Here is a 71,052-nt window from a genome sequence, read left to right as displayed (position 1 = left end):
TATGATAGCAGCGTATAAAACTGCGCATGGTGTGAAGAAAGTGGGTAGGGAGAAGTTTTTCTCTTGCATTCATAATGCTAGAACCCAGTGGGGAAATCCCATGAAGCTAAAGGGTGGGAGATTCAGGACAGACAAGAGGGAGGACTTCTTCAGGCAGTTAAGACTATGGAATCTGCATCCACTAGATGTCATGATAGCCACCAGCGGGGTGGCTTTAGAGAGGGATTCGACAAATTCATGGAGGAAAAGGCTATCAGTGGCTACAAGTCATGATGGCGCGCACGTTCTCTCTCTCTCTCTCTCTCTATATATATATATATGTGCTGTTTTTATTCATTGGTTTTTTTCTGTGTTAATGTACTGTACACCACCCACAGAACGTGAGTTGTTGGGCAGGTTGAAAGACAGATCGATAGATGGACAGATAAGCTCCAGTATCAGAGGCACGATGCCTCTTAATACCAGCTGCAGGGGAACACAAGCCGGGGAGTGCTCTTGCACTCATGTGCTGTTTTATTCACTGAGGGCCGTGGCTCAGTGGCAGAGCCCCTGCTTTACATGCAGAAGGTCCCAGGTTCGATCCCCAGCATCTCCAGGTAGGGCTAGGAAGGAATCCTGCCTGAAACCCTGCACAGCCAGTGCCAGTCAGTGTAGACAATACTGGGCTGGATGGGCCAAGGGTCTGGCTTGATGTAAGGCAGCTTCCTATGTTCCTCTCCTGCTTGTGGGCTTCCCATGGGGGCATCCGGCTGGCCACTGTGGGAACAGAATGTTGGGCTAGAGGTCTTTGGTCTGATCCATCAGGGCTTTTCTTCTGTCTGAGGTGGAGCGTCCTTCCCCTTCGTAGGCCTGGTCTGAATGCTCAGCAGCAATCTCTCTCTAACCTGCCAGTTCTGTTCTTCCAGCAGCCATGCTCTTTCTAGCAGACACATCCTGAGGACTTCCCATATGGAGATAGGGAGGGATGATGCAGGATTGCCACCCTGGCTACTTGCAGTTGTTGTTCTGAGGACGTCTGGACTTGTCTCTTTTCCAGAAATGCATCAGCAGAGGGGAGCTGCAGGTGTCCTTGTCTTACCAGCCTGTCGCCCAGAGGATGACCGTGGTGGTGCTCAAGGCGAGACATCTGCCCAAGATGGACATCACTGGTCTCTCAGGTAGAAGCTATTTACTCCACCTCATATCTTTATTTCCTTGCATTCTGTTTGCGTTGTGCAGAATGCAAAGCTATTTGTGCAGGTTGCTTTGTGGTTACTGGTCTGATCATTTGTTTTATTTTTATCCTGCCCATTCTCAAAGCGTTTCAGGGAGAGACCCAGGTTCAAATCCCCCCCACTCAACCATTAAATTCACTGGTGACCTTTGGCCATGCACCATTTCTCACCATAACCTACCTTGCAGGGTTATGATGAGGACAAAACTAGGGAGAGAAGGGTTTACACCAGCCTTGAGTTCCTCGGAGGAAGGGTAGGGTATAAATGTGATAAACAAGTAAATACATCCACCCTAAAGAAATGCAACAGCCAAGGGATCAGGGGCTAAGCTGTTAGGGCTGACACTGCTGGGTTGAATCAATGAGGTCCATACAAAATTCCTATATGGATAAGGCAGATAAGGGGAGCCAGAAACAGAGGTTCGTGCCAAGAGGCAGTTCCATAACAGGGCAAAGAGGTGGCAAGGGAGCCAAACAGACAGGCCGCTCAACAAGATCAATCTCGGATGGCCTTCTCTCTATCCCATCAGCCAGGACAGCTAGGCTGGTGAGGATGAGGGAGAGGGCCTTCCCTGGGGTGGCCCCCACTCTGTGGAACTCCCTCCCTAGGGAACTCTGCCACGCCCCCTCTTTAATGAGCTTCCGTCACACGTTGAAAACTTGGTTGTTCAGGCAGGCATTTGGGGTGGGCTAAGGAAATTTTAGAAAATGATGTTTTAATGTGTAATTTTATTGTTTTTAAACTGTTTGTACTATTGTACATCGCCCAGAGTGGCCGGGTGACTGGCCAGATGGGCGATTAAGAAATTTAATTAATTAATTAATAAAGACTTGGGAGGGTGGCTTAAGTGTGGTTGGTACTGGAGTAGGAAAGCCTAGAATATGTAAAGCTGTATATATCCAGCCATTCGTTAACAGCATCTTGAGGTGTTTGCTTCATAGGGACCTTTCCCCAACTGCACCTGTGTTCTGCCTTTAAACCTGGGAGAGCAACCAGTGGCCTTCAGCCTAATTTCAAAAGCCTGCTGCAAATGATGAGTTCAGACCTCTGGCAAGAGCAATTTCTCCCTCCCCTGGAAGCCTGTTGGGTAGTGAGGGAGAGAAGAAGAGAAAGGGGGGTGGCAGAAAGAGAGCCAGGGGAGGCAGGACCGGGCCCACCGATATCTGGGGGGCCGTATTCTGCACAGCTGAAGTTTCTGAAGCATCTTACTCCTCTTCCTCTTTTTCATCATGGCTACCGCTTGCTTGCCAAGCAGAGAGCGAGTGAGCAAGTAGGCCGTGGCATCTCCCACTCCTCACCACCACCACCGTTGTCTGGGCCAGAGTGAGAGGCAGGTGAACAAGCAGGTTGCGATGGGGAAGAGGAGGAGCAACTCGAGGGGGCTCTTGTCAGTGGGCCCCTGCTGGGGTGTGGGCCCTTGGCAGGTGCTCAACTATGCCTACCGCCAGCCTTGGGAAAATGTATTGTGAATATCACATGCCCATCAGAGGTATCCATGGCCCGTGTGTTCATGTGAAAGGGGGCAATGGAAGATCAGGCTGTGACATGGCGAGGAGGACCACCATACCAGGCAGCCAAACACCACCTGGGTTGAGTGTTTCACTGGGAGTGTTCCTGTCTGGGATGGAGAGGCAGAATCACAGAAGTCTAGAGTTGGAAGGTGTCTTGGAGGTCCTCCAGGCCGACACCCTGCATTGTGACAAGGAAAGGGGGACCAAGGGAAATGCACTGCATGGTGCTGAGAAATGGGTGTGTGTGAAGATGTGGGTCAGGTCCAATATGCAATGGGGGTGTAGGCTCTCAGCAGGTGCCTGATCATAGCTACCCTTGACAAAGGCTATGGGGCACAGAGTTTGACCCTGAACTCTTCCAGCTGCCACATGTCTGATTTTGAGTCTGCGTTCTGACGTTGGGGAACCCTTGGGAACAAAGCAAGATGGGTTTATAGGAATGGCACGGGAAGGCTCTCCCTGCCTTGCTATTGGCCTGCATTATTGGCCTGCTCCTGTTCTCTCCGGCAGATCCCTACGTCAAGGTGAATGTGTACTATGGCAGGAAGCGCATCGCCAAAAAGAAGACTCACGTCAAGAAGTGCACTTTGAACCCCATCTTCAACGAGTCCTTCATTTACGACATCCCCGGGGATCTCCTGCCCGATGTCAGCATTGAGTTTCTGGTCATCGACTTTGACCGCACCACAAAAAATGAGGTGGTTGGGAGGCTGATCCTGGGGGCGCACAGCGTCACGGCGGGCGGCGTGGAACACTGGCGGGAGGTGTGCGAGAGCCCCCGGAAGCAAATCACCAAGTGGCACAGCCTGAGTGAATATTAGCAGGGTAAGCAGAGGGCGCTGTGCGCTTGGACGTATCCCCCGCGTGCAAAAAGACTCTTGACCTTCTCCCCTGCCCCGTTCCTCCCTTCCATTTTAGTCGTAGAACTAAAAGTTTCCGTAAGAAGCAGCTAATCGGTTCTCCCTCTAGTGATGTTAAACTTTTGCAGGACACACACACACACACACACACACACACACGCTAAAATTCTAAAAAAAACAAAACTACAAAAAAACAAAAACAGAAAAAACCAACAAAAAAAGAGCAGTAATTTTAATAATACCACAAAACATATATATGATAATAAAAAAACGGTGTAACCACACTATTGCATGCCGAATACAAAACTTTAAAAAAACCACAAAAAAATTAGTATAACTTACCAATATCAAGGTACAGTTTTTAATACGATTTCTCTGTCACTATGAAAGTCGTGTTTTGTGCTGAAGTGTCTTTGTTGGTATTCACCACAACTGGCCTGTTCAGCTTCTCTCCCAATTTTTTTCCCTTTTCTTTAAACAAAAATCCTGGTATTGAATTGCTGGTTCTTTGTTCCGTCTCCCCACCACCCTGTTAATTCTTTGCAGTTTTTTGTGACTTGGGTAAACTAACTCTGTTGATATATATGCAATGGTTTAGGCATCTGTCCTGGGGCAAAGAGATATCTTGGGGAAGGGGGAAGAGAAGGAAACGATTCTCTTGAATGACAGCTGCTCCTGAAAACAACTTCCTGTAAAAAAAAGGATCCTGGAATAATTCCATTCTCCCTACTTATCACACATCTCATGGTCCAGAACATTGGGGCACGCTCTCCATTCCAATCACTCATGGGCAGGCTCTTTCAAAGGAAAAAGACTTCGCTTGGGGCTAGACAAGGCGGTATCTCCTTCCCTAAAACCAATCTTTATCCTGTTTCCGCAGTGAACGGAACCAGGTCTCTTAGCTGCTGCTCTTCATGGGCAGGAAACACCCCTCAAGGGCCTCATGTGCCTACACAGTAGAGCTAGCCTGGTCAACAGGCTACCTAGACAGGATGGTGTGTGCATTTCTCCTAAGGCTGATGGAGAGATGCTAGGCAGGAAAATTTCACAAAGATCCCACCTACCAAAGTTGTTGCTTGTTTATTATTCTTGTTTATTATTAATTGGAGCCTGGGCAATTACACAGCAATCACAGCTAAGCCTATCAAGTCTATAAAAAAATATGCACTGGTGATCTATGTGTAGACAAGAGTTCGGACGCAGATATCCTTGATTTACAGTGCATCCTGTGCCTGGAATGGCCCTCTGGACCAAATTTGATTGGGAATGGTGTGCAAGCTTTCAAGATAACACAGAAGCCATCACCAGGCAGAATGACTGCCTGCTGAAGAGCCCCATGCGATCCAGAAGCTTGCACCTTCCCCGTCAACAGAAAATGGGCCAGAGGAAAGCCATTGCCCCTGCCTCTTTTGCAAGTCAGCAGCTGTCAGCGAAGCAACACAGACCTGAGGTTAGGGGAGAGATGTGCAGGAAGCCCACAGGTGTTTCAGTATTCACTAAGTCACATCCCCACTTATCTGGTCCTCATCCTGAGCCCTGCATCATGTAAATACCATATCATATGTTAAAACAAAAACTAGGAGAAATAATTTCAGTAGTGGGAAGGCACCTTTGCTGCAGGAAGAGATGGACAGGCAGGGCTCGGACTCCTTCCCAAACAGAAAACAGCAGCTTGGGGGAAGGTTTGTTTTCTTCCTTTGTGCGGAGGAGTTGGCCACTGGAAACTTAGCCCCCGCTCACGTGCCCCAGACGTGGCTATTGGAAAGATTATGTTTCCTACCAGGCTTGTTTTTTTTCTGAGGCCAGAAACAGACTATAGCAGAGGTGGGGAAACCTGTAGCCCTCCAGATGCTGTTGGACTACAACTCCCATCATCCCTGACCAGTGGCTGTGCTGGCCGGGGCTGATGGGGACCGCACATGGAAAGCCATAGGTTTCCCCACTCCTGGAGGGCAGGTTCGTTTTTTCCAGAATGCAGACACTCTTCAGTTTTGCATCTGGTCGAACGAGCGCCAGGTTTCTTTGCAAAGCTTCCCAAACATGCAAAAACCCCTGCGGCCAGAGAAGTCAGCAGGGCAAAAGCGTCGGCACCCACCATAGCGAGAGATGCCTCTTTCAACCCACTTCCAGCTCTCTTAAAAACCAGTTACCCATCTCCCGCTTGAGAGGGATCAACCTGAGATGCGGAAGGAGTGTCTTCACCGGGGACGTGCCGTAACAGTTTAAGTGGCGAACTCAAGTCCTTTGTGTTGTTGCCTTAGGAATCGTTTACCCTCAAGGCACCCTGCGCCACCCCCCAAAAACATCAGAAAAGATTGCCCTTCAGTTGCTTTCCTTAATGCTATTCAAAGCAGTTTCCTGGATTATCATCTGAAATAGCCCATGTTGTTTTGCCAGGGCATTTATTACAAGTTTCAATTCCACAGGAGAAGCGTGTCATACAGAGAGGTGTGCCAAAGCTGGTGATGGGGTGTCCCCACCCAGTGTTCTGCACACACTCTAACAATGCACACATGGGCCTGATTTGGATGTAACAACTACCCATAGGTTGTTTTAGCCATAGGTCGTTGTGACTCGCCCACTTCCACTTTGCTAAACAACCCAAGAACCCATTCCTGGATTGTTCACGCTGATTAACAAACCTGGCACTCTGGGTTAGAGAGGAACAACCCAGAGCTTCAACCCCTGGTTTGTTGTTCGGTTAAAACTCTGGGTTGTTCCTCCCTTGACAACCCAGATTTCCAGGTTCGCATATCACGGAAACAACCTAGGAAGGAAAGCAGAAGCAGGTAAGTTGTTGGAGGCGGCACACGTGTGCAGTCACGACTACCCTTGGTTAAAACAACCCATGGATAGACATTACATTCAAACCAGGTCGTGGAGTCTTGTCCAGGAACAACAAAGATCCACAGCCTGCACTGACACTGAACAGAGGGCAGCCCACGCTCACCACGATGGCACAGAACAAGGGCCAAGCATTTTGTTTCCGACACTGGTTATACCTCTTGAGCAGGCGACTGGTGGACCTAGCGCTCAAAGAGGTTCCGTCCCCGCACACACCCCTCTTTATTCTGCGCCTCAGCCATTTTCTGTATGTTCTAGGCCAAAGGACATTGGGATTGTAGCCCTTTTCTCGCAGACTCCAACTCTCATCAGCCCCAGCCAGCAGTCAGGGATGACGGGAGATAAAGCGTGAACAGCAGGAGAGGCTCTTGTCAGCCACTGACTTCCCCTCCCAAGCCCAAGGGACGTGAGAAGACAGCTCTTCCAAAGGGCTCCATTGCTGTTCACACTGGGAAGGCGGGGCTTAAAGAGCCCTTTGCTGGCCTCTCAGCCACTGAGAGTCAGTGGTTAGAACCAACACTGCTGGCCCTCCAGCCCTTGTTTATTCATTCAGTCACTTCTGACTCTTCGTGACTTCATGGACCAGCCCACGCCAGAGCTTCCTGTGGGCTGTCGCCACCCTCAGCTCCCCCAAGGTCGAGTCCATCACCTCCAGAATATCATCCATCCACCTTGCCCTTGGTGGGCCCCTCTTCCTTCCACTTTCCCTAGCATCAGCATCTTCTCCAGGGTGTCCTGTCTTCTCATTATGTGGCCAAAGTACTTCAGTTTTGCCTTTACTATCATTCCCTCAAGTGAGTAGGCTGACTTTATTTCCTGGAGTATCTCCAGCCCTTGCTGACCTCAAAATATCAGCCCGTTAGGAGATTCAGCTGCCAAGGAAATCAACGAAGCCACACAGAAAGCCACACTGGTGACTAGACACTGCACTGCATGTGACCTGGCCTTCATTTCTGAACGGAAGAATTATGATCTCTTCCTGGCCAGGCTTGTGCTAAAGCCAGAATTCAAGCCTATCATCTCTGCACTTCATGCCCTCAGGTCAGCCTTCCCCAACCTGGTGCCTTCCAGAATGTTGCTGGACTACAACTCCCAACATTCCTGACACTGGCCATGCTGGCAAGGCCTGCTAGGAGTTGAAGTCCAAAACATCTGGACGGGAAAGGCTGCTTTACGTCAGCCATGATCCTTAGATCCAAACTCTTTCGCTCTCTCTAGGACCAGCCCTGTCATTAGACAAAGTGAGGTGTCTGCCACAGGCAGGTGATGCTAAGGGGGGGTATGGATGGGGGGTTTTAGTGAGTGGTGGCAAGGTTTTGGAGGACAGAGATGTGTCATGTGGCCTGTCCTGCACCCCCTAGGTTAACCTGCTGCCCTCAGGAGATGTTGTCTTATTGCTGGCACCAAAGTAGGATTCAACTGCCAGTGGAATCTGAGGGGTGCCATCTTGTCTCTCCTGATGATTAGGGTTTAGCTTCTATCAAATCAAAACCTTACGAACTTTCCCTTTTTTACTTTTCAGTGCAAATATAACACACCTTTCTAAAGGCTACATCATCTCTCCTTCCTCCAACCATAAAGAAAAAAAATATAATGTTGTCGTCAAGGAAACATGCTCAGGGTTAAATAGACTTAGGCTTATTGCAGGGGTGGAAAACCTGTGGCTCTCCAGGCAGTTTGGATTCCAACTCCTGTTAGCCCCCACTGGCATAGCCAGGGATGATGGGAGTTGTAATCCAGCAACACCTGAAGGGCCAGAGTTTCTCCATCCCAGGCTTATTGGGCATATGTGAACAGTACCATTACTCCTCAGGAATAATGGGAAAAAAAGAGGGTCAGATAACTTTTTTAAAATATATATAGATATATATGTGTAAAACTGATCATTCGTGACAGCTGCCTCACCGTGAAATCTCCCAGATGTGGGTCATTTTTGGTTGAGTTTTTTTTCCTTTCTCCTTTTCTTTTCACCTTGTGTCTATTGTAAAATTAAAAACAAACAAACAAAAACTTGGACAAGTTACAACTTTGTGTCAAAACAACAACAAAAAAAGTATAAGAAAAAAATTTAACTTGAACCGTGTACAACTAACTGCATAATGCTGTAATGCTATCCTAACAAATATGTAATGCTATCTGTAATGTCAAAATTGTTTTAACGCACATTGAGCGTTCAAATAAAGATGGAGTCACTTTAAATTTAGTTACTAAGCACGGAATTGATTTTGATACTGCAAAAAAAATGCCACACGCAGCTTCATTATTCAAGTGTCACAGCTCAGTGGTACAGTACATACATACCTTGCATACCTTACCACAAGGCTGGGGAACCTACGGCCCTCCAGACATTGTTGAGGGAGGGAAATGAGGGAGATAAAGACAAAGAAGGTGTGCAAGAGAGAAAGGGGGATAGTTACCTAATCCAAAATGCAGAGATCAGGCGATTCCCAGGCCACAGTAGGGCATCCACCAGCAGGAACGCAGGGTCATGAGGCACAAAGACACCCATGAGACACCCAGCTGAGAGTTTCAAGAGGGACTTGGGAAAAGCAGCAAGATTGCTCTCAAAAGTGCACAAAAAACTTGGGAAGAGGCACCAGGGATGGTTTCTGGGGAAAAGGGGGTTGTAGGTCCTTGACGGGTGGCCGGTTGACCAGAAGACACACAGGGCTCTTGGTATTGTCAGTTAATGAATGACAGGGTGTCGCCCCAAGATTGGTTCTTGCCACATCCAGAAGGTCCGTTGCTCTGTGGGGCAGGCATGGGCAACCTAGTGGTCCAAACCTTCTGGAGGGCACGACTCCTGTCATCCCTGACCACTGGCTATGCTGGCTAGGGTTGATGGGCGTTGTAGCCCAACACATCTGGAGGGCATCAGGCTGCTGACCTCTGCTCCGGGATACTCAAGGTCAGGACACTCATCTCTATTTCAGTGGGGAGTGGGCAGGCGCAGAGCCCACATGTGTGAAGTACACGGACCATGAAGAACAAAGGAAGCATACTGGCAACACAAGGCACTTTACACAAAGCAAGGCACTTTACTTTTAAAGTACACTGTACTTTATGAAAAGACATGGGTGTATGCTAAAGAAGCAGCCGTTGCACAGGGGTGGAGCACCTACTTTACATGCAGAAGGACCTGGGTTCAATCCCCCTCATCTTGTTAGAAGGATCAGGTAGGTAACAGGTGATGGGAAAGAGCCTTCTTTGCCTGAAATGCTGGAGTCACTGCCCCTCAGAAGAGCCAATACTGCGCTAGATATTCCCCTCCTGCACTTTGAAGTGGGACAGTCCATTCCACCCTTATCATTCTTCCATTTAATTGCTGGGGAAACATTAGAGTCAAGAATGGATACGCAACACCAAATGATTCCAGGCAGTTAAAACAAAAAGGGACAGGGAAGAGCTCCAAAAGTATCTCTCCAAAATGGGGTAAAGGGCATTAAAATGGAAAACATGGTTTAAATGTACGCAATTGTAAAGTGATGCATATCAGGACAAAAAAAAAACTTAACTTCACATGTTCACTGAGAGTCTCAGCTGATGAGGAAAGGGAACTTAGGTCGGCAGTGGACGGCATGATGAAACTGTCAACCCAGTGTGAGGCTGCTGTGAAAAAAGCAAATTCCATGCTGGGTATCATTAGAAATGGAATAAAAAATAAAACTGCCAACACTGTAATGCCCTTATACAACTCTTATGGTGCAATGACACCTGGAGTACTCCCCACAGATCTGGTCCTCACACCCCAAAACGGGTATTGTGGCGCCTGAGAAGGTGCAGAAAAGGGCAACCAAAATGATCAAGGGACTGGAGCAACTCCCCTCTGAGGAAAGACTACATTTGGGGCTTTTTAGCTGAGAAAAAAGACAAGTAATGGGGGGTGGGGAGAGACATGATAGTGGTGAATAAAATTATGTATGCTGTGGAGAAAGTGAAGAGGGGAGACGTTTTCCTCCCTCTCTCAAAATAGCAGGGCTTTGGATCATCCCATGAAGCTGAATGGTGGGAGATTTAAGAAAGACAGGATGTACTTCCCACTACAGATGGTTGAATTACAGAATTTGCTAAATGATGTAGTGATGATTGCCTACTTGGACAGCTTTAAAGGGGGATTAGACACATTCGTGGAGGGCAAGGCTATCAGTGGCTACTAGTCATGATGGTGGTATATTACCTCCAACATGGGAGGCAGTATGCCTCTCGATACAAGTTGGTGGGGAACATGGGTGGGAGGCTGCTGCTGCGCTCATGCTCTGCTTGTGGGCCTCCCCTCTGGGGCATCTGTTTGGCCACTGAATGCTGGACTAGGCTGGCCTCTGGTCTGATCAAGCACATCTCTTATGTATGTTCTTATCTCACAGGGCAAAGGATATGCATTTTTTTCAAGTGGGATGGGTTGGGGGAATAGCATTACGGTCAAGTTATTTTGCTCGCTATTCTTATGTATGCCACACTGCCCGCTCAAGATTTCTGCACCTCCTCTGCTATCTTTCCCTACCACAGCAGAATTTTGTAAGATTTCAAGTTGAGGAATCCTTTTACCATCCGGCTCAAGGGGAAGCCACCTAGTGGTTCAGTTCCAGCAGTGACCGTCAGGTCACATACAGCTCTCCCTCCTGGTGTATGTACGCACATGGGCTGCGCAGTCTCACTGGGAAAGCATTACCTCACCCTCTTTTCCTGTTCCATTTGTCTACTGTGACAGGAGGCTCCAAACTCCCTCGAGAAAGGGACACAAATCCCCATTTTCCTTCACACCCCGTTGGCAGAATAGACGCAAAACTCTTTTTTAACTCTGAAGGGAAACGTAATAGGTTTGCAAGATGTCTAACAGGGAAAACAAAATGTCCAAAAAAGCTGCTGTGTTAGTCTGTGGCAACAAATAAAACAAAAAACAAGGAGTCTTGTGTTAATTGGCTTACCCAGTGCCACGATGATTGTGATGTCAGCAACAACTGTTAATAATGTGATTGTTACTGTCTGTATTTTCTGCATTTCATTTTACAATTGCGCGCGCACACACAGGCAAAGCCATGCATATATATATACCTGTAACTCAGGAGAAAACTTCATGTATCTGATGAAGTGCTGCAGTTTACGAAAGCTTATGCCGTAATAAATGTGTTAGTCTTTAAGGGGAAATAGAGTCTGTCTCTTAACTTTGGTTGTTTCCAATTTGCATTATTTTTTATTGCAATTTTAGTGAATGCATGTTTTTTTTAGTGTTTCTATGCAATTACAAACTACCAGGAAGTCAGTTGATACAGGGCATTATATAAGCTTTAAAAGAAACGTACCATAGCCTGTGTCACATACAAAGCCATCCTCCCCATGCTAATACTAGATCAGGCCTGTTTCTCCCCTTTACATTTTCCCACCTGGAGTGTCATCTAGTATGTAAACAAAGTGTGCCATCAAAATTAGAATACTTTCAAATGCTGGACCATGAAACAGAAAAAACATACACCACACACAAAAGTACAACTGGTGGCAGGTGTTTTGAAGGTGGATCACACTAACCGGTCAGATCAGGAACTACCAAGCTTAATGCAACCTAAAGAAACAAAGGGTGTGTAATTTCAGAGGATTAGGACAAAACAACTTAAGATGGTAATTCGATTATAGAATCATAGAATAGTAGGGTTGGAAGGGGCCTATAAGACCATCAAGTCGAACCCCTTGGCTCAATGGAGGGATCCAAATCAAAGCATCCCTGACAGATGGATGTCCAGCCTCATCTTGAATGCCTCCAGTGTGGGAGAGCCCACCACCACCATAGATAATTGGTTCCATTGTCGTTTTGCTCTAACAGTCAGGAAGTTTTTCCTGAAGTTCAGCCGGAATCTGGCTTCTTTTAACTTGAGCCCATTATTTCGTGTCCTGCACTCTGAGATGATCAAGAAGAGATCCTGGCCTTCCTCTCTGTGACAACCTTTCAAGTACTTGAAGAGCACTATCCTATCTCCCCTCAGTCTCCTCTTCTCAAGGCTAAACATGCCCAGTTCTTTCAGTCTCTCTCCATAGGGCTTTGTTGCCAGTCCCCTGATCATCTTTGTGGCTCTCCTCTGAACTCTCTCCAGTTTGTCTGCATCCTCCTTAGTGTGGTGCCCAGAACTGGACACAGTACTCCAGATGAGGCCTAACCAGTGCTGAGTAGGGGGGAACTAGTACTTCCCGTGATTTGGAAGCTATGCTTCTGTTGTTGTTGTTCAGTCGTTCAGTCATGTCCGACTCTTCGTGACCCCATGGACCATAGCACGCCAGGCCTTCCTGTCCTGCGCTCTCTCCCGGAGTGTGCTCAAGTTCATATTCATTGCATTGGTGATGCTATCTAGCCATCTCATCCTCTGCCGTCCCCTTCTCCTTTTGCCTTCAGTCTTTCCCAGCATCAGGGTCTTTTCCAGAGAGTTTTCTCTTCGCATTAGGTGGCCAAAATATTTGAGCTTCAGCTTCAGGATCTGTCCTTCCAATGAGCACTCAGGGTTGATTTCCTTTACAATGGACTGATTTGACCTCCTTGCAGTCCAGGGGACTCGTAAGAGTCTTCTCCAGCACCACAGTTCAAAAGCATCAATTCTTCAGCGCTCAGCCTTCCTTATAGTCCAGCTCTCACAGCCATACATTACTACTGGGAAAACCATAGCTTTGATTAGACGGGCCTTTGTCGGCAAGGTGATGTCTCTGCTTCTGACTATGCTGTCTAGGTTTGCCATAGCTTTCCTCCCAAGGAGCAAGCGTCTTTTAATTTCATGGCTACAGTCACCGTCTGCGGTGATCTTGGAGCCCAGAAAGTAAAATCTGTCACTGCTTCCATTTCTTCCCCTTCTATATGCCAGGAAGTGATGGGGCCAGATGCCATGATCTTCGTTTTTTGAATGTTGAGTTTCAAACCAGCTTTTGCACTCTCCTCTTTCACCCTCAACAAGAGGCTCTTTACATCCTCTTCGCTTTCTGCCATTAGGGTGGTATTGTCTGCATATCAGAGGTTGTTGATAATTCTCCCAGCAATCTTAATTCCGACCTCTGATTCATCAAACCCGGCATTTCTCATGATATACTCTGCATATAAGTTAAATAAGCAGGGCGACAATATGCAGCCTTGTCGTACTCCTTTCCCAATTTTGAACCAATCGGTTGTTCCATGTCTGGTTCTTACTGTTGCTTCTTGACCCTCGTACAGGTTTCTCAGGAGACAGGTAAGGTGGTCTGGTACTCCCATCACTTTAAGAATTTGCCACAGTTTGTTGTGATCCACACAATCAAAGGCTTTAGTGTAGTCAGTGAAGCAGAAATAGACGTTTTTCTGGAATTCTCTTGCTTTCTCCATGATCCAGCAAATGTTGGCGATTTGATCTCTAGTTCCTCTGCCTCTTCGAAACCCAGCTTGTACTTCCGATAGTTCTCGGTTCGCATACTGCTGAAGCCTAGCTTGTAGGATTTTGAGCATCACCTTGCTGGCATGTGAAATGAGCGCAATTGTGCGGTAGTTTGAACACTCTTTGGCGTTGCCCTTCTTTGGAATTGGAATGTAAACTGATCTTTTCCAGTCTTGCGGCCATTGTTGAGTATTCCAAATTTGTTGGCATATTGAATGCAGCACTTTAACAGCATCATCTTTTAGGATTTTAAATAGCTCAGCTGGAAGACTGTCATCTCCGCCAGCTTTGTTGTTACTAATGCTTCCTAAGGCCCACTTGACTTCACTCTCGAGGATGTCCAGCTCAAGGTCAGTGACCGCACTATCATGGCTATCAGGGACATTCAGATCTTTCCTGTATAGTTCTTCTGTGTATTATTTCCACCTCTTCTTAATCTCATCTGCTTCTGTTAGGTCCCTGCCTTCTTTGTCATTTATCATGCCAGTCTTTGCACAAAATGTTCCCTTGAGATCTCCGATTTTCTTGAAGAGATCTCTAGTCTTTCCCATTCTGTTGTTTTCCTCGATTTCTTTGCATTGTTCATTTAAGAAGGCCTTCTTGTCTCTCCTTGCTATTCTCTGGAACTCTGCATTCAGTTGGATATATCTTCCCCTTTCTCCCTTGCTTTTCGCTTCCCTTCTTTCCTCAGCTACTTGTAAAGCCTCATCAGACAGCCACTTGGCTTTCTTGCATTTCTTTTTCTTTGGGATGAATTTCGTTGCTGCCTCCTGAACAATGTTACGGACCTCCGTCCAAAGTTCCTCAGGCATTCTGTCTATCAGGTCTAATCCCTGAAATCTATTCCTCACCTCCACTGTATATTCATAAGGGATATGATTTAGGTCATACCTGAATGGTTTAGTGGTTTTCCCTACATTCTTCAATTTAAGCCGAAATTTTGCAACAAGAAGCTCATGATCTGAGCCACAGTCGGCTCCAGGTCTTGTTTTGACTGACTGTATAGAGCTTCTCCATCTTTGGCTGCAAAGGACATAATCAATCTGATTTCGATATTGACCATCTGGTGATGTCCATGTGTAGAGTCGTCTCTTGTGCTGTTGGAAAAGAGTGTTTGCTATGATCAGCGTGTTCTCTTGGCAAAACTCTATTAGCTTTGTCCTTTTGTACACCAAGGCCATGCCTGCCTGTTATCCCGGTGATATCTTGACTTCCTACTTTAGCATTCCAATCCCCTATGATGAAGAGGACATCTTTTTTTGGTGTTAGTTCTAGAAGGTGTTGTAGGTCTTCATAGAACCGATCAACCTCAGCTTCTTCGGCATCACTGGTTGGGGCATAGACTTGAATTACTGTGATGTTGAATGGTTTGCCTTGGATTCGTACTGAGATAATTCTATCGTTTTTAAGATTGTACCCCAGTACTGCTTTTCCCACCCTTTTGTTGACTATGAGTGCTACTCCATTTCTTCTAAGGGATTCTTGCCCACAATAGTAGATATGATGGTCACCTGAATTAAATTCGCCCATGCTTGTCCATTTTAGTTCGCTGATTCCCAAGGTGTCGATGTTCAATCTTGCCATCTCATGTTTGACCACCTCCAACTTACCTTGATTCATTGATCTTACATTCCAGGTTCCTAAACGATATTGTTCTTTACAGCATCGGATTTTCTTTTCACCACCAGACACATCCACAGCTCAGTGTCCTTTCGGCTTTGGCCCAGCTGCTTCACTCTTTCTGGCGCTACTTGGAAATTCCCTCTGCTCTTCCCCAGTAGTATATTGGACACCTTCCGACCTGAGGGGCTCATCTTCCGGCGTCATATCTTTTATCCTTGTGATACGTTCCATGGGGTTTTCTTGGCAAGAATACTGGAGTGGGTTGCCATTTCCTTCTCCAGTGGACCACATTTTGTCAGAACTCTCTGCCATGACCTGTCCGTCTTGGGTGGCCCTGCACGGCATAGCTTATGGCTTCACTGAGTTACGCAAGCCCCTTCGCCACAACAAGGCAGTGATCCATGAAGGGGATGCTTTTGTTAATGCCGCCCAAAATAGCATTTGCCTTTTTTGCAGCCACATCACATTGTTGGCTCATATTCAGCTTGTGATCAACAACAATTCCAAGATCCTTCTCGTTTGTAGTGTTGTTGAGCCAAGTATTCCCCCACCTTGTAACTGTGCATTTGGTTTCTTTTTCCTACGTGCATAACTTGGCATTTATCCCTATTAAATTTCATTCTGTTGTTTTCCATCCAGCACTCCAGCCTATCAAGATCCCTTTGAATTTTGTTTCTGTCTTCTAGGATATCAGCTATCCCGCCCAATTTTGTGTGATCTGCAAATCTGATCAGCATTCCCTCCACCTCCTCATGCAAGTCATTAATAAAAATGCTGATTAGCAAACTACCTAAGAGTGGGTTAGATGAAACAACTATCAGATGGATCTAGGATCTTCTAGGGTATTAGCTATCCCGCCCAATTTTGTGTCATCAGCAAATCTGATCAGCATTCCCTCCACCTCCTCATGCAAGTCATTAATAAAAATGCTGATTAGCAAACTACCTAAGAGTGGGTTAAATGAAACAACTATCAGATGGATCTAGGATCTTCTAGGGTATTAGCTATCCCGCCCAATTTTGTGTCATCAGCAAATCTGATCAGCATTCCCTCCACCTCCTCATGCAAGTCATTAATAAAAATGTTGAGGAGCACTAGGCCCAGGACTGAGCCCGGAGGTACCCCACTGGTTACCTCTCCCCAGTTTGAGAAGATTCCATTGATAAGGACTCCTTGAGTCAGATTCTGTAGCCAACCGTGGATCCATCTGATAGTTGTTTCATCTAACCCACTCTTAGGTAGTTTGCTAATCAGGGTATCATGGGGCACTTTGTCAAAAGCTTTGCTGTAGTCGAGGTATATTATGTCCACAGCATTCCCACAGTCCTCAAGGGAGATTACCTGATCAAAAAATGAGATCAGATTCATCTGGCAGGATTTGTTCTTGACAAATCCATGTTGGCTTCGAGGAATCACTGCACTATTTTCAAGGTGCTTAGACTGATTGCTTTATAATCTGCTCCAGAATTTTCCCAGGGATTGATGTCAGACTGACTGGTCTGTAGTTTCCAGGTTCCTCCTTTTTATCCTTTTTGAAGATAGGGACATCCGCCCTCCTCCAGTCATCTGGAACTTCACCCGTCCTCCATGATTTCTCAAAGAGAATAGACAGCGGTTCTGAGAGTTCTTCTGCCAGTTCCTTTATTACTCCAGGGTGCAGTTCATCTGGCCCTGAAGATTTGAACTAATTCAGAGTAATAACATGTTCCTTGACCACATGCCTATCGATCTCAAGCTGCAATCCTGCCCCTTCAGCCTGTACTTCGCCTTTGCCAGGGGGGTCATAGACCCTCTTTTGGGAGAAGACTGAGCCAAAGTAGGAATTGAGCACCTCTGCCTTTTCTTTGTCATCTGTTATCATTTTGCCATCCTTATTTAATAGCTGAACCACCATTTCTTTCCTCTGCCTTTTACTAAGCACGTAGCTGAAGAAAGCCTTTTTGTTGTTTTTAACATCCCTTGCTAACCTCAGCTCGTTCTCCGCTTTAGCCTTCCTGACGCCATCCCTGCAATTCTGTGCTACCTGCCTGTACTCTTCCTTTGTTACTTGGCCTTCTCTCCACTTCCTATATGTGTGCTTTTTTGTTTTCTGGTCATCTCTAAGTTTCTGGTGAGGCCACATTGGCGTCTTCTGTTATCTTCCACCTTTTTTTCTTGTTGGAATTGTGCCTTGAGAATTTCCTCTTTTAAAAACTCCTACCCATCTTGGACTCCTTTTCTCGTTAGAGTTGCTTGCCATGGGACGTTACTTATCATTGTTTATTATACTTATTACTGATCACTGAGTTTATTAAAATCAGCTTTCCTAAAATCCAGGGTACGCGTTTGGCTACACTCTGCTTTTGCTTCCTTTAGAACCAAGAACTCAAGTATAAGTAATGAGCAGGGTACCGCAGGGGCTCAGTCCTGGGCCCAGTGCTCTTCAGCATTTTTATTAATGACTTGGAGGAGGAGGTACAGGGAATGCTGATCACATTTGCAGATGACACAAAATTGGGCGGGATAGCTAATACCCAGGAAGACAGAAACAAAATTCAAAGTGCCCTCGATAGACTGGAGTGCTGGGCAGAAAACAATAGAATAAAATTTAATAGGGATAAATGCCAAGTTATGCACGTAGGAAAAAGAAACCAAATGCACAGTTACATGATGGGGGATACGTGGCTCAACCACACTACAAGCGAGAAGGATCTTGGAATTGTTGTCGATCACAAGCTGAATATGAGCCAACAATGTGATGTGGCTGCAAAAAAGGCAAATGCTATTTTGGGATGCATTCATAGAAGCATAGCTTCCAAATCCCGGGAAGTACTAGTTCCCCCCTACTCAGCACTGGGTAGGCCTCATGTGGAGTACTGTGTTCAGTTCTGGGCACCACACTTTAAGAGGGATGCAGACAAGCCAGAGAGCGTTCAGAGGAGGGCAACCAAGATGATCCGGGAACTGGAAACAAAGCCCTATGAAGAGAGACTGAAAGAACTGGGCATGTTTAGTCTTGAGAGGAGACGACTGAGGGGAGATATGATAGCGCTCTTCAAGTACTTGAAAGGTTGTCACAGAGAGGAAGGCCAGGATCTCTTCTCGGTCATCCCAGAATGCAGGACACGGAATAATGGGCTCAAGTTACAGGAAGCCAGGTTCCGGTTGAACATCAGGAAAAAGTTCCTGACTGTCAGAGCAATACGACAATGGAACCAATTGCATAGGGAGGTGGGGGGCTCTCCCATACTGGAGGCATTCAAGACGAGGCTGGACAGCCATCTGTCAGGGATGCTCTGACTTGGATTCGTGCACTGAGCAGGGGATTGGACTCAATGGCCTTGTAGGCCCCTTCCAACCCTACTATACTATTCTATGATTCTATAACATGGTCGCTTTCCCCCAGAGTTCCTGTAACTGCTACTTTACCCACTAAGTCATCTCTGTTGGTTAGGATCAAGTCAAGGATAGATCCTCTAGTTCCTTCCTCTACTTTCTGTAGGAGGAAGTTATCTGCCACACAAGTCAGGAATGTTCTGGAGGGGCCATGTTTTGCAGAATTTGTCTCCCAACAAATATCGGGGAAATTGAAGTCCCTCATTACCACTCCATCATGCTTCCTTGAAACATCCGCTATTTGCTTTTCAAGAGTTTCATTCTTGTCTCCTTGATTGGGTTGCCAGTAGTAGACTTCAACCACCATGTTCCTGTTATTTTTTGCTCCATTTATTCTAACCCAGATGCTCTCGATGGGGCTACTAAGCTCATCCTCCTGTATTTTAACATATAGTGTGACACCACCTCCCTTTCTGTTCCTTCTGTTCTTTTTAAACAAATTATATCCTTCAATTGCTGTATTCCAGTCATGGGAGTCATCCCACCACGTTTCAGTTATTAGAGCAGCCTTCCCAATCTGGTATCATCCAGATACTTTATACTACCACTCCATCATCCCCAACCAAGACAATGGGAATTGTAGTTCAACATTTGTTGGGCAACAGTTTGGGGAAGGCTGTATTAGTGGAATCGCCAAGTCAGAGGATTGGGTTCTACTAATATAATGCAAGTATTTCGCTTCTCTTCAGGAATTTCAATACACTCAAGCCATAACAGGTAAGAGTGGAAAATGAATGATCAATAAGCTACTAGAGTAATGCACACTCAATCATGGAGTACAATTAAAATCAAGACCAAAGCTGAATGGACTCTGCTTATCTAATCACCCACCATTTTCTTTGTCTTATATAAAATTTAACCCACTGCAAATTGAAAGTTCTTGTACTGAGAATACAATGGTGACAAATGAGTTAAGATTCCCATTTTAAGATTTAATTCTTAGTGGAGTTTAAATATCTCAGTTTGTTGTTCTTGGTTTAAAAAAAGATTTCCCAAGCCCAACCCACAACTTTACAGCACACATTCCACATCCTCTGTGCCATTTCTGCCCAGGCACCAAGCTGTATCACAATCTATAGTATTACAGAAAAGAAGAGGCTTTTAAATACCAGTAATTTATTATAACACATACAATCTGCACCTTTTGTGTACAAATGTATAGGTGAAACAAAAATCATGCACTGTGTCCAAAGAAAAGTGCTTATTATTCAGATGTAATCATGACAGAAAATGAGAGGGGCTCACAATTAGCACCACACAACTGATTTCTGCTAAAGCATCAATGTAAGGCACAAACACTTGCCTCTTCCCCAAAAGGAAGTTTCTAGCTTCATTTGTTTTCAATTCTGCTTTGCGCAGTAAGCTGTGGGTTTGGGATCAATTATAACCATCACTTCCTTGATTCAAGTAATTTTGACTTAAACATGAGAGAACGTGAACATTAAAGCAAATAGCTTTGAAAATGTGTCCCTCTTTTCCCCCAATTCTTCAACTAGCCCCACATTCTCCAATCTGGTGCCTTACAGATGGTCTAGACTATAATTCCCAGTACTTCTGACAATTGGCCATCCTGGTAGGGGTTGATGGGAGTTGAAGTCCAAAACATCTGGGGGGCACCAGTTTGGGAAAGGCTGAGTTAGCCCCTTAAAAATATATATATGTGTTATTTATCCACCAGATTCCAACAGTATCTAATTCAATACCAAACAAAATGTGTTACATTACAGATTTATTATTTTCCTAGATTAGTAGCTATGGAAAGTATCCAGCATTCTTCATTAAATTAATTTACTAATATAAATACACCATATATTGCTACGGTCAATAAAATACATTTGAAATCTTCCTTGTTAAATGGAATGTGTGATTCCCTGCCCACCCACCCACCCACCCAAGAGTTTGTAATGCTAAGATATATATATATTTTAAAAATACTATAACTGGTACAGTTTGGTAATCCTGGAGCAATAAAAATATTAAGCTAGAAGAACCCAAGAAATGCCTATATTCTATTATTGCTAGTTTAATTTCCTATGAAGTAATAAGTTTAGCTGTTACACCTGTTGCTCTTTAAAGGGGACAGCAAGCAGCGAGACTGGGCAGGAGATCTGAAGGGTCTGATGTATCCAGGTGACTAGTGTCACATCTTACCCATTTTTCCCTCTTTAAACACAAATTTGTTTTGCAAAAATTACCACACATGACTGACACCCAGAAAGAATGGATCCAGTCTTGACACCTGCCAAGAGGAACTACTCTGTGTAACAGATGGCTTTTTGAAGGCTGGAAGGCACTTGGCTTTCAAAGAAATTAATCCAAGCTGAATTTGCTTATTGTTCACACAAAAAGGGAATTTCTCTATCTAGGTGCCAAAGTGGGAGGATTTTAGCCCCCCAAAGCACGTACTCCTCTTGCGTTAGGAAAGTGCATGGTTCTCCACGTTTCATTTGCTACATTTCAAGTATAGGATCGTGTCCTGAAGAGCACCACTTCTTATCCTCCTTGCACCACAAAATGTCACAGTACTAAATCCTTCCTTAGGTACTGGCACCAATGTAAGCGTGCATCGCCCATAGTGCTCACCCACTAGGGTGTCAATGCGAGACGTAACCCGTGGACCCAGACACTTTAAAGCCAAGGGCTGATGTACAAGCATATGAATCTGCCTGGCACTGAACCAGACTGCTCATCTTCCTAGCCCAACACTGCCTACTCTGAGTAACAACAGCTCTCAGGCCAGAGGGTCATTCCCAGCCCAGTTGCCCAAAACCCTCTGCAAGCTGGAGATTTCAGCCATCAGACCCTGGACTTGCCACATGCAAAGCACATGCTCTGCCTCTGAGCTACAGGCCCTCCCCTTGCTTAGGGTCAGCAGATCAGTTTCCAACCGTAATTCCTCACTGACCACATTTCAGCAAGTGCCACTTGACCCCGCCACTCTCCAACTTCCCAGTTCCACCACTACGCCCAGTTCAACCACCTCCCTATAATCACTTTATGTATTTCACTGGCCACACACCACCACTCTTCAAAAGGAGACAAGGGAACCTCCCAACAGACGGCTCCTCCCTGCAGTTTTCTGTACATCACAGAATCGGGGTCATAACCCCAGAAACGTGGTGCAAACTACACACGGTTAATCCTTCACAATCAAGTGCCCTCCCCCTGCCATGCACAAACACAGGGGGGAACCAATAACATTTTCTGTAGAAAATAAAAGAATACAGCATTAGAAAGCTGTGAAACTGAGAAACTTGAACTCCTCTGGAGTGTATTATAGTAGAAACAGCACACGCTAAGAAGCTTGTGTAATGGGCCATGCAACTATGCATGACTATCCGTGTCAGCTGTGCTCTGAAGGCTTCAACAATTTTGCTTACAACATTCTGCTGCCTGCTCTCGACCCGAGAGGAATCCAACAACTTAGTGGAAAAATACATGATAAAGATTTGACTAGTTCTCTATTTCATAACATTCTCCTCACAATTGAAAACCAATTTATAACACTCTGAAATGCTGTGGAGCTACTGACACTCAAATCCAAAAGGGATTGGCAACAGCAACAAATGTCAGACCAACTCCTCGAGCTACCCTGAGAGGCATGAAGTACATGTAGGCAGGCAAGTTAGTTATGTATATTGTACTTATTTGCAAAGTTGATTTATAGGCATCTGGATCAGTGACGTTTTGCCAAGTCTTCTCCAGGAAGAGATACATTAATAGAAATTTGAAGAACACGCTGTAGTGCGACAACTCTCAACACAAGGGTAAAATTGCTTCATTGAGGAACGGCATTCCAAATTTTTAAATGCACCACAGTATTTAAATTAACACAGTCAGCGGAAAGAAGCACAAGGCTCAAAGGCTGCTGCGCTGCTTTGGTTCTCTTTGCGCTCCACGCAGTTCTTTAGCTGAAGGACATTTTCTATTCATGTCACAGAATTCTTCTTCTTCCGGAATGGGGATTTCAACCTTTTCCACACGCTCGCTCGAGGCCTAGATTTCTTCCCCAAAGCCATAACAGCTTCTTTCTCCTTCCTCCGGATTTCACGGACGAGTGTGTGAAAAACATCATCAATATAGTAGCGAAAAGCAGCTGAGGTTTCAAAGAAAGGACAGCTGAACTCTCGTGCCAAGGCTGAACCTTCTTCCTTGGAGACCTTATAACAATAAAGCACATGCTGGTCAGGAAAATGAAGGCCATTTCTTTCATCAATAACACCTTTGCTTTTATGTCCTCCTTCAGGCAGCCTCAGAATTCCTGGAATATCCTTTCTTCATGCTTCACTCCCTACCCTCATCCTCAACATCCATCTTTCACTCGATCTTTCTGAGCAATGTTCCCTGTCTGACATTTCTGCTTTGTGCAGAGGCTCCTTTCCAGACCTTTCAAATGTTTGGAAGAAAACATTGGTACATTTCTGCCTTCTCGTTGGATTTCAAATCCTTTACAGTAGGAATCATGCATCTCTGAGAAAGCACTCAACTTTGGTGCACCATGGCTAAGAAAAATGATTGAGAATATACAGCTGTACAAGTTACCCCATCTCCCTCTACCAGGCTTGATATAATCACTGTTCTTCCTGATGCTGGTATCCCCAGGTCCTGGACTCCTTTTAGACCCCTTAGAAGTGTGTGAATGTTCATTTCCCAGTAACTAAGATTATAAAGGAAGGGAAGCCTTATATGCCTCTTTCTCCGGCACCTTCCTGATGCAGTGAGTCATATACCATAATATTACACACACTTTCTTTCTTTGTGCTTATCTTGTGCATACTACCTTCCATATCTGCTGCACAGCATTACTTTTAAAAAATATCTTTCTTTCTCACAGCATCTTTCAACACTCATTCCCCCGTCACTCCCAGTATGTACATTTTCTGCTTTGCTTTCTTACCTATGCGACTGGTATCTTGACGCCTCTTTCTAATCTCACTGTTACCCAAACAACAGTCATGACTCCTCCTACTGTAATCCTTTTAGGAACATTTTTGCCAACAGCTTCCCTTCCTCTTGCAACATCCATTCCTTTCATTTCTATACCAACCAATAGCCAAAGCTCTCTGGGCAGTACACAAAAACTACAACCCCCAAAATACAACATAATAAAAACATAATATAGCAATCTTTAACATACACAATTTAAAAACAATTTAAAACAGGTACAATAAAATACCTGATAAAAACAACTGACATTAAAAGCCCAATCATATGCGATCAAGTGCCTGGGAGTAGAAGAAAGTCTTAAGTTGGAGCTGAAAATATAACAATGTTGAGGCCAGGCTGACCTCAGTGGGGAGAGCATTCCACCATCAGGGAGCTACCACCGAGAAGGCCCTCTCTCTTGTTGCCACACTCCAAGCTTCCCTCGGAGGAGATACCTGCAGGAGGGCCTCAGATGTTGATCGCAGCGTTTGGGGAGGTTCATATCATTCATCTCACTCAGCAGTGTGAACAAGAGGGGAAAAGTCCAACAGCATACTTGAAAGCATCCCTGGCACTTGAGGGAATGCAACCACCTTCTCACAGGTAGTCAATGTTTTCCCCTCACTTTCAACATGAGTGCCCCAAAGAGAATCATACCTTTTCGATCATCCTCCCTTTGCAAATCAGATAGAAAAACGAGTTCAGCAAGGTATTTTTTAAGCATTCCTTACCTGCCTCAGCTGGGCTAGATCAGACTTGTTCCCCACAAGAACTACTGGGGTCTCATCTGTCCTCCGAACACGGTAGATAAGCTGTTTGAACTCACGCACTTCATGGAAGCTTCGGCGATCCGTGATTGAGTAACAGATAATAAATCCTTCACCTGCCCTCATGTACTGGTCTCTCATGGCAGTAAATTCTGCCTAGGAAGAAAAAACAAAGTACCTCAGTTCCTGGATAAATAAAGCAGCAATAGGCTGGAGTATACCATGTGTCTGCTCCTGCAGCAAACAGCGTGTGAGCATTCTGGTGCTATCAGCAGGCATGCAATAACCAGGGGTTATAGCACAATTTGAGGAACTGGGCAAACAAACTGCACTTTGCTACAGACAAGTGTATTGTAAAGAGCTGTTCACTGTTCACATGGCCAATGGTCAGGAACGCTGGCAGTTGTAGTCCAAAAACATCTGGAGGGCAGCAGGTTAGGAAAGACTGTTTCAAGGATTACAGCAAGGTAACACATGCAAAGTGCTTTGAACACACAAAAACACTACATAAAATGCTAAGTGGCTAGTATATACCTGGCCTGCTGTGTCCAAGATATCCAGATTAGCAGGTTCATCATCAATCCTTATCCGCATTTTGTAAGCATCCTCTAGAGAAAGACAGAAACAAAGACTCAGTACAGCCTAGCAATTAACGTCTTCACATGAAAAGGACAAACCTTGAAACGTCTTCACAACACACATATACACAATTACCGCATAAATTACTCATGGTTTTACCTAAATGTCATTTTCCTTAACACACACATGTAAACTTTTGTCCGTTGATATAAACACTGATATGAGTGATAGCGAAGAGCATCCATGGCTCACCAGCAACCCTTGAGTAGGACAAAGGGCACACTAAAGCTATGAGTGCATAATTAAAAGCAGAAATTTTCCCAAACTATTAATACTTCATTTGGGGAAATCTGTTTTCAATTATGCGCACACAACCTTGTAGTGTCTCTTTTGTCCTCGCTGTCTGTTTGGGGGTGGGGGGGAGAGGGGCTGCTTTTGCTGCTGTCAGAACTCATGTCTTTTAGGTATCGACAAATGGGATGGGCAACAAAGTGTTCAGCTCTTAATAGGAGTGCTTCCCTTCAGAGTTCTAGCCAGCCAGCCACGCCCTCATCCAGGGTACTCCATTCTATTCCCCCAACCTACACTCATTCTGTGGCTACTAAGCATGTTCAGCCCCTATTGGGTGGTTTGGGGGATACTTTTAAAATGTTTTTGTACCTCTGCAAACTTCAGGGCTCCCAGGAGCATACAAACACCTCCCCTTTCTCGGTGGCTCTATTTTGGCTCCAATCTTGTCAGCACTTACCACCTGAGGGATACCTATAGGGTGGCCACTTCAGTGTCTGTTTCTATTGTACAGCACTGCAGGCTGGATGTGCGAGCCTCTTCCAATATAGCCTTTGAGGCCAGTGCTCCAACAAGTAGCAGAGCTTTGCGCAGGGAGGTGCCCCACCCAGGATAGCCATACTGCTGTTTGACATGTCACACCTGGATAGTTATACCATTGAAGAAGAAAGGAATGCTGGACTTGCCATGAATTATTCTCTTTGGTAGATGAAAGTTATCCAAAACCACCCAAGCATTTTCTCATTTTGTGAGAACAGGAAGCTTCTCTGACTCCCAGAGTCGGAGTAATTCAAACTAGTTTGAGGCCTGGAGAAAATCTTCTGTTTCATGTTCTCTTTTGTGAGATGCTAATATACCCACGTTTCTAATTTACTTTTGCAGAAATTAATGGTCCCTCGGATTCCAAGTTTTTTCTTTTTTAAATTCAGCTGTATTATGTCTCAGACCTGTTGGGTGGGAGTGGGCAGGTCTCTTCGACTGAAGTGGATCAATCAAAGCCATTTCCATAACTCTGCCTCCAAAGCAAGTCAGTCCTCCACCACTGAAGGAGAAAGCAGATTTCCCCTCCTTGTGCACCACTTTGCCCAAGTGCAGAACCACCACTTTCCACTCCTTGCAGCCACACAATGGTACTGAAGGAAACCTGTGGCTATACAAACTTACGCAGCCATTAGACAGGGTGCACCCAAAAGCTAGAAGTCATGTCAAGGACAGGAACTGAGCTGCCACTTGCCCAGGAAAGAGAAGGAAGGAGAAGCAGGTGTCTGCGGCAGGAGGGAGAAAGAAAAGTGCCAGACAGAAACACAAAGACTAGAACAGCCTTCCCCAAAAGTGTGCCTCTAGATATTTTGGACTTCAACTCCCATCAGACCCAGCCAGCACAGCCAATGGTCAGAAATTCTGGGAGCTGTAGTTCAAAACATGTGGAGGGCACAGGCTGGGGGAAGGCTCGGCTAGAGGAAGGCTATTTGAGATACAGAAACCATGAAGAGGTGATTCTTACTTGCCAAAGGCAATAAGGGAAGTGGCCAGTATTATTAGCAGAGAAAGAATTACTACAGATCAACCAACGCATACCTGGTGCCCTCCAGATGTGTTATGTTACAACTCCCATCATCCCCAGCCAGCATGGCCAGAGTTGAGGTCCCACACACCTGGAGGGCAGCAGGTTAAGGAAGGCTGTTATAGATACATCTTAATGCAGGAACACACGGAGACATGTAAAGTTTTGTTGCCTAATAAAACATCCAGGGATAGTTATTTTCCCTGACAGGATGCATATGCCAACACATTACTCATTACAACTCAAGGAGGTGATATAATGTTAGAACAATGAGGGTTGGCTGTGTTTCATATCAGCCACAAGGCATAGCTCAGTAGAGCACTTGCTTTGCATGTATAAGGGCCCAGGTCCAATTCCCCATACCTCCATTTTCAAAAACATCTTGGGTACCAGAGCTGGGAAAGACCCGTTTGAACTGCTAGAGAACTGCTGCCAATGGTCTAAGGCATGTTCAAATACTTCTGGAGGGGTGGGGGCAGTCTGCCTTAGGGATGGAACAGGAACTCAAATAAAAACAAATGAGACAGCAATTCTACCAACTGAAACCACTTCCAACTCTCATTAGCTTAGAATGCACGGTCCGGCAAAACAAATCGGAAATGAAAGCTCTTTTTCGCCTCAAGATTAGTGAGGCTTCCCCACTTTCAAATCTGGGGCTCCCACCAACCCCACAATTAAGCACAGCCAGCACCTCACTGGTAGGAAGAGGAAGCAGCACACAAACTCACCAATGGTGGGGTCATGGTCTTCTGGGAACCGATGACTAATGAACTGCATGGTCATGGCTAAAAGGAAGACAGAAGCATATTAACACTGCACGAAAGAATGAGGACAGGATTGCATGCTGTCATGAGACATACTACGTGCTATTGGGATAACCCTTTGAGGAAGGACAGGTTGCAAGTGTGACCAGACTGGACCTCTGGAATGTACTTTGCCAGTTTTTTTTAAAGCTCTTCTGGCTCTCCATCCATTTCCAAGCACAATTCGAAGTGCTGGTCTTGACCGTTAAAAGCCTAGAAGACTTAAGACCAGTGTACCCCAGGGACAGTTTGCTTGTTCAAAAAACCCATGACCAAACAAAAACAAACTGAGAGATAAAGTGCAGAAGTAGAAAAGTAGGAAGTCACATCCCAGCACACAGAGGAAAGGGCTAGTCCATGGAGGTGAAGGACGGAAGCCCACCATAAGCCACCACCCTAATAGATGGGCATTTTACCAGTGCTGTGGGCGGTTTCCCCAGAGGACGAACCCAATACCAATCCTCACGTGTATAAATATGACATGTGTGTAGATGCAGGAGAGGTCAAGTGTGAGAACAAGAGCAACTCCCCAAGAAGCAGAAAACTGCAAGCAAGGAGGGAGCTATTTTTGACATTGCCATGTACCCTGGGGGCCTCCACCTCAATTACTGCAGCAGAATTTTCCCCATTCATCTGGGAAGAGCTTGGCCTTCATAATGCCCCTCCCCATTATCAGGGTCTGGAGTAAGGCACCTGGCTTGCCTACACTATTGTTGCTGGCTCCAAGGAATTTTGAGGTTGTCTTTTCCAACTCCACCCTTAAACTGTGTATGTCACTCTTGCATGGAATGGTGATGTCCCTAAGGGTGGCAGTTCCTGAATTTTCTGGCACCCTAAAATGATAACTTCCCTCTTATTTCCATACCACTCTCTCACCCCCACCCTGTTCCTCCCATATTCCTACCAATGCTCTAGTCATCTACCTCATTTACATACAAATAAAGCCTCCACCTTCCTTTCCATATCACCCCTACTTCTATATTCCACCCAGCTCCACCCCTTCAATTCCATTACACACACACACACACACACACACAGCTCAAATAACCAAATTTTCCCCTGGAGAGCTCTCTCACCCCCAAAGTGGCTTGGCTGTCTGTATCATCCTGCCAAATTTCAAGGGGGATTTTCCCTATGCATCAGCTCCAGATGGGTGGCAAAATGAGTCATTTTTATGGGGTCATTTGTCGCACGTAAGACAAGCTCTCTTGGATCACACCAGAAGTCCAGTACCCTATGATTTCCAACAACAGCTAGCCAGATTCCTCTGGAAAGCCCACAAGTCAAGCATGAAGGTAACAGCCAAACCCCATTTGCCCCCAGTGGATATGGAAGTCTCACCTTACCTGTAGAGATTAGCTTCTGATAGATCAGGCCACCATAAATATATCTAGTGTTTTTTTTTTTATTACAGCTGGCCAGATCAGACCAAAGGTTTCATCTAGTTAGCCCAGCATCCTGTTTCCCACAGTGGTTCTGCTTGTCCCCAACATCTGGTAGTCAGAGCTAGACTCCCTTTGAACAAGGAGGCACCATTTAGTTGCCCTGGGTTAACTGTCCACCCCATCGAGACAGGCCTATTCCTTCTCCATGTATTGTGCCAGTGCTTTTAAAAGCCACAAAGCTTTGACACTGTGCAGTTGTTGGAGTGGTATGTTTTTAATCTTTTACTGTATTTGCTTTTGTTGCTGAATATAATTTAAATTACTTGCTTTAATTGCTCTTCCTAACTGATATTTGAGAACCATTATGGTTGAAAAGCAGTACACAAATCTTTTAAGAAAATACATTTTTAAAATACAAGGCCTGCTGGGGGCCTTGAAAAAGCCATCCTAGATGGACCAATGATTTCCCCTGCCTTTCCACTTAAAAGAGGACTCAATGCTGTTTACGAAAGTTAACACAGATTCTAGCAGTAGTAATTTTTGGAAACGCATAAAAGCAGCAGCTGAAAAACCAACAGCACCATTACAGCAACTTTCATATCACATATTGCTAAAAAGCACAGTGATCTTCATTCCCTCATTTTGTGGCAGGGAATGCCACATGATGACCACTTCAACAGTCTTGCGGCACCTTAAAGACTAACTCAGCCTTTGGCAACTTGGTGCTCTCCGAATTTAACATAACTAGATGGCACCAGGTTGGGGAAGGCCAGTATAAGCTTTTACGAACTAGAGTCCACTTCACCAGATGCATGACTCCCATAATCCACCAGCCAGCTATGTCCTACAACAAAAGTTTGCTGGGTGGCTTACGCACATCCAGTTACAAGGTTGTCATACAAAACAACAAATGCCATAATAAATCTGTTAGTCTTTATGGTGCCACAGTCATACTTAACATTTGTAAAGCAGCGCAAGCCTACAGACGTCTACTCAGAAGTAACCCCCCACTGAATTCAATAGGGCTTACACTCAGGTAAGTGTGCAGAGGGTGGGCCCAAGTGTTCAAAGCACTTCACACACATCCATTAATCTAGCTATTTGATTTTTTTTTTACAACTCAGTGTGAGCTAAGCCAGTTTCATTAACCTCTCATACTGCGTATCCGGAGCCGAGAGAAGGAATGACTTAACTAAGGCCACCTAGTGAGTTTATAGCAGAGGCAAGATATAAACCAGGGACCTCCTGATTCTTAGCTGAGGTTGCATTCCTATACACACCCAAGGAAAGCCCCAGTGAACTCAACAGGGTTTACTTCTGAGTAAACATGGATAGAAGTACAGTGTTAGTCACTATGCTACGCCAGCCCTCTGGTGTAGCTGCTTTGGTTGAAATAGTCAACTTTTCCCAACCTGGTGCTTTTTGGACTTTGACTCCCATCAGCCAGAGCCAGCAAACCAATGGTCAGGAATACTGGGAGTTGTAGTCCAAAACATCCAGAGACTACCAGGTTGGGGAAAGCTACAAGTTAATACAGCTACCCCTCTGGAAGTCATTATCCTGCTAATTTTCACTATATATATATAGTGCATGATACTTCTGTATGTGCATACACACATGAAGCAGTACAAACACTTTATACATATATAAGCACCATATCATTTATTTATTTTATCATATTTGTACCCTGCTTTTCTACTCAAAAAATGGCACTCAGGGTGGCTAAAGATCGCTGTAAGGCAATCATTGGTTTTCTGGATGTTATAAACACAGATAGAGAGAAAGAGAGCAAGCATATACGTTCACACATGTGTACATGCATACACCATTATAAGGTTGCCGTACTGCATTTAAAGTACAATCCTATGCACCTTTAGAAGGGAAAAAAGTTCTACAACTCCTTGCTGGCTGGGGAATGCTGGGAGTTATAGGATTTTTCTACATCCAAAATACATAGGATTGCACCTTTATTGGTTTTTGGGTGTTATACACAAACAACTATAGTATGCATAACGCAAACACACTATGGGTAACCATAGATGTTACTCCTCCTTAGAGTAGACCAACTAAAATGAATGGGATTTAAGGGCACAATCCTATGCATGTTTTGACAGAGAAAAGGCCTACAACTCCCAGCATGCCCCAGCCAGCATGGCTGCCTGGGGCATGCTGAGAGTTGTAGGCCTTTTCTCTGTCTAAACATGCATAAGATTGCGCCGTAAGTTAGTTATCACACACACCGCGTTATAAGGTTGCTGTAGTGTATTTATTGGTTTTTAGGATGTCTTTTATATACACCCACAACACACAAACACACACACACAATTGTGATTAACAGATTTCAATTTAACATTTTGAAGTTAACACCAAATTCTTAGCATTTGTATCTTAACAGCTTTTGACGGCGGGATTGACGGCGGAAGCTGAAACGTTTTGTTAGTTAAATTGAAGTCTGTTTCTTAATCGCAATTACTCGTCTGTATATATATCGTCAGAGATTAACTGAATCCTTATAGGGGCCCAGAGCAAGCCTGAGTGAAGTTCTGTTTGTTGTTGTGGTTTTTAAACACGCCATATGAACGGGCGGGAGAGAAATGTGTTGAGGATGCTGACCACGTCTACGCATCTTGTACATAACACACGAACAAATACATCGTAGAACCCAATAAACAAATACAGCAAGCCAATGCATCCTAAACAGACGAACTCATCCTAGAAACCAATAAACGCACGACGGCAGCCTCCCTGGCTGCTTATGCGAAATTGCACGCGAACAAGGGCCTCCCTCCCTCCCTCCCTCCCTCAGACACACACCCCTTGTGGCACGGAGTTCCAGAGGCGACACCCACCCAGCCACCCACGATGCCTTCCACGCCCCACCGCAGCCGTTGGCCACACGCATACGCCCCGCCGGTTGTCTCCCCCCTCCCGCACGTACCGCTCTTGCCGACCCCGCCGGCGCCCAGCATCACCAGCTTGTACTCCCGCGGCTGAGGCGGCGGAGCAGGGGGCGCCGCAGCGACGCCGCCAGGCGGCCCCCGCGGCCCGGGGGGGTCCATGGCGCTGAAGCCGCCGCCGCGCGCCGTCCGGGTGAACGGGCCTTCGCTCGACTCCCAGACAGACGCACGCCCTTCTCAGCGGAGCAGCAACAACGGCGGTGGCGGCCGTCGCCGCCGCCTCCGCCGCTGCTTCGGCTTCCTCATCTTCCCGCCCACCGCAGACAAAATGGCGTCGGCGCGGCCCAGGTCCAACCGCCGTCTCGAGGAGGAGGAGGAGGAGCCACGGGCGGCCGCGCCCCTAGCCCCAACTCCTCCTCCTCGGGCCTCCGCCGCAGCGGCTTCCTCGTCTTCCGGCCCACCTCGGACAACATGGCGACCGCTGCTTCGAAGAGGGGGAGGAGCCGCGGGGCGCCCCGCACCCAACCCTTCCTCGCGCCGCCGCTTCATCTTCCCTGGGACAAAATGGCGGCTAGGTCCCAACCGCGGCCTCAAGCAGGAGGAGCCACGGGCGGCCCCGCCCCTAAGTCCTCCTCGCCGCCTCCTCTACCCGCTCACCTCGGACAAAATGGCGTCGGTGCGGCTAAGTTCCAGCCGCTGCCACAGAGAGAAGGCGGGGCCGCGGGGCCCCTAACCCCCGTCGTCCCGGGCAGGCAGCGCTCCCCCGAAGAGGGTGGGATGTCACCGGCTTACGTCTAGCGAACTTTGGAGCGACGCTCCCGGTTCGCGCTGGGGCGCGTGCGCGAGGGAAAGCCCGGCAACTGGAGGCAGGGGAGGCGCCGCGCGAACAGGAGGTGGTCCTCCAGATGTTTTGGCCTACAAACAGCTGGCCCCAGGTTTTGGAGGGTCCTTGGGCAAGGCACCTTCTGTGCCCCCCCCCACACCTTAGGGAATCCACCTTACCGCCAGTCACCAGCTGCTATTCCTCCTCATGGCCAACGCTTGCTGGGCAGGGAAAGGTGAGCAAGTCGGCCGTGGTGGTCTGGGCCACAGCGAGAGGCAGGTGAACGAGCAGGTTGCAATGGGGAAGAGCAGCGGCCATTCCAGCGGCTCTGGTCACGGGCCCCTGCTGGGGTGCAGGCCCTCGGCGAGCGCCCGACCATGCCCACTCTTGACGCTGGCCCTGCTCGCAGCTCTCGCCGCAGACTCTCGCTTAGTGGCCCTTCAGACGTTTCGGGCTACCACTTGCCCAGCCCTGCAAATAGTTGCTCGACTGTCTAGGGCAGAGCCTCCCCTAGCCTGGCACCCTCCAGATGTGTCGGACTGCAACTCCTATGCTGGCTGGGGATTATGGGAGTTGCAGTCCAACATAACTGGAGGCCTCAAGGTTTTATTTATTTATTTATTTCATTTCTATACCGCCCAATAGCCGAAGCTCTCTGGGCGGTTCACAAAAACTAAACTATTAAGATTTCTTGGCTACCTCAGAAGTAGAATGTGCATTACTCAAATAAGAACACAATATCTACCATATTGGTGCACAGGAGCTTCTTTGCTATGTAAAAAAGACTTCTTTTATAATGAAGGTGACAAAAGTGGCCTCAGAAAAAGTAAGGTTGGGGAAGGCTGCTCTACAAAACCTAGCCTGTAGCGGCTCGGATGTAGATTTGTGTCAGCAGGGCCTCCCCATGGATGGCTCATGGGACACGGTAGATAATTGGCACCACTTGCTGAGTCACCACTGTACATCTTGCTTGGATTGGTGGCCCTTGGGATTCTAGTGAAATATAAGAGTAGATCCCGCAAGCTGCAACCCTGCCCACTCCTGTTGCAGACAGCCTCCTTTCCTTTATGTGTTTCGCAGCATGCTCTTGCCCCACTCATGGCAGCTGTCATATGAGAACCTGAAGTTTTAAAAAAAAAAGTATGTGGCTCCTAAGCCAGCCTTCCCCAACCTGGTGCCCTCAAGACTTGTTGTACTACAATTCCCATCAACCAGCCAGCACAGCCATTGCTTGGAGAAGTCTGTCACAGACACCAAGCATCAAAAGTCTATCTCTAGAGCACGGAAACTGTGGCCCTCCCATAATCTCTACCCATTTGCCATGCTGGCTGGGGGCACAATAGTAATTTCCATGGGGGTGACCCTGTTACAACAAAACCTACAGTCCTGTGGCAACTAGCTTAAGGACTAACAAGTTTATACTGTAGGATTGGACCCTGTGGGTTGTATCCAGTGGTGTCTTTCTGCTGACAGAAGCAGCTGCATGAGCAAAACCAGAAGGACAAATCCTCCTCGCTCCTGAACATCCACGCACACCCTCAAAATCAGCTCAGGCAAGCTGGGAACCCCTCTTGCAGTTTTTCAGGCAGCATGGAGAGCTGCAGGGGGGAGGACAAAGTCCCATCATGCTAGTGGACTTCAGTTAGCGTTACTTTTTCTTTCAACTTGTATGAAAGACAGAGTCCTGGTTCACAGGTAAAGACAACCAGAAGTATGGGTTGTCCTTGAATCATGGGTTGTCGTTATGTACAAACCTTGCACTATGGTTTAACTATGGGCTGTTAAACATGAACAACCCAGACAAACCATTGGTTCTCTTCCTAGGTTGTTTGTAGTTAACAACCCACAGTTAAACAACAGTGCAGGGTTCACACATAACTCACGATTCAACAATTCATATTCAAACCTACACTCTCAGTTGTTGTTACATGCAACCTAGGCCTATATAAGTTAAGAGCACTGGTGAAAGAACAGCTGCTAGGTTAATGTATACAAAATATTTGAAGTTGTCTGAAAATCCGGATTTAAAAGGATGCTTACTTCACATACAAGGATGTGAATTTCAGGGCCAATTAGTAACCATTCAGTTTCACAGAAGTAACTTAATAACATCTGACGTGCATCTGAGTTGACATGATTTGATTGAACTGCTACATCTTTGATTTTTAAATAATCTTTGCCAGTTGTAGATATTCCAGTTTTATGAAATTGTATATAAATAAAAAAGACTAACAGACAAATTCGAGCCCCTGCTAGACTGTTACAGCCAAAAAAAAAAGTCTTGATACATCTCAAAGCAGCCTTCCCCAACCTGGTACCCTCCAGACATGCTTGAACTGCAGCTCCCTTCATTCTCAGCCAGTATGGGAATGATGGGTGTTCGAGTCCAACACATCTGGAAGGCATCAGGATGGGGAAGGCTAGCATAAGATATTCCTCTAAAGCTGGGGTGGTCAACTTGTGGCCCTCCAGATGTTTTGGCCTACAACTCCCATCAGCCCTAGCCAGCATAATCAGTGGAGAGGGATGATGGGAGTTGTAAGCCAAAACACTCCAGAGGGCCACAAGGTGCCCACCCCTGCACTGAAGCATGAGTAAATAACTGCTAAGGACAAGAGTTAATCCAGATCAATATCGACCTTGGGTGCTGTGGGCCCCACATACATTAGCATATTACAAAATGTGACCAATCCTAGCAAAAACAACTCAGCATGTAGCCCTTCAGTGCACAGAGAGGTAGGTAGGTGCGTGCGTGCGGTGTGTGTGTGTGAATTAATTGAAGTTAGGCCTCCATGTGTTTGCTGGCCAAAGCCTCCCACCAAAGTTTAAGGCAAGGGTGGGTAACCTCAAGCCTGGGGACCACACACAGGCCTCTGGGATTCCCCAGATGGCCACGATCCATTCCCCTGGCCACACCCCCTTTCCTCCAACTGCCAGCCATCTGGTGCTTTCCCAGCCTTTGTGGAGTTTTTCATCCCATTCTAAAAAGCTGAAATGCCTCTCCTAAGGCTTTGTTATTGGCAGTCGCAGCTTTAAGCTAAAATATGCTGGTATTTTTGGAACTTGCTTTTCTAATTCTGGCCCCACCCCTTTTGCCTTTTTGGTCCAGCCCAACACCAGAATGTGGCCTGTAAGAGCTTCTCTGAAACTGTATTCAGCCCTTTGGCTGAAAGAGGTTCCCCACACCTGGCTTCAGGTCTCGATTCATATCCAGGGAACTTGTATTTTGACAGAGGCCAGCAAAACACATGTTAGATTAGTTAAAATCAGGCTTGTAAAGAAGGACCACGTAGCATTGGTCAGCAAGTCTCCCCTCAAGCGGGGGGCCAAGCAGGAAAGCATCACAAAACCCAACTCTGCCTTAAGCCTCAAATTACTTGATGGAGCGAATACTGCAGACTGCTTTACTTCAGTACTTTGGTTCACATTCACAAGGCTGACTTTAAAACAAAAACAGGAGTAGGAAGTAGAATCTGTGTCCATTATCATGAAATTATGGTTTAATTTATTTACAACATGTAGAAAATCAGAGAATAGGGTTGTTGTTTAACAAGTAAGCAAGGTCTGCCAGATAGATCATTTCAGCAGGGAAAAAATTCAACACTTTTTTCCAATACTTCAAACTTGTCATTTGAACACAGATAGCAAAAAATTCAGGATCAGTGGTGCCCCCGGCCCCCCATCAGCCAATGCACATTTGACTGTGCAGTAAGTGTTCGCTTGGTAGCAGCGTAACAGGCTTGGAAAACAGCCTACCTCAGTTTTGAGTCACTATAAAACAATCTCATGAGTTTGATCTCTTCGGCTATGACAGCATTTCACTGGCACCCAAAGATACCAGCTCAATGCATCTCTTCCAGTCAAACAGCCACGAAGCAAAGTTTGGTTGGAGCTGGGTTTGGGAAAGAAACAAAGATTGTACCAATGCCATTGCTGCAAAATAACTCCACGCCGACCAGTCGGAGATCCAAGTATGACAGGATGAAACACCTCGGAGGATGATTCAGTGTTAACACCTACTCCTACGTCACCAGTAGGAATGCCACACACTGTTGCCCGAATGTAACTGGGCAAAATGGGAGCAAGGGAGGGAAGAAGGCAAAAATTTACCTGCCAGCCAAAACAATTCTGAACAGGGTCAACTGTGCCTGCAGCTACAAAAACTGCATTTCTAATTTTAAAAGGGGGAGCAAACAGACTAACGGAAACAGATTATTTTAAAAGGTGATTCTCAGGACAGGTTTTCTGGCCAAGGTTCCTCCTAATCAGAGGTCTAAGCATCACACCCCAAAATGAAATCCAGTCATAAAACAGAAATACAAGCAGCGGGTTAAGTTAGGAGCTCAACTGGCTGCCTCCTCTCCCAAAACCAAGAATAGGTGCATGATAAGCCAAGGGATGGTGGAGGGAAAATGGTAGGAGACAGAGGACATTCCTTATGAGCGTGACGCCAACACAGTTATCCGCGATTGTGTTCCGATAAGCCTGTGATTTTCAAGTTGCCTATGACGGATGAGTCCACCACAGAACTAGCGAGTTGCTGTTTTTTAAAAAAGAAGAAAAAAGAGCCCCAGCCACGGAGGGGGCATACTGCATCAAGCTTGTGCAAAGAGGCCAGGTCAGGGATGACGTACGTTTTGCAGAGATTGTTTGATACTATACATGCGTTATTGCTTGAGAGAGACGACAGATGTGGGCGCTGGCAGCAGGCAGCTACGGTGCCATCCAAAACGGCATCTGTTGCTTAGCCCGTTGCTGTGAAGAAGGGTACTGGTATCCTAAATTCCATGTCTGTGAGTAGCTACTTGCGTTTTTATGACCTCCATGGTCTTCCTCTTCATCTGAGGAGTCACCGGTATAAGCCACCAGCCCAAATACCTTTTCGCCCGTTTTCATCTTCTTAGCTACGTGATCTAAATGGGAAGAAGAAGAAGAGAGAAAAAAAGACATCCCGCCCGCCCAGAAGAGAAAATAAAAAATGGAAGAGAAAGGTAAAAAAAAAACCCCAAACATGTTAATTAAAATTAGAGGCATTATTAAAAAATTGTTAGTTGAACACCATTTTGAGGTCACAGAGCCAGCGGTCACCCCGGGAAGGAGGGCACGCGACACAGCATCAGCAACGGCACAAGTGATCCGTCAGAACCATGTAAGAGAACAGAGAAGAGAAAAAAAGAAAAACACAAAAAAAGAAAAAAAGTAAAGTTAGCAAAAATGAGGCTACAGGAAATTCACCTTTAAAGAATACTTGTAAAAGGGGGAAAGTCCAACTACAGTTTTTAAAACAAGGGATCTTAAGGCTTCTGAGAAGTGCCAAATTCAGGCTTGATTCTGCCAGTGGAAAAGCCGACTTTGGCCCCTAACCAGAGACTGGGAGTCAACCCGGCATGCATAAATTCCAGTGTGCATGATGTACGTTTCCTGCTCAAAATGAAAAATTCTAGTTTTCTGGGATTTGTAATGAAGGAGCAAGGGAGCCAGATGCCATGCCTGGGGCGGAGGAAGAGAAACAGGAATCGCAGCGAGGAGGAGACAGGGCCCAGGAGGTTGGGGACACCACTCATAAACCCAACCAACACACCAAGTCCTCTTCCAAACAGATTCTACTTCCAAACAGAAGGGGCAGTTCTTTCTGCTCAGATTCCACAGGGAGAAAAATAGCTCCGAGGACCACAGATCTAAGCATGGCTGGATGGAGTTACTGCGGTCCTGCCAACTCTCCTGGTTGAAATGTGTGATGGCTGACTTGTGGAGAGAGGTCACAGCTCAGTGTGACAGCGCACGTGCTTTGCATACAGAAGGGCCCAGATTCGATCCCTGGCTTCTCCAGGTAGGGCAAGGAAAGAATCCTGCCTGAGGCCCTGGAGAGCTGCTGCCAGTCAGTGTCAGCAAGACTGGGCTAGGTGGACCCAGTGTCTGATTCAGTATAAGGCAGCTGCCTATATTATGGCACCCGCACCCAGTCCAGAACAAGAGCCATGGCTCCACACTGCCCCCCAAGCCAGCCACCCTTGCTACTTACACACAAGTTGCTGTCAGGCTTTAAATCAGGGGCGTTGAACCTCTTGACACTTTGGGGGGCCGCATTCCAGCAGTGGGTGGGGCCAAAGGCAGAAGGGGCAGGGGGGAATGCAATACCCACCTGTTTCAGCTTAAAGGTCTTACTGCCAATAACGAAGCCTTAGGAGAGGCATTTCAAACTTTTAGAATAGGGGAAAGAACGGTGCGAAAGTCCAGAAACCACCAGTCAACGGCTGGGGGAAAGGGTGTGTGGCCAGGGGGTGGGGCATGGTCATCTGGGCCAGACGAGTCCCACAGGCCTGAGGTTCAACTAGCCGCTGCTTTAAATATTCACTGTTCCTATGCAGCTTTTATTTTAAATGGCCCCCAGGAAGCAGCACCCATGGGAGACACAGACAGTAGTGGGAGATCTGAGCAGCAAGGCAAAGGGAGCAGCGGGGGAGGCAAGTCAGGAGGCCAGCATCTGGTCGTCTAAGCAAACCTGGCTTCTCCCTGCAGAGCTGTGCGTGATGGAATGGGAAGAAAGCTCTCACACAGTCTCGCAGAACTCCCTCTCTCGTGTATCTGGGCTGCTTCTCCAAAGAGACCCAAAATACAACAGCTCAGCTTTTGGTCCCCAAAGGTCAAGGGTCAGGAGACAAACGGTAGCCGTAGCTTTGGGGGGGCAGGCGGGGGAAAGAGGAGTTTCTAGCCCCTAATGTAAATTTGGATCTTAAGAGGATGGGCAGCTGAAACAATGCACACGAGCGCTGAAAGAAGCAGAGAGCGCCTCTTGGCTCCGCGCCAGGAGGGGACACAGGGAAGAGCCGCCCGCACTGTACTCAGCAGAGCCAGCAGGGTGGAACACACACACAAGTCACGCCTGCTGCCAGCCGCACACGCTCACCGTTGCCGCCCAGTAAGGACCCGTTTCTGTCTTCAGGCTCTGGCTTAATTCCGGTCGCTGGTAAAGCTGGTGGAGGCATCAGCTGCCTGTTCAGAGACAAAAGTGGGAGCTTAATAAGAAGGCATTTCAAGCGTTCAAAGGAGCGCATTCCGATGAATTGTTCCAGCACCCCTGTGAGGTAGGTCAAAAACATGGCAGGCTGCCACAAGTGAGAGGTGTGGCTGCCAACCAGCATTTGTAGGCTAATTGTGGAGAACCCATGAGGAATGGAGATCTATTTGTCTTTACAGGGAGTGTTGCTTATATTTCAGTGTTACGCTTTAGTCTCTCTCCTGTTGAGTGCTCAGTTATTGGATTAGATTAGTTCATTTGTGCTGTTTTACCAGATACTGTATGACTGAAAGTTCTACGTTTTTATCTGCCAACATTATGGTTATTTGTAATTGTTTCTATTGTATTTTTGAATATTCTTATATTTATTGCTGTTTGATATACCATTATTCATTTGATATGTTGTTAGCTGCTTTGGGCACAATTTTGTAGAAAAACAGCATACAAATAAATAGAGGAGGAGGGGGATTCGAGAGGAGCTGAAACAAAGCTTTATCTATACTACAGACGTATGAGTTTTTACAACCACCTTAGCTTCCAACCCCCGAAAAGCGAATCTTGAGAACAGCAAGAGACCTGAAAGCCAAATTCAGAGGCATTTAAACCCAGAAGAACTGCCTATGCTGGGTCAGACCAAGGGCCCAAATAGTCCAGTGCTCTGTCTCCAAGAGTGGCCAACCAGGTATCTCCCAGAAGCTCCCTAGCAGGACCAGACCGAGACAGCTCTCCGTAATGTCCTCTCTATCAGTAGCACAGACTTTGGTTGGGGGTTATCTGTTGTCCAGAGTCCAGGTCTACTCATGGAAAGGAAAGGTTCCTCCTCCTGTGCAAGCACTGAGTCATTGCTAACCCCTAGAGGGACATTGTTTTTGCTGGCGTTTTCATGGCAGACTATAGCGGGGTGGTTTGCTATTGCCTTCCCCAGTCGTGACTACCTTTCCCCCAGCAAGCTGGGTACTCATTTTACCGACCTCGGAAGGATGGAAGGCTGAGTCAACCTGAGCCGGCTACCCCAGCTTCCGCTGGGATCAAACTCAGGTCGTAGGGAGAGTTTTGGTTGCAATACTGCTGCCTACGGCAAAATAGTCAAAAGGTAGACCTGGCCTCCCAATCTCTCTGCTGGCTGGGGTAAATTTTGCCAATGAAGCTGAATATAGAAGTGTAGGGGGAAACCAGAACTCTGAAATCAACTCTCTGCCTAGGCTCAACTTACACCCTTATAGTTCAGAAAACAGAATGCCATGAGCAGAAGGAAGCATAAGAACAGCTGTGCCGTATCAGGGCCATCTAGCTCGGCATCCTGTTTCTACCAGAGATCAGCCAAATATTTCTGGGAAACCCCAAAGAAAGGGATGAACGCAGTAGGCCCAAACCCAGCTATTGGCTCTCTCACAGCTGGGATTCAGAGATAGCTTGGCCAACAGAATGTTGTCACGTAACAATTCTAAAGCAGGGCCTTCTCAGTAGTGGCACCCACTCTCTGGAACACCCTCCCCCATAGAGTGTGGGAGGCAGAAAATGTAGTGTGTTTTAAACACCTCCAGAAAATGTACTTGTTTACATAACCATTCTCAAGTTTACAACTGATTATCCTGATGATGGTTCATTTTACTGTCTCTTTTTATTGTTTCTCATGATCTAACATTTGTTGTTGAAAGGCTTGTTTTAGTTTTATATTACATGTGCATTTTTAACTGTGATTTTTAATTTTTGCATGTAAACCACTTAGCAATTTTACTATATTAACAGTATATAAGTATTAGTAATAAATAAACAAATACTAGAACTTCCATGCCCAAGAAACAGTCTATTTAGCTATCATGGTAAATCGCTGTCAATGGATCTCTCCTCCAGGAGTTCATTCAACCCTCTTTTTTAAAGCTATCCAAGCCAGGGGCCTTCACCACCTCTTGCATCACCAAATCCCATAAAAATTATGGAGCAAGATGGGGTTATCTTTGCCTGTCCTGAAACCAACCGCCCGTCCATTGTCAGGTGACAGGAGAGGGAGCAACTTCTCGGTCTTGTCCACATGCAATTTTGTTACGACCAAAACCATGGAGCACAGCACCTGCAACCTACCTGTCCCTCTCTCTCTCCTTTCCTGAGGAACTTGCTGGCTTCGAACCCGCTCCATCCATCTCAGTCTGACTGGAGAAGCCTGTACCTAAATTAGTCATATGAATGGGTCCATGCTATGAGCAGAAAAACACAGCAGCATTAGCAAATCTAAAACTAGGACATAAGCTATTAGCTCCTTAATGAAAATCTGCAGGAGGCCCAACCTTGTCTTAAAAAGCGTGCTCTGCACGCTTCATACACTTGTGTTTGTTTTCCGGGCTCCTAAATACTGGGCGTTCACACGTGAACTGGAAAGCCTGTTACAAGGCAACACTAGATCTGCCCAGGGAAAAGTAGCGTGGTACCTGCGTTTGTGGCAGACGTGAGGCTTGAACCAGGGCAGCTCACAGCCCATGCTCTTCACCACCACGCTATTCCAGCTCTCACATTTTGAGTTGTCGATTTAGATGTGTAGGTTATTTAGATTCCCTTCCTAAGAAGGCACTCACTGGGTGGTGCGTGTGTTTTAATATGTTTCTCCTATATACAGAGTTGTTATAAAGTACTTGAGCGGTTTAAGAGTTAATAGCTTTTTTTACACCATCTTTGTAACTGGTATTGTAACATGTCTGGTCACCTGTGGCGAGTAAGAATAGTTGTCTAAGTGACCAGGGAAGTTAGTAAATCACTGTCAGACCTTTTTTCCCCCTCTCCTCCTTTCAGGGTGCCCATGTCCTGGCTTACCTACATATGTGAATATAGGAACAGAGGAAACTACCTTAAACCAGGTCAAACAATTTGCCACTCTAGCCTAGTACTATCAACTCTTGACTAGCGGCAGATCTCCAGGTCTCAAGGAGAGTAGGGTGTTTCCCATCATCTGTGCCCTGATTCTTTTAAATTGGCATTGCTGCAGATCAAACCTGGGGCCTTCTATATTCAGAGCATGAGCTTTACCAATGAACTACTGTCCCTCCCACGTGTGGGTAGACAGGCTGGTAACTTTTGTTGACCTATTTGCAAGGCTGATTTACCCGTTTGAGAAAGAACAAAAAATGGGGAGAAGGGGAATAGTAAATAGTATTATAAAGGTTAAAACTTAGAAATCCCCCCATCACACCCCCGATTAACATCACAAAGCCCACAAACTCAGTAGAATTAAAGATGCAAAATGGGTCCCTCACAGGGGTTCAGAGAGCAAGTGAAGACCCTGCTATTTTGAAGGACGGTGGATGAGTTGCTGCCTTTATGTGTTCGTTCGGTTTTTGTTTCATTGCAGCCATTCCAGCAGGATGTACAGTGGGAGATGGGAGCGGGGAGGAAGACCTTCAGCACAAACAAACCTGGACCTATTTCCTCCATCTACTCATGACAGCTTGTGGAAAGATCTAAACTGCTGTGGTCCCCTACTCTACTCTGTAATCTGTCTTTTCTTCTACAGCAATGTACTTTTCGAGTGTATGGCCAACCCTTCTGTATTGTTTTGTTGTTTTGTATGTTGAAAAAGTTAAAATAATTTTTAAAAATTCTTTAAATTTAATTAAATTACTGCTGGTGCTGCGATTCTATTGTCGATTTACTTCCTTTTGTGCATTTCATTATTTTTCCCCTGTTGATCCTTTTGGGTGGATGGTGGGATAAGAAACACTTTAAGTGAAATAAATAATAAATCCACCCAACTGGAAATATTTTGTCTTTGCAAAAATAGGGTTCAGCACTGTATTGCTTGAGATACGAGTCCCAAGACTGTGGTTTGAAAGGTCACAATGCAAACCCGCCCCCGCCCCCTTGCTGAAGCTAAGCAAGCTTGGGCCTGATCAGTGCCTGGATGCTGGGAGATCACCAGGGAACTTCTTGAATACTGCCTTGAGTTCCATCATAGAAGAAAAGTGAGATATAAGCGTAAGGAAATTAAGACTGGGCATTTTGAAACGCAAACTATGCCTCCCTGCCAAAGGAAACTCCTCAAACACATCATTTTTGTTCTCTCAAACAGGTTGTAGAAAGCTATTTATATAAAAGAAGCCATGCAGCGTGGCTTATTTTTCTTGAACAAGCCACCTTGAGAACCCATAGTTTGTTGTTGGGTTGTTCAGGGTGGTTAACAAGCCACACTGCATGGTTAACAAGCCACCCTGGCTACATTCAGACAACACGATAGCCCATGGTTCAACAAACAACCCACGGTTCAAAACAACCCGCACTCAACCACTGAGTGTAGGTTAGAGTGTTGTGTGAACAGCTCTGAAGAGATGGATTGTGACAAGAGCTTTCAGGAGCCAGAGCCGATGCATGAAGAGGAATCCGCCATTGGCAGATACACACATCCAGTGGGTATTGGTGGGGAGATGTGTAAACCAGGGGTGGGCAGGCTTCCGGCATCTGCTTTGTTTTTTTACTAGAACCCCAAGAACTGGAGCCTGGTGCTAAAGACCTAAGCTTAGAATGGGGGTGGGCAACTTGTGGCCCTCCAGATATTTTGACCTGCAAATCCCAATATCCCTCACCATTAGCTATGCTGGCTAAGGAAGATGGGAGTCACGGCCCTCCAGATGTTTAGGCCTACAAGTTGCCCAGCCCTGGCTGAGAAAGAATGCTGAGCCAAGGAATTTGTTGAGGATCAGAGCTGAACAGAGCACAGTCCTTCCACACAAAATTCCACTTAATTCCAACATTAACCATCAACACAGCCTTTTTTTCAGCAAGGTTGATGGAAGGGGGGAAACATTTTGTCCCCACCCCTACAGGCCCACATAATGCAAGCTAACGTTTGAGAGAAGTTCAGGAATATCAGGTTCGATGGTCTCTGAGCCAGAAGTACAGGCATGAAACTGGCTCGAGGGTAACAGAGGAGGGGCTGGGGAGCAGGCCAGGAAATGGGTATGTCTCACTCCACCTGGTATCCCAGCAGCCCAGATTCACGCTCATCCGGCAACTCTTCCGTGAACCGCCTCTTCTGGCCTGGCTGGGGCGGCACTGGCGGCTGCGTGCTGGCTGGCAAGGTCGTCTTTACGGGGGCAGCAGGAAGGAAAGGGGTGCTCCGTGGCGTCTAGAGAGCACACAGTGGAAGTCAAAGGGGAAAGCATTTTGGAATATCTGAAGCCAGATGAGAACAAAACAAAGAACACCGCAGCACATTCTGGACAGGAAGCCTAGCATTGAAATAGCCACCCCTACCTTTGTGATGGGTCCTCTTGCTATTTACAGGGACCATGATTTGGCCCATGACCTCTACCCAGGGGCCCTCATAGTCCCCTGCCTAAATCTTTCCACCATGCCTGGCCGAAGAACACATCAGTGACAGGCTGTGGCTCAGTGGCAGAGCCCCTGCTTTGCATGCAGAAGGTCCCAGGTTCGATCCCTGGCATCTCCAGCTCAGGCTGAAAAAATGCTTGCCTAAAACCCTGGAGGGCCGCTGCTACCAGTCAGTGTCAACAATACTGGGCTAGATGTGCCCATGGTCTGACCTGGTAGAAAGCAGCTTCCTACATTCCAAAGAGCCAGTTCTGTGCCGCTTTGGTCGTTCAGGCTGTGGATCAACACACAGGATGCCCCCAGCCAGGATCTCTCTTTAGCTCAGGGGTATCAAATGTGGTTTGGGGGTGCTGGCCAGATTTCCCGCCCCCCCAGACCAATCCAGCAGGCCAGACAGCAGGGGTGGCCCCAGCTCAAAGCCTTGAATCCTTCCCTAATGTCATCCGGTCCAGCCCCAACTCCCCATTTTGCTTCTCTTCATGCAAAGACAGGCACGGAGTGAACACTTAGCTCTGCTAAGTTCTCAGACAGACCAAGATGTATACATCCCTGCTTTAAAGGAAGAAATAAGCACGCCTCCCCTCCTCCTGAGTCACCATCCCAAGATAACCCTGGCCACCTCGCCCGCCCCCCAAAAGGAAAAAGATGTCTCCAGCTGTCAGGCAAGCGACCCACTGCCTTACCTGGCCAGTGCTGGCAGGAGGCTGCACCTGGGTGATTGGGTACTGGGTGGGCACAGGTGGGACTCCGGTGGGTAGCGCCAACACTCCCGGAGCCAACGGGACTGCAGGAGGCACAATACCCGGCACCCCATAAGGAGGCTGAACTGGCTGCTGAGGTGGTGGAACCACTGGGTAACCTGCCTGGAAGCCGTTGGGTGGATAATACGGCGGCTGAGGGGGAACGGTCACTATAGCTGCAGGCTGCGCAAACCCTGGTTGGGGTGAAGGGGGAACAGTTAACGTGTGGCAAGACGCCCGTGGTCGTTTTCTCCTGGGAGATCAAAATATACTTGCGAATGTCAGGTTTCATTCATTAAAAAAAGAGAATGAGAGAAACTTGGGTTTTTAAATCCTTACCATCAAGGAGAAAGCTTCGAAAATATGTTTGCCTTACATGAAACGAACAAAAACATTGGACCTTTGCTGAGCCAGCCCGCTTGCTAGCCCTGCTTCCAGACTGCAGCCTGGTCTACACATCCAGCGGAACGGAGTGAGAAAGAGACGGTAGCCAGCCTTGAGCTGGCATGTACCACTTCAGACCTGGAGGTGGGAGGCATCCCTTTTTTTCCTTCAATGTTCCCCCTGCATCAGCCTTCCCCAACCTGGGGTCCTTCAGACGAGTTGGACTGCACCTCCCAGCAATACCACTAGATTGGGGAATACTGCCCTATGTAAACACACACCTTGCAAGTAGAAAAACAGCTCAGCAGAGAGCAAGGACGGGGAGTGGAGGTGCAATAGGTTAAAATGTAGAAGTGTGAGATAATTGGATCAGTCTGCACCTCATCTTCGTCTCACCCAGACTGTCCCCCAGAGCCCCAAACCTGCCTTCCTGCTTGAACAAAAGGACATTCTGATGTGACTGTCTGACCCTAGTGTTTCTCCAGAGATCCTCGGGCAGGGGTCTCCAATGCAGTGCCCACGGGCACCTCCAATGGCGCCCACGAATGGGTCCCCAATGTAATGCCCACAGGCACCCCAAAATATTTTTAATTGCAATTTTCCCCATTTTAATACACATCCATGGATTTGTATGCAATGGATACAATGTAAAAATTGTGCATGGGTTTTAACAAAAGTGGATCAAATATCCAAATAAGTATCCATTTGAAGGTGGTGTCTATATGCCGCCCATTCAAATAATGAAAGGGCTGTAATCCGTTGCATTATTGGAGGTGAGTGTTTATCTTTTCAATGTTGTAATATCAGTCTTTCAGCTGTCAAAAGGGTGCAAAGAATCCATTTACACTGATCATTTGTTAATTTCCATGAAGCAGGTAAATAATTTAGAGGGGCGTGTACATCAATGAATATTGAAGACTGTTCTAGTACGTTTATCTGTGGAATACCCTCCTCCCCCAAAGAAGCAACTACGGGACGTTGCCAAAATGCATTTTTAAAAGAAGCATTAACTGTACTGCACCACCAAATATTAGCCAAATTAAACAATCCCTTATTAAGGAGACACCGCAGTGTCCCATAGATACAAAGCAAGTATTTTTGCTGAAGAAGATGCAGCCTAAGCTCCGTAGACGTGACAGGAAGATGCCAAAGCGGCAATCCACCAATTAGACATTTTGTGGTGGTGCCCACAGCATGGTCTCAAATTCCCAAATGTGCCTACAGGTCCATAAAGTTAGGGGGCCCTGTCCTGAGGCAAGCCAGACCAGTGTGTCATCTTCACAGCCCAGCTGGCAGTGTTGGGGAACTCAGTATCCCAATTAGGGCCCCCCCACACACACACCAATAGTATCAGAGAGTCCTCCTGCTCTCTACATTCCACTGGTGGTGGCAGCTTGTGATTCGCTGGGATATTTTAAGGTAGATCTAGTGCCAGGTGTTACATCTGGAGGAACTAGATATCCACCTAACTTAGCTTGCCTAGTGACACCCCCCCACCCCTTGCTAGGATGACTCCCCTCAAAGGGCCCCAGGGAGAGCACCCAAAACTAAAACCTCTCTCCCTGACGTGCTAGTTTTCTGCTTGCAGGGAGGTTACCTGTTTGAAGTAGGGGAAGATTCCAAAATGTAATCTGCCATTTGTAGCCTGAAATAATTAACGGGCCATCCTAGTGCCTCCAGACTCTACCATCTCCTTCCCTCTCATTCTACTGCATGCCCTCCGCCCTAAACGATGGAAGAGACGCCTTGTCCTGCACCTCCCTTCTGTAGGTTCTGCCTACTTTAGCCTCAGCAGTGGGGCAAAGAAGCACCTACTGACTCCCTTCCACAGACCAAATCGAGGAGGGCAGATAAACCATGTGAGGTTCAGGAGATCAGGGTTGCTCCTGCCACCCAAGTCTCCCCACAGATACCTCTTAGAACCCTTAGAGGGTATGTCTGTCCCCAGTTCATATTCCTAGAATATTAAACAAGCACATTTTAATGAGCTTCCGCCGTGCATTAAAAACGTGGTTGTTCAGGCGAGCATTTGGGGTGGGTTAGGGTATTTTAGAAAACATTTTTATTGTAGAATTTTATTGCTTTAAACTGGTTTATTATATGCTGTACATCGCCCAGAGTGGCTGGGTGACCAGACAGATGGGCAATTAATAAATTTAATTAATAAATAAAACTTTAAAGCATTTTACTTCTTTTTCCCTCCCTGGATTCCCTGCCACCCATACCCTTCAAATTTCTTCTCAAAATTCACCTTTTCCCATAAGACCTATGGTTTACTCCCTTTCCCCTTTCCATCCTCCCAAATCATACTGAAACTAAATAGGAATTGCTACACTCTGCCAATACACACCTGTTATGGGCACCGCTGTGGTTATCTGGTTTACAAATCGCGAGTATTCGGCATGAACCTTGGAAGAGATCAAACAGGATCAGAGAAGATTTCTCTAAGGGGAGACTGCAAAGCCTTGGTTAGATATCCTCAATGTGGCATGCTGTGACCTGCTGAATTCCCTATCCCCCATGTTGCTTTAACTACCCAGTCAATGCTAGAAACAAGAGCCTATGTTACACTGATTGGGACTTAGGGGGCACAGAGGAGGCTTTGTCTAGATCAAGGGTGTCGAACCTCTCAGCCTGAGGGCCAAATTCCATTCTAGAGAAGCCAAATACCACCAGTTTAAAGCTCTTTACTACCAGTAACTAAAACCTGATTCGCACGTTAATGCCAAACCATGGTTTAACCATGGTTTGTTGAATTGTGGTTTATCATTCCATACAAACCCAGAAGTATGGGTTAACTATGCGCTGTTAAACACGAACATCGATGGTTTGTTGTTGGGTTGTGAATTGTGGATTATTTTAACCATAGGTTGTCCTTACGTACAAACCCAGAATCGTGGGTTATTTCACCAGGCTACAAAGGCAGCATCCAACAGTGGTAAAAAAAACCCAGACACTCAACGTGCCAGAATGGAAGTGCCACAAAAGCATTTGGGATACAGGGAGGGAGAGGGCGAAGGAGGGAAACAAACAACCCAGAGACTGAGAAAACAAAGCATGGTTTGTTCAATCATCTGCCAGACAAATCCTGGGTAGGGCAACAAACCATGGTTTAAATGAACCATGGAACGGCGGTATGTATGAACCAGGCCTTTGCCTTAAGGGAGGGATTTCAACTTGTTAGAATGGCCGGGGGGGGGACGGGGGGACGACACTGTACAAAAGCTCAGGAAACCACCAATCAGTGGTCATGGGAAACAGGTTGGGGTCACCTGGGAAATAGGTTGGGGTCACCTGGGAAACTAGGGTGGGGTCATCTGGGAAACCCTGGAGGGCCAATCTGGCCCAAGATTCAACACCCCTGGTTTATATGCTGCCTCCTGAACCAATTCCATCATACAAGAAATGCTTCTGCCCCGCTTACCATAGGCTTATCCCACTACCACACCCTCCATCCAGCTTTCAGACAAGCTTACTTTCTCACAGTAAAATCACAACAGAAAACTTTGCTGGGAGAAGTGAACATTCTCAATCTGTCTCTGGACAAAACAAACCCCAGAAAAAAACAGAAGTGATTTGAGGAAGGAAGTGCCAAACTAAAGAGGGGTTACTTACAGTTTGTAATAAGTTCTCGCAGAGTTTTTTGGCAGCTGCAAGGCCTTCTGGTTTTGGATGGCTGAAAACATACACACAGTCAAACTTTTGTGGAAAACCCACAATGATGTCATCCAGGGATGCACACCCTGCAGCCCTAGGCCAAATTTCACGCAGAAGCCCCCTGCAAGTGACAAATCCAGACCTCTGGCAAGTGCAATCTGCCCCTCCCCAGACAGCCTGCGAATGGGGAATACGACAGAGAGGGAAGGGGGTGCAGCAAGGGCACGGGGGGGGGGGGAGTGGCAGCCGTAGGGGGTGGGGGAGGAGAGGCGGTGCAGCAAGAGAGAGGAGAAGAAAGGAGGTGGTGGAGAGGGGGAAATAGTGGCAGCGTAGAGGCAGAAAGAGAAGAAGGAATGGATATGGGGTGACAAAGAGAGAGAAAAGGAGGCAATGCAGTGGGGGGGAGGTTGCCCCCACCCAGTTTTGGTCTGCTCCTACCCATCACTGGCTTCAGGCCATCTCACTGCCATTCTCGACAGATTATTCCTGAGGGAACGCAGCCCACAACAGGAATGAAAGCTTCTCCTGCATTTACATGGCTGTCATTGATGTGGCTGCTTTTTTCTTCTGAGCAGTCTTTGGGGTTCTGATGCTGTGTGAAATTACACCAGGACAACGTGCTCCGCCGTACGTTTTTTAAGGATAAAGACGCTTGCCCCAAAGCAGCCTACCTAACTCAAGTCTACGCTCCATAGGAGATCTTCTCTGTGTTCTTAGGTAAAGGATCTTGTCATACAGTTATAATCAATTAAGCTTATGCACCCTGGCAACCTGTTTGTGTATTATAAATACATCTAAACTTTTTTTTAAAAAACAAACCCTGCTGTCTGATTAACTGGGAGAATCCAATTTTCTCTGAATCTGAGTATATATATATTAGCCACCCCCAACCTTGTGCCGTCCAGATGTTTTGGACTACAACCTCCATCATCTACAGGCAGCAAGGCCAATCAAATGCTGGCTGTGAGCAATGGGAGTTATAGTCCAACATGTCTGGAGGGTACCAGTTTGGCAGTGGCTGGTACATATTAAGATGTTTAAGGGGTTTAAAATTAATCTAAACCAGTTAATCGAAGGGGAGAGCAATCCTAGGGCCCCTAGACAGCATCTGGGGGGGGGGGGCACAAGATACTCTGGAGTCCTGGGTCTGAGGTTGGAGTCAGCGCTCCGACCTCAGACCAAGACATCCGAGCTCCCCGCCCCCTCACAGCTGGCACAGAGAGAACCATGTCTGTGACCTCAGAGAGGAGGGGAAGGGGGCAGTTCTGTGGGCAGGGAGGGGACTGGGAAAGCAGGGACACAAACTCTCCCCAGCCTCCTCCCCTCCCCCTCCACAGAGCCCTAGCTAGATGGGCAAAAACACCAATCTAGCTAAAATGCAGAGCGGGAGAAGCACGGAGGAGAAGATCGGCTCCATGCTTCTCCCGCTCCGCCAAGGATGCCCATCAGCCTCCGAGTTCGGAGGCTGACAGGCATCCAGATAGGGCTGCGCCCTTAACGCTGCAACCCTATAGCCAGGACAGCACAAAGACTGTTCTGCCCCCACAAAAAGCCATCACCTCCCCCACCCACACAATTCCCTACCTGATGTAAATGTACATTGGCTCAAAGGCTTCTCGGCCAGAGGCAGGTTCAATGCACCCGGAGCCCTTCCCCCGGAGGAACACCTTGGCCCCAGTCTCAATCTGGATGTGCTGCAAGTAGGAGCAGCCCGGGCCTTCGACGTTCTCCTTCACGTTGAAGGTAGGGACGGCGTGTTCCAAGCCCACGAACAGCTTGTCCTGGACGTAGTGCATCTGCACACACAGAACAACATTCTTTGAGGCTCAGCACTTGCCACCAGAAGGGCAAAGAAGGGGAGTGGGAACGGGTGAGCTCAGCATTCCCCAACCTGGACTCCAACTCCCATCAGCCCCAGCCAGCATGGCCAATGGCCAACAATGTTGGGAGTTGTAGTCCAAAATGTTCTAAAGGGCAGCAGGCTGGGGAAAGCTAGATGAGAGGCCTGTTGCTTCCTGCAATGATCTGCTGCCACTGCAATTTGTTTTCCCCTCCTTATTTTAAGGTCCAAGAAAAGAAAAAGCCACAGAAACACTAACTCCTGAATAAGATGAAGATTAAAGCTACAGTCCTATCTGGAAACCCGCTGAACTCAACGAGGCTTACTTCTGAACAGACACAGAGAACTCCACATGCATAGATACCAATACACAGTTCATCCCTCCATGAGATTGCACTCCCAACCAGTCAAAAGTTTTATAACCCAGAAGGGCGCACAGATAACACACGCAGCTTTAAGAAATACCATTCGGTCCTTACTCCAATTTGTTTTGCATTGGTTTACATCTCCGCACGTGAGACACAGAGATTTAGAGGGAGGAGTGCACCGGCTGGGCATCTCAGGCTTAAAGGAGTGCTCGTCGACAGTACAGAGGGTGAAGTAGTGCTAAGAACAGAACTGGCAGTGGGTGGGTGTTTTCACAGCATCTGGGCTGGGTTCAGTGAGTGAGGTGGAGTCTGATGGGGTCACAGCTTTGCAGGTGGTGCTGCCCCCCCCCCATCTCCAGCTGTCATTCATACCACAGAGATTCAGTCCACTCTCCTGGGGTAGACAAGTAAAGATTTTATAGCACAGCAGCACCTGGGCCATACTGCACCAGGCACTAGATCAAGGGTGGGCAGAAAATAGATCTCCACATGTTTTGGACGTGAAGTCCCAAAAGCCCCTGCCAGCATGGCTAATGGCCAGGAATGCTGGGAGTTGAAGCCCAAAACATCTGGAGAGCTACCTTCTACCCACCCCTGCACTGAAGCAGGCAGATTTTAGAATTGTGGAACATATTGTTGGGTTGTTTTTTTACATTAGAACTCAAAGGTCCGCCACGTGGAAGCAGGTGTAAAATGGGGACATAGCCAGCTACGTCCTGCACCCCACATGCGATGACCTGGATGTACAAGCTCAAATCTACAACTAAGTCACTACAGATCAGAGACTCTTAAGAAAACTCGAAAGCTGGTCAGCAGATCAACAGAAATATTTGGCCCAAGGGAACCCATACTAATACTCATATTAGAATCATAGAATAGCAGGGTTGGAAGGGGCCTACAAGGCCATTGAGTCCAACCCCCAAATATTAGCAAGAAACATGGAGGCTGAGAGGAAAGCAATGAGCAAAAGCACAGTCGCAGCAAAGTTTTCTTTCCTTTTTGCTTTTAATCTGTGTTTAAGAAAAATGTTGTGCCAGTAACTTTAAGCATGAAGTCCCATTTTACAGCTGGGGAACAATGAGGCTCAAGAAATGGGGCAACTTGTCCATGACTTCACATGGTCATGGTCAAAGCCCCACCCAAAAGCTTTGTGAATTTCAGCAGCCTAATGTGAAGATGGGGGGGAACCTTTTTGGCTTTGCTACTGTTAAACCGAGAGGCTGTCTTCTCCCGTATTGGCTGCCCTGAAGGGGAGGCCTTGCTTACCGTACCCTGGTCTACTGAGGCTCGGGTGGCCATGGTTCAGAGGATGGCCTTCTTAGTTGTGGCACCCACCATGTGGAATGATGTCCCCATTGAGACCAGGCAGGCTCCACCAACACATCTGTTTGTCCAGGCGTTTCCCTGACCGCCAGTGCTGTCAGCTACCCCTGGTTATTTTAATGAAATGTTATCGTTTTGTCACAGTTCCCTTGTTTTAATTATTGGCTTTGCTGTATTTTATCATTTCATCTTGCATACCGCTTTGGGATTTATTTATTTATTTTTTGGAAAGTGGTACAGAAATCCTCTGAAATAAAACAAAAAACACAATTGGGAGTTTGAAACCCATGACGATCCACTCCAAGCCACCTAGAGATTTGCCTGCCACTGCACTAGGTGACACTCACCTCTAAGCTGTTGTTTGAGGACTCCCCTTGGGAGAAAGCCCAGGTGGTTGTCGGATGGCACAGTGAGGCCCCTGCTCTTCTGCAAGCTGGACCCCTCTCCCCATCCCATTTCTCTAAGAGGATGGTATCGGCACAGCCCTGCTTAACAGGCCCTGCCTTCTTAGTCCTCTAGGTACAGCAAATGAACTGACTGGACACGATAGATCTGACAGGCAAATGCAATAATCAGCAGGTAGAAAGTAACAGGCAACGTAAGCATTAAGATATGAGGACACCACAGAAAGCCTGTACTAACATTCTACTCCCCAGGAGAATTTAGCATCTACCGCCGCCGCGCCCCACCCCCCAATACATACCCCTCCTGACTGGAACGGAGGCTTCTGGCCAACAGCTGGAGGCAGCTGAGTGATGGGGGCGGGCTGGTGGTAGACTGTAACTGTAGCGCCGTTGAAAGTTGGGCTGGATCCAGTAGCAGCTTTTACTACGCCATTAGTAATGATTTCTTTGATTCGGTTTACGGCTCCTGTAGGCGAAAAGCAGTTTTGACGGGGACAAGTTAGCAGGGATGCGGCTTCTACAGCAAGCAGTGCAGGGTATAGCACAGGCCTTCTTGGGGGAAGTTTAAGTTGGCGCACATCGTGCAACACACGTCGAGACATGACTTCTCAACGACAGAGGTGGGCAGACTTCAGGCCTGCCAGATCTGCTGGGGGGGGTTATATTAGAACCCCAAGATCCACCCACCAGATCCAGGTCCAAAAGACATACTTAGACCTGCCTCTGAGAATGTTCTGAGCCTGTGAGTTTGTTTCCAGGACCAGAACTGCACTGAGCTCGCAGTCCTTTCACACAGAAGTCCACTTATGGGTTTCTTCCTGCCCCTCATTCTTTCTTCATTTCAGCAGCCTAATTAAACTGGGAATCAGAAACCCTTGCTAATCAACTGCTAATCGACTACTGCCACATCATGTGGTGATGGCCACGAATTTGGATGGCTTTAAAAGGGGGCTGGACAAATTCCTGGAGGAAAAGGCTATCAATGGCTACTAGTCTTGATGGCTATATGCTACCTCCAGTACCAGAGGCAAATGGGTCTATACACACCAGTTGCTGGGGAATATGGGTGGGAGGGTGCTGTCCTGCTCATGTCCTGCTTGTGGGATCCTGGTCAACAACTGGTTGGACACTGTGTGAACAGAATGCTGGACTAGATGGGCCCTTGGTCTGATCCAGCAGGGCTCCAACTGCAAATCACCTAGAGATCTACCTTCTGCCAATTCCCACTCTATGACTGACTGACTTATGTAGTATTTACTACATTTTTATACCGCCCAATAGCTGAAAGTCTCTGGATGGTTCAGAAAAGTTAAAATCCAAAAATGATAAATGAACATGATAGAAGATAAAGCTTTTAAAAGTTTAAAACAGAACCAGAGTAAAAGCCAGTAGCAGCATAAAGATTTAAAAAACACAATAACATGTTTAAAAACATAGTGTGGTATAGAGTTTAGAGTGCTGAACTGGGATTTGAGAGACCAGGGTTCTAGTCCCCACTCAGCCATGGAGCTCACTGGGTGACTTTGGGCCAGTCACAGACTCTCAGCTTAGCCTTTTTGTGAGGATAAAATGGAGAAGAGGGGGGACTACCTAAGTTGCCTTGAGTTCCTTGCAAGAGGAAGGAGGTGGGGTATAAATGTAATAACAAATAAAACTGAAGGATTAAAAAGCCCAGGGAAATAGGAAGTTCTTTACCTGGCACAGAAAAGACCACAATGTAAACACCAGGCACTCCACTGTGGGTGGGCATTCCACAACTAGGGTGCCAAATTTGGTTCAACACCCCTGCTGGAGAGCTGCTACCAGTCTGAGCAGACAATACTCACGTAGGTTTTATTTTAATTTTGAACATTTGTATCCCAGTCTTCAAGACCCAAGGCTCTCAAAATGGCTCACAAGAATTTGAAAGAGCAAAACAATATAAAACAGTGCTTGATAGATTAAAGGGAACCGTGACATTTTGACTAAACACCACCCCAATCCAAGGTGATGAATCAGAGTTTACTTACTGTCCACCAGTTCTCGCGTCTGCCCCTGGACGTGCAAGTACAACGGACGATCTCTGTAAAACAGACACGGTTTCATTTTTTTATTTATTTACTAAAACCAGGATCTTCAGTCAAGGCAATCGACTGCACCAGACATATTTTAGCCAGCCTGGTGACTTTCAGGTCCATGATTCTGCTTCAGGGACACTGGATAAGCAAAACCATCTTCTGTACTGGCTCAGAGTAACTCTGACAGAGGCCTTCATAAGGCCTTTGGACATTTTCTATCTCTCTCTTGTTGTTTCCAAAAACAGGACCCATGACAGAGCTAAGCAAAGGGGAAGAGGCTAGCCTAGCATCCCCCAAATTGGTGCCTTCCAGATGTTGGACTGCATCACTCCCACCCAGCATGATTGGAAGGGGGTTATTTATAGTCCAACACATCTGGGGGGCACTGGGTTAGGAAAGACTGGGTGAGGCTGTTCTGGTACAAATTTTTTACATGTATATAACCTGCCTTTACGAGTTTGCGACTGGGAAAGACACATTTATACCAACAGGGTTTTGCCTGCTGAGTATATGCTGTTTTATTTTATTTTTTTATTAATTACATTTCTATACCACCCAATAGCTGAAGCTCTCTGGGTGGTCCACAACAATTAAAACCCATAAAGCACAACATAAGATACAACATAAAACTTTAAAATTACAGTATAAAATTAAAATAAAAACCAAAATAAAATCTAGCAGCAATGCCATGCAACAACAGATTTAAAACAGTCACTGAAAGACTAAAATGCCTGGGAAAATAAGGTCTTCACCTGGCGCAGAAAAGAGCACGATGTAGGTGCCAGGTGAGCCTCTTTGAGAAGCTCATTCCACAACCAGGGTGCCATGACAGGAAAGGCCCTCTTCTTAGTACCCAGTCACCTATGTAAAACTTTTATGCAAAAGTGTATGTAGATGTTGTAAAAGTTATCTGTGGCTCCTGCATTTGTTGTATTTTTTATTGTATTTTATGACATTGTAATTTTCAGTTGTTGCAAGGCACCCTGCAGATCACCCTGCAGATGAGTGGTGCAAAGGCACCAGAAGGGCAGAATAGAACTCTCTATATAAATAAAATAAATGTAGCATGCTGAGGCTGTCTTGGGGTTAAAAAGCTCCCTCCTCCATTTTCCTGGTTAATCAGGCTCACTGCCAAGATTGAGTTTGCAAAATCAACCTGGCTGTTGTGGCCTACAGTTACTAAGGGAGCAATCCTATGGCCGCTAGTCAGTGGCTAGAAGGGTATAGGATAACTTGTTTTCCAGACCTCAGAGCCCATGCTCTGAGGTCAGTTCCCGGAGAACCAATCTTCCCTGCCCCCCGTGCTGCCTCACAGGCAGCGTGGAAAAGCCCTGTGCTCCACACTCGCAAGAGGAGCGTGGAGGAGCCAAAACGGGGCACACCAAAACGGGGAGAGCGGAAGTGCTGGTACAACACATCCTATGTATCATCCAGCAGCCTCCTCCCCCGCTTTGCCCTCCCGCAGCTAGACAGCCAAACTCAGCTGTCTAGCTGAAAATGCAGGGCAGGAGAAGCGCGGAGGAAACAATCCCCTCCGTGTTTCTCCTGCCCTGCATTGGATAGGCGGTCGCCTCCAAGTTCAGAGGTGGCCATCTATCTGCATAGGATTGCACCCTAAGTGTTTTAAATCATAACAGATTTCTGGATTCACTTCCCAGAGTGTCAACACCACCCCACTAAGACACTGCAGCTCTGCTGCAGAGTGCGTGCAAAACGCCAGATGCATGAACAAAGCCCAGCTGTCTCTAGTCAAACAGCTTCATGGAGAATAGCTGGGGACAAACTCTGCCCAAGAATATAGAGATCAGCCACCAGGATACTGTCAAGAAAGGCAACCAGTGTGATTCAGTATCAGGCAGCTCCTTAGATTAAACAAGGAGAGCTGCGTCTACTAAAAAAAATAACAGTCCAGCAAAATTCTGCAACAATGAAAGGTACATTCTGAAAACTGTTTAATCCTGAACAGTGATTGAGGAGGACAACGATAGATGAAACAAAAAGAGATACATACCCTGGCCCAACTTTTGCTTTCTCTTCTGCAGTCATGTACCTCCCCCGAGTTGAGACTGCGGCACCGCTCAGCTTACTTATCTGCAGACATGGAGGAGAAAAATTGCTCTGGCCACACAAAGTAAAAAAAAAAAAGCCCCACTGGATAAAGCCAATGGTTCACCAAGTCCAGCTTCTTCTTTCCCACCAGGGCCAGTCAGATGCTTCCAGGAAGCTCACAAGTAGGGTACAGAGGCAATAGCCCTCCCTTGCCTTTTGTCCACAGCACCTGTTGTTCAGATATGCACTGATTCTAGAGGTTCCATTTAGCTACTACGGCCCATAACTCAAGGGTGTTGGAGCTCAGGCCCACAGGCAAAACCCAGCACACCTGGGGTGCCAATCCAGGCCTCCGGGGTTCCACAGAGGGCCACGCCCCCACCCACTGTCTATTGTCTGACAGCTTCCTGGCTTTTGCACAGTTCCCCCCCGCTCCCCGCATTCTAAAAGGTTGAAAGGCCTCTCCTAAGCCTTAGCTGCTGGCAGGAAGAGCTTGAAGCTAAAATGTGCTGGTATTCAATTTCAGAGACACTCTTGGGAGATGCATTCCAGTGGTGGGCCAGGCCAGAGGCAAAAGTGGGCCCAAAAATACAAAAAATTACTAGCCTATTGTAGCTTACAGCTCTTCCTGCCAGTAACCGAGCCTTAGGAGAGGCACTTCAGCCTTTTAGAATGGGGGGGGGGGAACTGTGCAGAAGCCAGGGAGCCACCAAATGATTAGGGGAAAGATGGCAGGTCAGGGGAATGGGGTGTGGCCATTTGGGGAACCCAGAAGGGTCAGATTTGGCCCCCAGGCCTGAAGATCCCTACCCTGGTCTATAAAAAGCCCACTTTAAGCAAATGCAGACCTCACAGTGAACAGTGAGAGCCAAAGAATAATGAACAAGCACAACTGGGCCAGACCTCATCCTGCGTTTGTCCTCTCGTCAGGAGGTTCCGGCACGTCAGGGGGACGTCATTTATTTCCACTTCTGCTACGACAAGGTCATCTTTGCTTTTGTTTGCAGCTGGGCCTTTTCCAGGAGCTTGAAGCTGTCACACATTGGAAAAAAATGAAAGAACACTAAGATCACAGAAACTGGAGTCCAGGCACACAAACTGGTGACTGCACGAATTTGTGCCTTTGGATGGCATGGACTAAAAAGCAAAGTTTCATTTACCAGTCCAGTCTTTCCAGCATCCAAAGAAAAGGAAAGAAATGCATTGGTAAGGGTCAATCCCTTTCCTGCTCTTTGCTCAACAGCAAATAGTCTAGACTAGTGGATGGGCTCTATCCTGCCAATGCAGATTGTTCAAAAGTTCACTGTCAACAGGGAAGAAAATAGAATGGGTTTCCTTTTCCGTCGGAGGAGGAGGGAGCTAAGATTCCCTGCAGCCGTGATTTTATGGGGTGGCTGACATCAGGCACCTTCACACAATGCCAGCTCCAGACTTAAAAGGGGCCATGGGAAAATGATGTACTCGGGGACCCCCTCTCACCCCTGACACCTCCCCCACCTCCTTTAAAATATTTAACTACTTTTCCTTTTTCCGGTGCATTGGCACAGAGCGACTTCTGGCTGAAATTTCGGATTTGCCCTCCAATGCCTTTGAAATTTAGTCATTCCAGAGCATTCGGGGGAAAGGGGAGGAGATGGCCATTACAGAGACACACACACACATACGTATGTTGCTCTGGAATGACTCAACTTCCAAGGCACCGGGTGGGCAAATCCAAGACGGCAGCAGCCAGAGTGCCAGAAATGTGTATATATTAAAAGGTGATTATTTTTTCTTTTAAAGAAACACGATGGGGCCATGGCAGGCTTCAGGGGTAGGCCCTCCTGGGGCACTTGGGCCCTGGTGGTAGCCCATGTATGCCTCATGGTGGTGCCAGGCCTCACTCACTGACTGGCATCAGCTGATGAATCTTGCATCCCTGAGGGAGCACTGCCTTAAGCATTCGTACTGGCTTTCTATTTTGCTGCTTTTTAATCTTGCTTGATATATTTCTGCCTAGTTCTTCCCTGCTTAGTGGTTGGAGGTTCTAATGCTTAGCTACACTTAATGATATGTTTGTATGGATTGTTGTTATTTGCCGTCTCCATATTTCTGTACTATTGCCTTAGTATTATGAATTTTACTGCGTTTTCTATAGATTAAGATATCGTGATTTTGGAATCGCTAAGCTAAACTGTCACAGAATATCTGTAATTAATTGGTTTCATGTTTTTAAAGTTGATTTGCTTATTTCACAGAGACAATTTACACAGATGGCTGGAAGTCAATTGGTGGGCAATCAAGTAAATAAATATCCAAGGGAACAAGTCCATATCCTCAATTTGAGACTTGTCTCAACCATCATACGAGCTAAAAGGATGTTTTGTTGTTGTTTCGTTTTGACAATTCCAGCTGTCTGGTCTTGTATTTCTCCACCCTGCCAGCCACCAACCTTGTCTGCTGAATTCGACGTCGGTTTCAGCTTCCCTTTGGCCATTAACATGGCGTTGATTTTAGCTGCCACTGCAGCAGCTGCATCTAGAGCTCCCAGAGGGGCCGCTGAGCCCTCAGACCCCGACATCCCAGACACGCTGTCTCCACTGCTCTGGACGGGACGGCCAGCCACAGGGGTAGTTGCAGGAAGGAGAAAAAGAGCCGGAGATGGGCCAGGCTGGTCCCATTTGCTGCGGCGCCTGGAAAATATAGAAAGAAACACCACCTTCAGACTAGCTCTGGAGCGACTGCCTGTTCCACAGATTTTCTCACGCGTCAACAGGGCCCTAGCAGTTATAACACCCCATTTTGACAGCTCAAAGCCCTTGGCATTTTATGGTCACAATAACCCTTGCACCAGCAGCCCTATAGGATAAGCCGGAGTTCATTCATTCACCTGGATTTACCGCCCACCTCATCCAAAGCGTTCAAGGCAAGTCACGAAATAGAACAGGCCTTCATCAATTAAATGCAGCCACTCATCCTCTCTCAACTTAACTGTGAGCCACAAAATGGGGCCAAACTGAATTGGCAGATCTTGACCACGCTTCTGAATCTTACAGCGCTCAGCTTGGACTCAGACAAGTCTGCAGTGGGGGGCAGTTCCATAATTCGGGAGTGGGGGCAGCCTCTAGTAATCCTCATCCCCATGTCGACTTCTGAAGTCACCTTATACCAAACTGATCATTGGCCTATCTAGCCAAGGGGCAGGGAACCCCTTTCAGCCAAAGGCCGAATCCCGCTTCAGAGAGCTCTCGGGGGCCACATTCTAGTGGTGGGTGGGGCAAAAAACCCCACCAGCCTATTGTCACATAAGGGCCCAACCCTATCCAGATAGGTGGCCGCCTCCGAACTCGGAGGGGACCGCCTATCCAGAGCAGGGCAGGAGAAGCACGGAGGAGACCGTTCCCTCCCCGCTTCTCCTGCCCTGCATTTTTGGCTAGACAGCCGCAGGAGGGCTGAGTGGGGCAGGAGGGCTGAGTGGGGGAGGAGGCTGCTGTACGACACACTGGATGTGTCGTACAGGCATTTCTGCCCTCCCTGCCCCGGAATACCCCTTTTCGGCTGCTCCGCACTCCTCTTGCAAGCACGGAGGACAAGGCTGTTCTGCGCTGCCTCCAAGGAAATGAAATAAATAAATAAATAAACCACCCAGAGAGCTTCAGCTAATGAGCGGTATAGAAATGAAATAAATAAATAAGTGGGGGGAAGTCAGTTCTCCGGGAACCGACCTCGGGGGCTACAAGGTCAATTCCCGGAAAACAGGATATCCTATGGCCATCTAGCAGCCATAGGATTGCTCACTCCAGCTCTTACTGCCTGTAGCAACGCTTTAGGAGAGACATTTTAACCTTTTGAAAAAACTTCACAAAAGCTGGGAAACCACTGCATGTGGTTGGGGGAAGGGGAGTGCCGTCACCTGGGAAACCCAAGTCTGAGGTTCCCCACCCCTGATTTAGCCTAGCCCTGCCTACTTTGGGCAGTAGCAGCTCTCAGGCAGGCACATGTCTTACACCTCCCAGCATTCCACAGCTAGTATGGCTGGCTGGGGAATGCTGGGAGTTGTAGGGCTTTTTTCTGTCTGAACATGCATAGGGTTGCGCCCTTATTCAGCTCAGCTTTTTGATCTCTTCAACAAGAGACCCTGGGGCCTGACTGTGGGACTTTCACCCTCAATGCATATGCCCTCCCTGAGAAGCTGCCTTGTACAGAATCAGCCCATAGGTCCATCCAGCCAATTACTGTCTGCTCCAATGGAGAAAGCCAGTGTAGGGTCATGTTAGTCTAGGACCACCTGGTGCGTTCCAGATGTTTCGGATTCAGCCCCAGCCAGCATGGCCAACCATCAGGGATTATGGGGGTTGTCGTCCAAAACAGCTGGAGCTGGAATAGGGATCTAGGTTATTATTATTATTATTATTAAACATTTCTATACCACCCCATAGCCGAAGCTCTCTGGGCAGTTTACAGAAATTAAAACATTAAATACAATATAAAAAGTTTAAAAGCCATATATATAAAAGCACACAGACAATATATGCAAACATACAACTAAAAACAACTTTGAACAGTCAGTCATAACTAAAGACACATCCAGGACTGATTAAAACTCATCATGTGCTGCCAAATGCCTGGGAAAAGAGACAGGTCTTAACCTGGCGCCAAAATGTTAACAGTGTTGGCGCCAGGCAGACCTCATTGGGGAGATCATTCCACAGATGGGGGGCCACCACTGAGAAGGCCCACCCCCTCACTGCCATCTTCCGAGTGATCTCAGGGCTGCGCACTCTCTCAGAATAACCTACCACACAGGGTGGTTGTTATAATAAAATGGCAAGGTGGCAGGGAGAGAACCTGGTATACCACCCGGAACTCCTTGGATGAAGGGTGGGACAGAACTCTGGCTAGTAATAGTACTGCCTGTCCAGAATCTCTGGCAGAGATCTTTCCTGCTACCCCAAATTTTTTTAACCGGAGATGGAAGATATTGAACCTGGGGCACTCAGCATGCAAAGCATATGCTCTACCATTGAGCTATGCCCACTCCCACCCTACACACTGAGTCCATGTTGCAGAGTGAGAGAAATTAAAGCAAACACTGATACAGGGAATTTCCTTGAGCGCGATCTTGGCTACTGTACTAGAATGAGGCTCAGCCATAGAAACTTACAATATTTAACACTGCATTTGTATCGTGCTCTTGCATGTTAAAGGCACTTCACATTCACTCAGTTGTAATCCTTACAACAACCCTGCAAGGCAGATCTATATTATTATCCCCATACTTCAGAATGGGCGGGGCCGATTAACGGTGAGCAAGAGGACCAGTCTAATAAGCTAGCAACCAAATGAACACCAACACCAGTGACTTCAAGATTTATAGCTCAGTCTCTCAGCACGTACACTATCAGAGCAACAACAGAGGAAAGTTCATGATAAAATTTGGAAAAGCCTTTAACAATACTTCTAAATGTCTCCCAGCACGATTTTTTCTTACCCTGATAGAACAGACTAATAGCACAGCAACAGAGCACATGCTTTACCTGCACAAGGTCCCAGATCTAATGCCAGACATCTCCAGTTAAAAGACTCAGATTATACATTATGGGAAAGGCGCTTCTGCCAGAGACCAGAGAAAGCTGCTGTGCTGGATGATCAAACAGACTTATTTTATTGTTTTTAATGGATTGCTGTCAGTCACCTTTAGGACTTTGAGGGAAAGGAGGGGGGTTTTTAAACCTAAATGGCAAGCTTGGTACCAGGCAGCATTCAACATTCCTATCTCTCTGAAATAAAAAAAGGAAATGTGGGACCGTGGCCTTCTGAGCATTCACAGAGTGCACTCTACTCACTTCAACATAAACACAACTTAATCCAACTGAGAAGGGTGGCACAAAGGGAAAAATGGGAACTACTGATAAATGCTTCATTAACAAATAAACTTAAGACTTGTGCTTGAAGAATAAGGCTTCCAATAGGGACCTGCGTCCATGACATCTCAGATTCTACCTCACAGGACTGTTGAAAACATTTAAAACACAATGGAAGGGGAGGGAAGAAAACCTTAGTCATTGGAATGGGCAGATAATATGCCTGGATCTACTGGTAGATTTTCTGGGTGATCTGCAACAGATCAGCAAGGCTTTCTAATTCCCAATTACTTAACATGAGCAACAGCAAAATGACTCTCCTCCTGCCTTAAATTATACTGCTGAAATGAAGAAAGACCATGATGAGATGGATGGGCAGACTTCAGGCTTGTGGGATCTACTGAAGAACTTCATCAGGAGCATGAAGAACTTCATCAGGAGGGCTTTAAACTGAATCCTACGGGGAAGGGAGATGTAATGTAACAATGGACGTAGGCGTATGCACTGCAATGGGTAACAATGGACGTAGGCGTATGCACTGCAACGAAGAGAACAGCTCTGATAGCACCCAATAATAGTCTTCAGACACATGTAGGAAGAAAGCCAGACTATGAAGCACATGGTCTTCGAGGTCTATATACTAATGCCCAGAGTATGGGAAACAAACAGAACAAACTTGAACTCTTAATACAGGAGGGAAATTATGACTTGATAGCTATAACTGAGACTTGGTGGGATGACTCTCATGCCTGGAATACAGCAACTGAAGGATATAACTTGTTCAAAAAGAACAGGAGGAACAGAAAGGGAGGTGGGGTTGCACTGTACATGAAAAATACATATCTCTGCACAGAAATACAGGAGGATGAGCTTGGTAGCCCCATTGAGAGCATCTGGATCAAAATAAATGGAGCAAAGAATAAAAGGAACCTGGTGGTTGGAGTCTACTACCGGCCACCCAACCAAGGAGAAGACGAGGATGAAACATTTGAAAAGCAAACAGCCAATGTTTTAAGGAAGCATGATGTAGTAGTAATGGGGGACTTCAATTTCCCTGATATTTGCTGGGAGACAAATTCTGCAAAACATGGCCCCTCCAGGAAATTCCTGACTTGTGTGGCGGATAACTTCCTCCTACAGAAAGTAGAGGAAGGAACTAGAGGATCAGCTATCCTTGACTTGACTCTGTCCTAACCAACAGAGATGACTTAGTGGATAAAGCAGCAGTTACAGGAACTCTGGGGGAAAGCGACCATGATGCACTTGAGTTCTTGGTTCTAAGGGAAGCAAAAGCCGAGTGTAGTCAAACGCGTACCCTGGATTTTAGGAAAGCTAATTTTCATAAACTCAGAACAATGATCAGTAAGGTCCCATGGCAAGCGACGCTAACGAGAAAAGGAGTCCAAGATGGGCAGGAGCTTTTAAAAAAGGAAATTCTCAAGGCACAATCACAAACAATTCCAACAAGAAGAAAAGGTGGAAGACAACAGAAGAAGCCAATGTGGCTTCACCAAAAGCTTAGGGATGACCTGAAAACAAAAAAGGACACATATAGGAAGTGGAAAGAAGGCCAAGTAACAAAGGAAGAGTACAGGCAGCTAGCACAGAATTGCAGGGATGGTGTCAGGAAGGCTAAAGCTGAGAACGAGCTGAGGTTAGCGAGGGATGCTAAAAACAACAAAAAGGCTTTCTTCAGATACGTGCATAGTAAAAGGCAGAGGAAAGAAATGGTTGTTCAGCTATTAAATGAGGATGGCAAAATGATAACAGATGACAAAGAAAAGGCAGAGGTGCTCAATTCCTATTTTGGCTCAGTCTTCTCCCAAAAGAGGGTCTATGACCCCCCTGGCAAAGGTGAAGTGCAGGCTGAAGGGCTCAAGATTGCAGCTTGAGATCGATAGGCATATGGTCAAGGAACACCTCATTACTTTGAATGAGTTCAAATCTCCAGGGCCAGATGAACTGCATCCTAGAGTCATAAAGGAACTGGCAGAAGAACTCTCAGAACCGCTGTCTATTCTCTTTGAGAAATCATGGAGGACGGGTGAAGTGCCAAATGACTGGAGGAGGGCTAACGTTGTCCCTATCTTCAAAAAGGGTAAAAAGGAGGAACCTGGGAACTACAGACCAGTCAGTCTGACATCAATCCCTGGGAAAATTCTGGAGCAGATCATAAAGCAATCCATCTGGAAGCACCTTGACAACAATGCAGTGATTACTCGAAGCCAACATGGATTTGTCAAAAACAAGTCCTGCCAGACAAATCTGATCTCATTTTTTGATCAAGTAACCTCCCTTGTAGACCGTGGGAATGATGTAGACATCATATACCTCGACTGCAACAAAGCTTTTGACAAAGTGCCCCATGATATCCTGATGAGCAAACTAGCTCAAAGTGGGCTAGATGAAACAACGATCCGGTGGATCCACAGTTGGCTACAAAATCGGACTCAAAGAGTGCTTATCAATGGGACTTTCTCAAACTGGGGAGAGGTAACGAGTGGGGTACCGCAGGGCTCAGTCCTGGGCCCAGTGCTCTTCAACATTTTTATTCATGACTTGGAGGAGGAGGTGCAGGGAATGCTGATGACATTTGCAGATGACACAAAATTGGGCGGGATACCTAATACTTTGGAAGACAGAAACAAAATTCAAAGTGATCTGGATAGACTGGAGCGCTGGGCAGAAAACAATAGAATGACATTTAATAGGGATAAATGCCAAGTTCTGCACCTAGGAAAAAGAAACCAAATGCACAGTTACAAGATGGGGGATACGTGGCTCAACAACACTACAAGCAAGGAAGATCTTGGAATTGTTGTCGATCACAAGCTGAATATGAGCCAACAATGTGATATGGCTGCAAAAAAGGCAAATGCTATTTTGGGCTGCATTCATAGAAGCATAGCTTCCAAATAATGGGAAGTACTAGTTCCCCCCTACTCAGCACTGGTTAGGCCTCATCTGGAGTACTGTGTTCAGTTCTGGGCACCATACTTGAAGAAGGATGCAGACAAACTGGAGAGGGTTCAGAGGAGGGCAACAAAGATGATCAGAGGACTGGAAACAAAGCCCTATGAAGACAGACTGAAAGAACTGGGCATGTTTAGCCTTGAGAAGAGAAGACTGAGAGGAGATATGATAGCACTCTTCAAGTACTTGAAATTTGTCACTGAGAAGGCCAGGATCTCTTCTCAATCATCCCAGAGTGCAGGACACGGAATCATGGGCTCAAGTGACAGGAAGCCAGATTCCGGCTGAACTTCAGGAAAAACTTCCTGACTGTTAGAGCAATATGACAATGGAACCAATTACCTGGGGAGGTGGTGGGCTCTCCCACACTGGAGGCATTCAAGACGAGGCTGGACAGCCATCTGTCAGGGATGCTCTGACTTGGATTCCTGCATTACGCAGGGGGTTGGACTCGATGGTCTTGTAGGCCCCTTCCAACCCTACTATTCTATGATTCTACTTTGTTTTTCATTAGAATCCTGAGTCCCACTAACCAGAGTGAGGTGCAAAACAGTAGCTGAGGAAAATGGAAGACTGAATTGCACAACAAGGTGGCACTGGGCACATGCTCAGCCAAAGAATTTGTTTTCAGTACCAGAACTGGATCGTGCACACAAATCAACACCTGTTCCCCCACCTGCCCCACAGCTTTCTTGATTTCAGCAGCCCAATTTAGGAGAAAAATTAGATGCTTTCTTGTCGCCGTTGTTAAATCACCGTTATTGATGCACCACAAACCAACCAGAGATCTACCCACAGATCCCAATCTACCATCTGTCTGCCCCTAGCTTAGAATAACCCGGTGTGGATTTTTGTATGGAAGGACTGTGAGCCCCAATCAGTTCTGGTAACCAAAACCAATTCTTAGGCTCAGAATTCTTTGACTCCAGGTGTATGTTTTTCACACCAGGCTCTGGCTGGTGGATCTCGGGGGATTCTAGTAAACAAAACCCACAGCAGATGTCACAAGCCTGAAGTGTGGCCACCCTTGTCACATGCTACCCTGAGCAACCACGCCGACCTCCCACCCAAATCGTGAAATTCACCCACTACCCTACCCGGCTTATGCCTGCCTTCCCAAAGCTGGTGCCCTCCAGGTGTGTTGGACTACAACTCCTCTAATCCCCAGCCAGCTGCCTCAACTTGGCATCTTCCAGATGTGTTGGCCTACAACTCCCATGACCCCCAGGCGGCTTCCCCAACCAGGCGGCTTCCAGATGCGTTGGACTACAACTCCCATGAACCCCAGCTACCTAGGGATCATGGGAGTTGTAGTCCAACCCAACCGGGACGCATCCGGTTGGGGAGGCTGGCCTAGTCGCAGCAGAACTCCTTTGCCCAGCCTCGCTCTCGCCCCCACACCGCCCCGCCGCCCTCTTGCCCGCCCAGGCCCGGCGCCGCCTCCTCACCCTCCCGAGGCCCCAGGCTCTCGCTGCCCCGCGCTCCCCGCTGACATGGCTCAGACGACCGCGCTCAGGCCGCCGCCGCCGCCTTCGCTGAGAAACTTCCCTTCCCCGCGTCACTTCCGGCCCTCCGCCCCCGAGGACGCAACTTCCGGCCGTCGTCGTAGCAACGGCAGAGGGTTTTTTTTTTTCCTGGGGAAAGGACGGTCGGTCGGAAATGAGAAACCACAGAGATGGGAAAAGGTTAGAGTGACACGCCTATGCTAAATTTCCGGATTCAATAGACCTTTTTTTCCCCTTCTCCCACCGCGATTCTTCTCCAGGGCTGAAGTGAGAGCTGCCCATATAGGAAGGGCTAATCTAGGATTTTAGCATAGCTGCGATGGGGCAACTATGTCTCCCCCCACCAAATATATATATATATATATATATATAACAGCAAAGGGAATTGCTGGTGCTCTTTCTGGCTTGGGTCTTATTCAGTATGAAAAGTGTAATTGTTCGTTGGCAACTTTTAAAAAGTGCAGTGTGTCTGCATGCAACTCAGTGGCGCACAAGGCTTCTGGGTGTAACTGAGCATTAGATTTGAGCTGGGAGGATGCGGAGTGGGGGGAAATTTAACCTGCAGTGTTAACACTGGACTACATACCAGGGCTGTCGTGAGCACTCCGCCAGCCTCAGCCTGGCTCCTTCCCCAATTTACAGTAATGGTGTATATAATAACCCTGGATTGAGTTGCAGGTTTGCTGGAAACCACGCTCTAAGCCTCAGTCTGGCCTCCAACCTGCAATATTAACACTGGACATTCATATGCAATGAATATGGACTTGAGCACACCGCGGGAGAGAGCGGAGGACAGGAAGGCCTGGCGTGCTGTGGTCCATGGGGTCACGAAGAGTCGGACACGACTAAACAACAACGACACACTGCAGGGCTATCGTAAGCCACGCATCCTCAGTCTGGCCTCCAACCTGCAATATTAACACTGGACATTCATATGCAATGAATATGGACTTGAGCACACTCCAGGAGAGAGCGGAGGACAGGAAGGCCTGGCGTGCTGTGGTCCATGGGGACACGAAGAGTCGGACACGACTGAACAACAACGACACACTGCAGGGCTATCGTGAGCCACGCATCCTCAGTCTGGCCTCCAACCTGCAATATTAACACTGGACATTCATATGCAATGAATATGGACTTGAGCACACCGCGGGAGAGAGCGGAGGACAGGAAGGCCTGGCGTGCTGTGGTCCATGGGGTCACGAAGAGTCGGACACGACTGAACAACAACGACACACTGCAGGGCTATCGTGAGCCACGCATCCTCAGTCTGGCCTCCAACCTGCAATATTAACACTGGACATTCATATGCAATGAATATGGACTTGAGCACACCGCGGGAGAGAGCGGAGGACAGGAAGGCCTGGCGTGCTGTGGTCCATGGGGTCACGAAGAGTCGGACACGACTGAACAACAACGACACACTGCAGGGCTATCGTGAGCCACGCATCCTCAGTCTGGCCTCCAACCTGCAATATTAACACTGGACATTCATATGCAATGAATATGGACTTGAGCACACCGCGGGAGAGAGCGGAGGACAGGAAGGCCTGGCGTGCTGTGGTCCATGGGGTCACGAAGAGTCGGACACGACTGAACAACAACGACACACTGCAGGGCTATCGTGAGCCACGCATCCTCAGTCTGGCCTCCAACCTGCAATATTAACACTGGACATTCATATGCAATGAATATGGACTTGAGCACACCGCGGGAGAGAGCGGAGGACAGGAAGGCCTGGCGTGCTGTGGTCCATGGGGTCACGAAGAGTCGGACACGACTGAACAACAACGACACACTGCAGGGCTATCGTGAGCCACGCATCCTCAGTCTGGCCTCCAACCTGCAATATTAACAGTAGACTACACTGCAGGGTCCCTCTGCAGTGGGGCCGACCAAGGGCAAGATGGATGGATGATATTCTGGACGTGACGGACTCGACCTTGGGGGAGCGACGGCCGACAGGAAGCTCTGGCGTGGGCTGGTCCATGAAGTTGCGAAGAGTTGGAAGCGACCGACCGAATAAACAACAACACACTGCAGGGCTGTCGTAAGCTACTCCTTCAGCCTCAAACTGCCCTTACGCGCGCGTGCACACACACACACCTTTTTCAAGATCAGCATGTAACAACACTGGCCTAAATTGCACGTTTGTTAGAAACCGCTCTCTCGCCCTCAGTCCGACCTCCACCCTGCAGTATTGACACTGGGCTACACGGCAGGGTTGTCGTAAGGCCCTCAGCCAAAGTTTCCACACACACACACACACCTCAAAACCTGCAGCAGGGAATAATCGCACAATGCTGGTCTACATTGGAGGGTTGGCGTATGCGCTACTCTGTCAGCCTCAAGCCAACCCCCAACCTACGATGTGAAGAATAATGGACTATATCTTTCTTCGGATTTGCATTGTCAGGGCTGTTTTTAAAAGTTTTAAAATCCCCCTCAAATTTAACTTTCCAGATCAGATAAAATATGAGTTGGAAAGTGCACGAACGCTTTGCCTGTGCTTTTTGTTTCCGAGCGGGCACGCCAGCGCCTCGCCACAGCTGCGCCAGAAACCTGCAACGCCTCCACTGATTTCTACGGGAAAAAAGTTTCTCACTTGGGCAGCTGGGGGCCTTATTTGGGCTCGGCTTCTCCGATTTAAACCCAGAAGTTCCTATCCAGGCAGGGAGGTTCTGCATTCTAGCTCTCTTATCTCTGTGCAGAACAGCCAGGCTCGACTTCCGGTTTC

General features: G+C 47.0%; 3 protein-coding genes and 1 non-coding gene across 8 annotated transcripts in view; 1 reads left to right on the top strand and 3 right to left on the bottom strand.

The window, feature by feature from the left end:
- The window catches only part of SYT11 (synaptotagmin 11), a 25,283-nt gene extending 21,396 nt beyond the window's left edge, over positions 1 to 3,887 (top strand). The window contains exons 3-4 of the mRNA XM_084824750.1: positions 1,037 to 1,157; positions 3,236 to 3,887. Coding sequence (XP_084680876.1) covers positions 1,037 to 1,157; positions 3,236 to 3,546 — 432 coding nt within the window. The 3' untranslated portion in view covers positions 3,547 to 3,887. The remainder of the gene's footprint in view (positions 1 to 1,036; positions 1,158 to 3,235) is intronic.
- Positions 3,888 to 19,901: 16,014 nt separating this feature from the next.
- Positions 19,902 to 32,340, bottom strand: RIT1 (Ras like without CAAX 1). Its single transcript, XM_084824077.1, has 5 exons — positions 32,057 to 32,340; positions 27,659 to 27,715; positions 25,034 to 25,107; positions 24,464 to 24,655; positions 19,902 to 22,966 (listed from the first exon to the last, which is right to left on the bottom strand). The coding sequence occupies exons 1-5, from the start codon at positions 32,175 to 32,177 to the stop codon at positions 22,736 to 22,738; spliced, it is 675 nt and encodes a 224-aa protein (XP_084680203.1). The 5' UTR covers positions 32,178 to 32,340; the 3' UTR covers positions 19,902 to 22,735.
- Positions 32,341 to 36,229: 3,889 nt separating this feature from the next.
- KHDC4 (KH domain containing 4, pre-mRNA splicing factor) lies at positions 36,230 to 68,365 on the bottom strand. Of its 5 annotated transcripts, none has more exons than XM_084824074.1 (14): positions 68,259 to 68,365; positions 60,426 to 60,666; positions 58,898 to 59,026; positions 57,957 to 58,036; positions 55,898 to 55,950; positions 54,188 to 54,354; positions 51,538 to 51,749; positions 49,912 to 49,972; positions 48,647 to 48,704; positions 45,856 to 46,106; positions 44,814 to 44,966; positions 41,939 to 42,051; positions 39,746 to 39,831; positions 36,230 to 37,751 (listed from the first exon to the last, which is right to left on the bottom strand). In XM_084824074.1, the coding sequence occupies exons 1-14, from the start codon at positions 68,303 to 68,305 to the stop codon at positions 37,552 to 37,554; spliced, it is 1,851 nt and encodes a 616-aa protein (XP_084680200.1). In that variant the 5' UTR covers positions 68,306 to 68,365; the 3' UTR covers positions 36,230 to 37,551. The 5 variants fall into 5 exon arrangements, 3 of the variants coding, with proteins under 3 accessions (XP_084680200.1, XP_084680201.1, XP_084680202.1); XM_084824075.1 differs by having other exon boundaries at positions 36,236 to 37,742; XR_014786301.1 differs by having other exon boundaries at positions 36,312 to 37,742; positions 41,939 to 42,023.
- Positions 53,877 to 54,004, bottom strand: LOC146334481 (small Cajal body-specific RNA 4). Its single transcript, XR_014786391.1, has one exon.
- Positions 68,366 to 71,052: the final 2,687 nt, after the last annotated feature.

Source organism: Heloderma suspectum, chromosome 17, assembly GCF_057233095.1.
Source record: "Heloderma suspectum isolate Gila_16-S chromosome 17, 16-S_ref, whole genome shotgun sequence".
Lineage (NCBI taxonomy): Eukaryota > Metazoa > Chordata > Lepidosauria > Squamata > Helodermatidae > Heloderma > Heloderma suspectum.
The sequence above is the reverse complement of the archived record's forward strand: the minus strand, read 5'-3'. Positions and strand labels throughout refer to the sequence as shown.

Bases quoted from the DNA above. Each gene is read 5' to 3' on its own strand.
- RIT1 (XM_084824077.1), bottom strand. From the start codon at position 32,177: ATGGACCCCCCCGGGCCGCGGGGGCCGCCTGGCGGCGTCGCTGCGGCG. The intron at 27,716-32,056 runs GTACGTGCGGGA...TCTTCCTTTTAG, and splicing joins CGGCGGGGTCGGCAAGAGCG to CCATGACCATGCAGTTCATT. The intron at 24,656-25,033 runs GTATATACTAGC...TTTTCTTCCTAG, and splicing joins TCTTGGACACAGCAGGCCAG to GCAGAATTTACTGCCATGAG.
- KHDC4 (XM_084824074.1), bottom strand. From the start codon at position 68,305: ATGTCAGCGGGGAGCGCGGGGCAGCGAGAGCCTGGGGCCTCGGGAGG. The intron at 49,973-51,537 runs GTAGGGAATTGT...GTATGTTTTCAG, and splicing joins CCAATGTACATTTACATCAG to CCATCCAAAACCAGAAGGCC. The intron at 48,705-49,911 runs GTAAGTAACCCC...ATCTCTTCCAAG, and splicing joins GCGAGAACTTATTACAAACT to GTTCATGCCGAATACTCGCG.